We start from the raw sequence: 72089 nt of genomic DNA, 5'->3' as shown, positions 1-72089 counted from the left end.
GTGTTATCCAGGATTAACTTTTATTTTCCATTTTTTGGGGGTGTTTTTTTATTCTGGTTGTGATGTATTTCTGGCGTATATGATGGCATTTCATTGTCTCCGGCCTTGTTGGTTTTATTGTAAAGTATGGTGGTCTTTCCAGGATTGACTTTTCTTTCCTTTTTTTTTTTTTTGGGTTGTTATTTTTTTTTGGAAATCTATTGTGCTGTTTATTTTGGGTTGTTCTGTGCATGCGGTTGTTCCACTGTGTTTTTTTTAAATAGAAATGTTTTCTTTTTTAATCAGGTTCTGATGAATTTCAGGGCTTCATATGTAGCCGTACTCTTTTATTTATTTTGTTATTTTTTTCTATTGTAACGTATGGCGGTATGGTTTGCCTTTTCTTGTACCTTTTGGAAATCAATGTTGTAAAAATTTTGTTTAAAAAAATCTGTGTCTTTTTGGATTAGTACATAGGGTCTGTTGTTTATTTGTTTTGTTATCTTTCCTGGGACTGGTATTATGCTTTTGCTATACTCTGGCATTGTGTCGTCTCTGCCATTGTTTTTTATTTCAATGTATGGCGGTGTTGTTTGCTCAGCGCTTGTTCAGTTGGCATTGTACTATGAGTGCACTGTTCGTTGTGGTCGTAATGTTAATGTATGGATTTTTTGATATTTTCCTATATGTGCCTCTGTATTGTGCATAGTAAAATAATTACATTTTTTTCATTTCAGAATTTCATCTTGTTATTAGAATGGCCAGCGACTCGAGCCACACGACACTGGGGAGTCCGGTGAGTACATGATCTACTGTTGCTTACTATTCGGTGTCATTTGTAGACGTGTCACTCAATTTTTAAAAACTATTTTCCAGGCTTCTTCAAGTGAGGAGGAACAGAGCCAGCAGGAGCAGCGACCTCGGGGCCAAGCTGTGGTGGCAAGACGGCGAGTAAGTATTTTTTCAAACAACCTAGTATTTTTTTTTTTTTTTCCTTACATTTTGTTTATTTATTTATTTTTTTTTGGGGGGGAGGAGGGAGGGAGACCAATTTTTATTTATATTGCAAACATTATTGTTTTCCAATTATTCTAGGTTTCACAACGGGACCAAGATGAGGGGATAGATATAGACATCATGGTCGCCTCTATCCAGGAGCGAGGCCCGTTGTGGGACAGCCGTGACCCCCAGCACGCGGACCAGATGGTTTTGAGACGTATGTGGGCTGAGGTGGCCAAATCGCTGTGGGATGGCTTTGACAGCGCTTCACCCACGGACAAAGATAAATTTGGTAAGTATTGCCGAAATGCCGCTCTGACCCATCAGGCCAGGATACACAACCGTCTGTGATGTGTTCTACTTTTGTTGCATCGCACACGGTTGCGTTATCAATTAAAAAAGTTTCTCTCAACCTTAATTTTTTTGTTTGACTTTTTCACAGTCAAAAAATTGAAGACCAGATGGCGCTCCATGAAGGACCGTTTCAATCGGGGCCTGCGGAAGGAGGGACAGACTCGAAGTGGTGCTGCTGCGGCAGGGACATCAACATACAAGTACGGCAGAATTCTTCAGTTCCTGAGACCGGTCCTTGCCCGCCGACAGTAAGTATTTAGTACCTATTCCCACACATCGGGTATTGTACAACATGCATATTCACGTAGTATATTCCCCAGCCACGTAGTTTATTGCCCAGCCATTTATTATATTGCCCAGTGACGTAGTATACAGCACACAGACACATAGTATCTTGGCCAGCCACGTGCAATATTTCAGAGTGGCGTAGTATATTGCCCATCCAGGTTTATCACAGTTTCCAATACACGTTAAAATAATAGACACGGGAGACCTTGTAGTCCACGGCAGGTTCTGTTCCTAGGGTTGGTCTGATCGCAGGACCTGTGGTGACGTCTCGGTCACATGACCGTGACGTCATGGCAGTTCCGACGATAAGCGTAAACCATGGCGGCCGTTACAAACGGCAACCATGGGTAAGTATAGCATGGTAATTTATAAAAACAAAATGTTTTCAATTTTTAATATTGATCCGGCAGTGTCAATAGTAAAAATTAGGTTACATCTTAACGGCGGCAATGGTTACCGCCGGTAAGTGTTTATCAATGACAGAGGGGAGTATGCGGGCGACAGGCATTCACTGCGGGGAGTAAGGAGCGGCCATTTAATTCAGGACTCTGCCCAGCGCTGATTGGTCGCGTCAGCCATGACAGGCAGCTGGCCGTAACAATCAGCGAATTAATACCGTTAGGACTGACAGACGGAACTGACCCTTTACAATTATGTAAAATTATAATGTTATAGTGTGTGATGCAATGTTAACTTTATATTATACACAGGAGGCGGCGAATGTGAAATGTTATATTTTGTATACTAATGTTTTCCTTATGTTTTCACAGAACACACAGCAGCACCCTCGAGCCTGTTCGGCCCTCTGGAGCGGTCCTTCGTGAATCGCCATCTGACCCGTCACAGCCATCCCACAGCGAGAGCAGGCTTGCACCACCATCTGGAGAACCGGCAGCCGGTCCATCAGATGTTCCCCTGGCCGAGGCCACTGGCTCTCCTTCCTTCGGGTATTCCCGACAGCGTCAGCGGGCCTCGGACAGGCCGCTACTGCCCGAATTCTTGCATTTGAGCACAGTCTTCCAGAATTGTTTCAAGGCGCTGGGCGATAGAATGGACACAGCTCTGTCCAATATCGACCGACGCCTTGAAACTATGGAATCCGAGCTCTCGAGGCCGGCAAAACATTTCTTTAGTGCCATTGCGAAGGGCATGGTAGAACATCTTACGCCGGAACTCCAGATTTCGGTGATGCAGGCCTGCAACAATGCCTACGTGACTGCTCTGCAGCAGGCTCGGGTCATGCAGTCAGCGACTACAATGCCTGTAGTACCATCGCTGGCTAGCATGACTCCGACTCCTGCTGCAGAGCACCCACACAGAGCTCCGCGTGCCGAGGGCCGCCGCCGCCACCGACACCATAGAACCGAGCCGCAAAGTCCTGCTCCTGCCAGGCCTTCAAGGACCCAAAGACGCCACGCTGAACAACACCCAGAGGGAGAGAGGAGAAAACGGCCAAAAACGACAACATCTACGGCGGCTCTGGCTGCTCCAATACCAACACCGAGCTCTCGGCCGGGGTCTAGCCGGAGCAGGAGTAGCCAGAGCCAGTCCACAGGGCCAAGGAGACTGGTCGTGCCTCCTCCCTCCCCTCCTGCGTTGGCATTCTCGCCACCGTCGACCACAGGGTGGTCAGACGTCGGCATACCTTCTAGTATTGTCCAGTATGGTGGTTCCTCCTCCTCGTCCCCCTCCACCCACTCCCAAACTGGTGGATATCAATCACCCTTAATCGCCGAAGTTCCTACCCCTTAGAACCTTTCCCCATTTTTCTTTTTGTGTCACCCTTAATAAAATTGTTTTATTTTGACTACAAAATCTGAGTTTCTTGGTCTAAAATAAAGTTTGCACCAACTCACACCGTGCGCCATATACACAAATCTTGTGTTTTTAACACCTCATATCTGCAATGTCTGACACAATTTTATCCAGTTATTTAGTTGTAATTTTTTTAAGCCTGTCTCTCATTGTACTATGAGGTGTTACAAACACATAAAGAGGATTAAAAAATATATCAATTTTCAAACCTACTGCAAAGGTACCGTCACACATAACGTTTTGGTTAACGATATCGTTGCTTTTTGTGATGTAGCAACGATAACGTTAACGAAATCGTTATGCGTACCAGCGACCAACGATCAGGCCCCTGCTGGAAGATCGTTGGTCGCTGCGAATGATCAGGACCTTTTTTTGGTCGCTGATGATCCGCTGTCATCGCTGGATCGGCGTGTGTGACACCGATCCAGCGATGTCTTCCCATGTAACCAGGGTAAACATTGGGTTACTAAGCGCAGGGCCGCACTTAGTAACCCGATGTTTACCCTGGTTACCATTGAAAATGTAAAAAAAAACAAACAGTACATACTTACATTCCGGTGTCTGCCACATCCCTCGCCGTGATCTTCCCGCACTGACTGACACTGTGAGTCCTGGCCGTAAAGTAAAAGCAGAGCACACCGGTGATGTCAACGCTGTGCTGTGCTTTAGGGCTGGCACAGTGCGGGAAGCTGACGGCGATGGACGTGGCAGACACCGGAATGTAAGTATGTAGTGTTTGTTTTTTTTTACATTTACAATGGTAACCAGGGTAACCATCGGGTTACTAAAGTGCGGCCCAGCGCTTAGTAACCCAATGTTTACCCTGGTTACACGGGGACTTCGTCATTGTTGGTCGCTGGAGAGCTGTCTGTGTGACAGCTCTACAGCGACCACACAGCGACTTAACAACGATCACGGCCAGGTCGTATCGCTGGTCGTGATCGTTGGTTAATCGTTTAGTGTTAGTGGTCAGGTGAGGTGGTAGCAATGTTCACGTGGCCAAGTGTCGCCACTATTTGACTCTGGACGTATTCCAGCATCCTGAGTTCAATAGTGTTAACTCACTAGAGTTGAGCGAACATGATCGTCTCCCTCCTTGTCAAGCAAAACACTTGCAGACTTGTAGCATATGGGCCCCGGCTTCATGGAGTGCGGATTTTGATCTGCAGCCACATGTTCAGAGGCTGTGTGACAGGCAGAACACATGCACATCCAAGGCCTATTTGTTGGCCTCGCAATGCATGTGTAGTGCCTGTCACACAGCCGCGGCACATGCAGCAGCAGAAAACCTGCTTCAACCCTCACGCTCCATGATGCCAGGTTCCATATGCAAATAGTCTGCAAGATTTAATTGCTTGACAAGGTGGGAGCCGATCATGTTCGCTTTTAAAACTATGGAACACACGGCTATGTGAACAATTGGGTTGTTTTGTCAGAGTCAATTTGGGAACTGGTGCTCACATTACTACATTTTGTGGTACACACATTTGGTTCAATGTTCTAACATTGGATTTGTTTTAACTTTTTATTGGCAACAACATTGTAGGGGAGCATTTTTTTTAACGGAAAGGCACAATAAAGAACTTTATTTCAAAACACAACACAGTAGAAAATCACGGTACATTGCATCATTTAAAGAACATGACATTAGGCTGGTAAAATGTCATGGACTCAATAGTGTTTAATTCTTTACATGACAGTGTTTACCGTATATACTCGAGTATAAGCCGACCCGAGTATAAGCCGACCCCCCTAATTTTGCCACAAAAAACTGGGAAAACTTATTGACTCGAGTATAAGCCTAGGGTGGAAAATGCAGCAGGTACCGGTGAATTTCAAAATTAAAAATAGATACTCCATACCATTCATTATGGCCCCATAGATGCTCCACATAAAGCTGTGCCACATATAATGCTCTGCACCGTTCATTATGGCCCCATAGATGCTCCACATAAAGCTGTGCCATATATACAATGCTCTGCACCGTTGCCCCATAGCTGTGCCATATATATAATGCTCTGCACCGTTGCCCCATAGCTGTGCCATATATATAATGCTCTGCACCGTTGCCCCATAGCTGCCATATAGTGCTCTGCACCATTGCCCCATAGCTGTGCCATATAGTGCTCTGCACCGTCCATTATTGCCCCATAGCTGTGCCATATAGTGCTCTGCACCATTGCCCCATAGATAGCTGTGCCATATAGTGCTCTGCACCGTTGCCCCATAGCTGTGCCATATAGTGCTCTGCACCATTGCCCCATAGCTGTGCCATATAGTGCTCTGCACCATTGCCCCATAGCTGTGCCATATAGTGCTCTGCACCATTGCCCCATAGCTGTGCCATATAGTGCTCTGCACCATTGCCCCATAGCTGTGCCATATAGTGCTCTGCACCATTGCCCCATAGATAGCTGTGCCATATAGTGCTCTGCACCGTTGCCCCATAGCTGTGCCATATAGTGCTCTGCACCATTGCCCCATAGCTGTGCCATATAGTGCTCTGCACCGTTGCCCCATAGCTGTGCCATATAGTGCTCTGCACCGTTGCCCCATAGCTGTGCCATACAGTGCTCTGCACCATTGCCCCATAGCTGTGCCATATAGTGCTCTGCACCGTTGCCCCATAGCTGTGCCATATAGTGCTCTGCACCGTTGCCCCATAGCTGTGCCATATAGTGCTCTGCACCATTGCCCCATAGCTGTGCCATATAGTGCTCTGCACCATTATTGCCCCATAGCTGTGCCATATAGTGCTCTGCACCATTGCCCCATAGCTGTGCCATATAGTGCTCTGCACCGTTGCCCCATAGCTGTGCCATATAGTGCTCTGCACCGTCCATTATTGCCCCATAGCTGTGCCATATAGTGCTCTGCACCGTCCATTATTGCCCCATAGCTGTGCCATATAGTGCTCTGCACCGTTGCCCCATAGCTGTGCCATATAGTGCTCTGCACCATTGCCCCATAGCTGTGCCATATAGTGCTCTGCACCATTGCCCCATAGCTGTGCCATATAGTGCTCTGCACCATTGCCCCATAGCTGTGCCATATAGTGCTCTGCACCGTCCATTATTGCCCCATAGCTGTTGCTGCTGCTGCAATAAAAAAAAAAAAAAAACATACTCACCTGTCTTGCTTGCAGCTCCTCGGCGCCATCTTCCCGGCGTCTCTCTGCACTGACTGATCAGGCAGAGGGCGGCGCGCACACTATATGCGTCATCGCGCCCTCTGACCTGCACAGTCAGTGCAGAGAGACGCCGGGAAGATGGCGCGACGCCCGGCGTGTGGAACGAGGACAGGTGAATATGTCATACTTACCTGCTCCCGGCGTCCCGCTCCTTCCCCCGGACAGCTGGTCTTCGGTGCCGCAGCCTCTTTCTCTATCAGCGGTCACCGGCACCGCTTCATTAGAGAAATGAATAGGCGGCTCCGCCCCTATGGGGGGTGGAGCAGCCTATTCATTTCTCTAATGAGCGGTCCCACGTGACCGCTCAGGGGAAGAGGCTGCGGCACCCGGAGACCATGGGACGGGCAGGGGGAGCGCCAGGATCGCCGGGACTAGGTAAGTATATGACAGTGCTCACCCGCTGACCCCACCACCGATCATGACTCGAGTATAAGCCGAGAGGGGCACTTTCAGCCCAAAAATTTGGGCTGAAAATCTCGGCTTATACTCGAGTATATACGGTAGATTTGTATTAATCACAATAAATTTACTTACAGTTACAGCAGGATAAAGTACAGTTTCTACATTAAACCATTTGATCTTGCCATGACACACGGCCAACATCTGAAACAAAATATGAAGCAAATCGATCCCTCATCTGAGCAATTTCCAAAGTTGTCCTCAGAGGATGATCTTGGTAATCGGGCAATGGGTTTGGTATGGGTTCATCTAGTTCCACGTTGACTCTCTCTTTAGCAATAATATAATTGTGGAGAACCACACAAGCCTTCACCACCTGATCAACTGTCTCAATTTTCAGATTTATAGCGGATCCTAAAATCCGCCATTTGGAGACAAGGATTCCAAAGGCGCACTCAACAGTTCTTCTGGCCCTGGACAGTCTATAATTAAAAATACTTTTTGTGTGGTCCAAGCCCCGACGGGAGTACGGTTTCAGTAGGTTGGCACACATTTGAAATGCCTCATCACCAACAACCACAAATGGCATTGTCGGCCCTTCGGTGTTGGGAAGAGGTCTTGGCTGGGGGAAATTAAAATTGTTCTCATATAATCTTCGGCACCATATCAGACTCCTTAAATGTCCGTGAATCATTTGCACGGCCAAATGCTCCAATATCCACAGCGAGAAACCTGCAGTCCGCACCTGCAATTGCCATGAGCACGGTGGAAAAGTATTTTTTGTAATTAAACAGAGATCCACTTCTTGCAGGCTTTGTAATCCTAATGTGCTTCCCATCCACTGCTCCAATACAGTTAGGGAAAGAACACACTTGGTCAAATTTTTGGGCGTTGGCCTCCCATAACTCTGTTGTTGGGATTGGTAAAAATTCCTCCCGGAGATTGTCCCACAATGCGCGGCATGTGTCGGCAATAATACCCGAAAGTGTGGAGACTCCAATCCAAAACTGGAAATGCAGGGATCTCAAGGTCTCTCCGGTAGCCAGGAAACTGCCAAGAAGAAAAATAAATACATTTAATTAAAGTACATTGTTATAAAATAAAATTACATTTTCCATCCCTCCCTCCCCCCCAAACAAAAAAAAAGGTTATTTAAAAAAAGGGCAGAACATATAAAGTCCTTCAAATAGCTACATTACGTACCGTGGAGTCACCAGCAGACGTTCCTCGGTGGAAATTGATCTCCGGAGCTGCGTGTCCTGCCTGGTAATGGCTCCTTCCACCAGACGCAGCAGATAGCGGAAGCTGTCTTGAGACATCCTGGTATACTCAAAATATTTTTCCAGGTTGTCGTTTAGCTCACCAAACAAACAATGGTAGGCTCCACGGCTCTCTCGGACTTCCACTATAGGGTGTAGCCAAAAACGCCGATGACTCCTTCTCCGTTGTTTATCTCTTTTCCTTTGTTCGTGAAAGGCAATAGCGCAAGCATTAGCCATGGCAAAATCCAGCTCCATATTGAGGTAGATCCTCTCCATGGGACGCTCCATCTTGATGCTGTAAAAACACGCAAAATGGGAGGAATTTTTATGAATGCCGGGGTATATATACTAAAATTCCATTATACCCACCCTCTTCTATCCATTGGTGGTATTATCTAGTGTCTAGACACTAATGGGGCTTTTCGTCATGCTATTGGGTGAAAAATGACATCATTGTTTGACAACGCATGCGTCGGAAAACGCTGCATTTTTAACAAAAACGCAGCAAAAACGCACAAAAAAACGCTGCGTTTTACGACGCATGCGCTCAACGCATGCGTCTAAAATGATGCGTTTAGCGTGCGTTACTAATGCATCATGCGTTGCGTTGACGACGCTGCGTCGCAAGACGCAAATGTGAACGTAGCCTAAAAGATGCTTTTTATTGCAAAAAATAGTTTTTGCGTCTTCTCATTTTGAGAGCTATAATTTTTCCATATTTTGGTCCACAGAGTCATGAGAGGTCTTGTTTTTTGCAGGACGAGTTGCCGTTTTTATTGGTATCATTTTTGGGCCTGTGACATTTTTTGATCGCTTTTTATTCCAATTTTTGTGAGGCAGAATGACCAAAAACCAGCTATTCATGAATTTCTTTTGGGGGGCGTTTATACTGTTCCACGTTTGGTAAAATTGATAAAGCAGTTTCATTCTTCGGGTCACTAAGATTTCAGCGATACCTCATTTATATAATTTTTTATGTTTTGGCGCTTTTATACGATAAAAACTATTTTATACAAAAAAATAATTATTTTTGCATCGCTTTATTCTGAGGACTATAACTTTTTTATTTTTTTGCTGAAGATGCTGTATGGTGGCTCGTTTTTGCGGTACAAGATAACATTTTCAGCGGTACCATGTTTATTTATATCTGTCTTTTTGATCGAGTGTTATTCCACTTTCTGTTCGGTGGTATGATACTAAAGCGTTGTTTTTTTCCTCTTTTTTTTTTTTACGGTGTTCACTGAAGGGGTTAACTAGTGGGACCGTTTTATAGGTAGGGTCATTACGGACGCAGTGATACTAAATATGTGTACTTTTATTGATTTTTCTTTTTATTTAGATAAAGAAATGTATTTATTGGAACAATATTTTTTTTTCTTTATTTAGGATTTTTTTTTTTCCACATATAATTATTTATTTTTTTTCTTTTTTACTTTGTCGGGGGGGGGGGGGACATCATACTATAGTGTCAGTATGCTGATTTGACACTTTGCAATGCAGTGTGTCAGATCAGCGATCTGACAAGCACTGCAGGGAGGTTTCCCGGCGCCTACTCTGAGCAGGCGCTGGAAAGCCACCTCCCTGCAGGACCCGGAAGGCCCCCCATGGCCATTTTGGATCCGGGGCCTGCAGGGAGGAGGAGGTGGAAGACCCTCGGAGCAACGCTCCCTGCGTGATGCTTCCCTGTGCCGCCGGAACGCTGCGATCATGTTTGATCGCAGTGTTCTGGGGGTTAATGTGCTGGGAGCTGTCCGTGACCGCTCCTGGCCGGATGTCAGCTGTAATAATCAGCTGACACCCGACGGCGATTGGCCGCGCTCTCCGCATGAGCGTGGCTGATCGCGCTGGACGTACTATCTCGTCACTGGGAATTAAGTCCCAGGTCACCTCAACGGGAGAGTACGTCCAATGGGATTAAGGGGTTAATCTTATTCAGGGTTCTAAATTGCCCAAAGCCCGTTTGTACAATCTTTCTGGCCTGTAACGTACTGCTATGACAAACTATATCTCTGATAGTTTACGCAAAGGTCACATCCGTCCCTCTGTCTCACCTGTGGCCACGGGATTCTTTTTCGTCAAGAAAAAAGATGGTGGTTTACGCTAGTGCCTCGATTTACGGTAACTAAATAAAATTATGGTGAGAAATACCTACCCTCTCCCATTGATTCCTGACCTCTATGACCAATTGTCTGGGGCTAAGTGGTTTTCCAAACTTATCTCAGGAGAGCATATAACCTTATCTGCATTCAAGAAGGGGATGAGTGGAAAATGGCATTTCACACCTCCGAAGGTCTGTTTGAAAATTTGGTCATGCCATTCGGTCTCACGAATGCGCCTGCGGTGTTTCAGAACTTCATGAATTTTTTTCAGATTTTTGTCTACACTTTATGGTTGTATACCTGGATGATATCCTTGTTTTCTCACCTGACAAGGAATCCCACATTGGTCATTTATGTGCTGTTCTTCACAAGTTACGGGGAAAATCTCTGTTTGCTAAACCCAAGAAATGTTTGTTTTGTGTCCAGGAGCATTACTTTCTGGGGATCATCCTTTCTGCCAATGGGTTTCGGATGGATCCCGGAAAGGTACAGGCCATTGTTGATTGGGTGTAACCCAGAGACCTCAAGGGGTTGCAGCGTTTTCTGGGTTCGCCAATTATTATCAAAAATTCATCAAGGGGTTTTCTCAGGTATCAAACCACTTACCAATCTCACTCGCAAGGGGGCTGATCTCAAAGTTTGGTCACCCTTGGCAGTTGAAGCATTTTCTACTTTAAAGAAAGTGTTTTATGTCTGCTCCTGTATTGGTTCAGCCCGATCCATCATAACCGTTCATTGTAGAGGTGGACGGATCAGTAGGGGCGGTGTTGTCTCAGGAACCCGTTACTTTGAGCAGTTTAAGACCATGTGCTTTTTTCTCCCGGAAGTTTTCTTCTGCAGAGAGGAACTATGATGTTAGTAACCGGGAGTAATGGGCCATAAAATTGGCTTTTGAGACATTTTTTGGAGGGGGCGGTTCATCGGATCACGGTGATTACGGACCACAAGAACTTGTCTTATATTGAATCTGCCAAACGGTTAACTCCTAGACAGGTTAGGTGGTCACTTTTTTTTTCTCGTTTTTATTTTTCAATCACTTTTCGGCCTGGTTCCAAGAATGTCAAGGCAGATGCCTTATCTCACAGTTTTGATCTGATATCAATCCCCGAACCTCCTTCCTCCATTCTTCAGCACGGGGTCGTTGTTGTGCGGTATCCTCTGAATTGGAGCATGGGATTCGGAAGGCTCAGTCTCTTGCTCCTCCGTCTTTGCCTGATAACAATCTCTTTGTCCCGGTTCAGTACCTGTTGAGGGTTGTCCGGGAGTTCCACGATTCTGCTCTCAGTGGACACCCAGGGATCTCAGCCACCCAGAAAGCCATTGCTAAGCTGTTTTGGTTGCCCTCCATGACCTCTGATATTACTGTGTTTGTGTCTGCTTTTGATACCTGTGCCTGTGCTAAGATCTCCCATAACCTGCCGGCTGGGGAATTGGTGACTATTTCTCGTGCCTACTATGCTCTTGAGATACGGTTGGTCGTCTCATGCACACTTAGTAAATCATGCTCTGATTCAGTTCATTTTTTTTAGGTATACTAGACACTAATCCATTAAAAAGAATGGATCATGAACATGGGAACTTCACCGCAATATGGGTCTCTAGAATAGAGAGTATACTGAATCAGCATAATCCTTAGTCCCTCTTTTGCCAATGATATCTTTATAAGATGCCGTACCCAAGAGTGAAATCTGTACATATAAAGAGGTATAGATAGGGAGATTTGAATATGTATTCCCCTAAATAGATGTGTAACACAGATCTATATTCCATGCAATGGGACGCGCACCAGAACATGTGTCAGCTGATATGCACGGCGAGTAATATATCCCATATGCATGATAGAACAGCCATTGAGAGGAGCTCGCGCGCATTGAGAATGTTTGCGCTCCATGAAAGGCTGGGGACGCAGTGGGCCGAACATCCGGTCAGCTATTGCGTTCCAATGAGCGCATATCCGGTATTCAGACGCGGTCAGGTGATCGGCACCTGCGCGTCATTGAAACTGGAAGTGTAGACATAAGGCGTATTGATAAGGCCGGCTTACACAGACTGACCACGCGCATGGATGGCATCGTCGGCTGGACGGTAGATGGGTTAATAGCCCCAACGGTATCCCCTGATGAGATATAACGAAATGCATCGGGACCATAAGATGGGGAAAGGACTCATCGCCAGTACTGGAACATACTGTAGATCGGGTATAGGACGGTTCCAGGCGGGTGAGATCGTTTCATATATACATTTGCCAGTTGTAGTCCTCTGGTTGAGATGATTCCTGTAGATATGAGGAATAATGTGCGGTATATGCATCCCTCCAATACAAAAAGCATTATTTATTGCGTATTGATTACATACAGGAATTCACTGACTCACACTGTTTAATCCCTGAGCCTATGACAATTGATTGCACAGATTCATTTCTGAATGGTTCTTAGGGATAAATCTTGTAGTGGTTAAAATACGGATATGTGTCAAAAAATCCACAAAAGGAGTGATTATACCCACTAGGGCTTACGAGGTGACTGTTTCTCAAGCCCAGTACGTGAGTTATGTTTCACTTTAGTGGACTTTACGTTATATTTGAATTAATGCGGTAAAACGTAATTAGCAGTCTGATAATTTGAGACTATACTGCAGAAAATTTCTATGGTGAGATCAGTAATCCTGGAGATCATGTACAGGCACAAGACTTGGTCTCAATACTGATCTGAAGCGCAATCCACTAGTGTGTTTAGTGTATGTCTGTCCTATGCACCTTGCACTTTTTTATGGTAAACAAACTTTTTGGTATTTTGTATGCCTTTTAGAGATTTAAGAAAAGGTTATGTTTTAATCCTAGACATATATACAGGCAATTATTAAGGATTACACCACGGACTGAACATATCTGATTATAGTATGGCAGGTTTCCTCTCTACAGGAATAGACACAAATACTTGGATATCAGAGGCTAGGGACGTCTTTTCAGATAGGGCTTTTGTGCCAAAAAGGTATACTCCCTCATATAACGCAGCAGTCAAGGAATTCTAAAACACCTATGTCACGATATGGTATGAAATATCATATAAGTAGTTTCTCTTGCTAGCAAGCTGTGGGCTAAAAAGCCCTTTCACTCAGCCAAGAGCTGCCTTGCCAATGTACATGGGGGAAGAGCGTTTTATTGCCTAAAGGAATTTTTACGACCAGGTTAGAATCTTCCTCCAGCAAGAACTGGATTCTAAGTCTCTAGAACAGATGGAAGTTCTTTGTTCTGTTTTTGTTAAATATTATGCAAACCGTTAAAGTTAAGAACACAAAAATATATATTCTTATTCTCCCTCGGTGGATCGACGCATCACTCTAAACACGGGCGTCTAACTCCATCTAGTAAAGAAGAAGGGATTTCTCTGTAAATATGTATCCCAGATAGGACATATTTGATCTCATTAGAATGCCCACGTTAATCCGAGATGAATGCTGGGTTTGTTACGACTATGCCATGTTTTGTAGCGAAGTTATAGAAAGTAGATAAATTTAAGGTTGTAGTACTCAGAATGTAGAGAGAGGAGTGTCTGGATAAGCCAGCCTTTCTGTGATGTCACTAGCTGCAGGTTTTAAGTTTGTGGCAGGCTCCCCAGCAGTTTTTCTTGTCTTCTCCTGGAGAGCCCTGAGCACGTCCAATGAGCTGGGACGTATGGTTGCCTGCAATGCAATGAACTGAGAATATGTGAGTGTTATCTTTTCTCCTTTAATCCCCTTTATGTTATAATTACCTTGTACATATTTGCAATTGTCTCATTTGTAACATCTTTGTAAAATATTTTGATAAAGCACTGCCTACATTTTGTGGGGTATATTATTTCATGCCAGTTCTTTCTCCATGCTCTAAAAACGTACCCTAAGTCTTCTGAAGGGAATTTACGCTACTGTTTTGGGTTAGCTTCGGACCCGTTTAATCGAAGCTGATGGCAGTAATACCGTGTACTGTGCAGGCCTTTGGGTGTTGTAGCGACTGCGGCGTTAATAATTATTGTTCCTGCCTGAGTGGGAGTAGTTATCGCATCGCTGCAGCGTGCCCAATAGCCAGTACATAGCAGGCAGCCTTTCTGGCGACTAATTACCCTAGGTGCAGTACCTAATCTGACCTGACGGTAAGGGGGGCGCCAGAGAGCTGCAAGGTTCAAGTGGAACTGTAAGCGGGATATACACAAATCCCTGCAGTTCATGGTATATTGAAGAGCAGTGGGATACCTAAAATAAGCCCCTGCTGTAAACTAAGAGGTCCCTAGCCTGGTGTGTGTTTATTTTTTTCATCACATTGTGGCAGTGGAGGGATAACTAAGATAAGCCCCCCTGCACATGTGATAGCCGTCTGTTGGTCTAAAGTCACCCCACTCCATGACATATTTGTGACAGTGGTCAGGAATCCCTGTGGATCTCGTGACCAATTGGTGGCAGCGGCTAAGGGATCGTGACAACTGGTGACAGTCACGGTGTGAGTCTTGACAATTGGTGGCAAGGCGGTGGGATATTAGAGCATTAGTGATTTGGTTTGAGCAATCATTCCTCTCACTAAAAACTTGCAGAAAGTTCTTGCGAGGACTCTGCGCAAATAAGTTTGGAGAACGAACTCAGTGTTTATTAGTTGTGAGACAATTGTGTACTGGTAATTATCCCTTCCCTTTCTCTTCGTTTTTCTATCCTATCTTTTATTTGGCAACCATGGTTGGGCTGGGAGAAGCCTTTTATGAACAGCAGACCAGAGACACCCTTGTTGCCTTATGCAAGTCACAGCACATTGACTATGCAAGCAAAAACAAAAGCGAACTGGTCGCAGTCCTGATGCAATGGGAAGCCGCTCTAGACCACTCACAGAGCCCAGAAGCCGCAGAAGCCGGCACCAGCAAACATGGTGCTGCAGCAGAGGTCCAACCACTGAATGCTGGCCCTGTTAGCAATCCGGGCGAATTGGACCCCCACCTGCAGGCGGCCTTGAAAGAATTCCCCACTGACGACCATGAGGGACGTCGGCAGCTGATTCAGCAATACCGGCAGGAGGCCGAGGCCCGAGCCGAGCGAGAGGCCCAGCGAGCCGAGCGAGAGGCCCAAGCGCAGCGGGAGTACCAGCTGCAGATGGCCCGACTGCAAATGCAGGGGTCGTCCCAGTCCAGCCGTGAGCCCAGCAGCGCTCAGATACCGAAGCCCCGGCCCGACCACTTTCCTGTTATGGAAAAGGATGGGGACTTGGACACTTTTCTGCGGGCCTTTGAGAAAGCCTGCAGACAGTACCGACTGCCTACAGATGAATGGGCACGATACCTGACACCAGGGCTGAGAGGCAAAGCTCTGGAGGCGTTTGCTGCACTCCCTCAAGAACAAGATGGTGACTATGAGGCTATCAAGCAGGCCCTCATAGCCAAGTACCAGCTTACACCCGAGGTGTACCGTAAGAAGTTCCGGACCCGCCAACGTGGCCCACACGACAGTTACAGTGATGTGGTGCATGGACTGGGGACCCACTTTGACCAGTGGACCCAAGGACTGTCAGTGACCACCTTTGCACAGCTGCGAGACCTGATGATCAAAGACCAGTTCTTCCATCTTTGCCCAGCTGAGGTGCGACAGTTCGTGATGGACAGAGAACCCAAAGACGTGACGAAAGCAGCGCAGATTGCCGATGCCTATGAGGCCAACCATAGATCGGAAGTGCAGAAGCCAGTCACCACCAGCTGGAGAGGGGGTAAGCCTGCAACCAACGCCAGTACCCCGGCCAGCCAACACACCAGAGGTCCTGTCCCCGTGGCCAATGGCACCAGACCTACCACCGAACTTCGCCAGTGTTACCACTGCAGGCAGCCTGGTCATATCAGTACCTTCTGTCCAAACAAGCAGAAGAACCTCCCAGCCAAGGCCCCAGGGCCTAATGCAGCAGTTCTTTTGGTGGGTGGTGTGGTTGGGAGGGTGTGTGACAATGTACAGCACGTCACTGTGGGAGGTCATGTTGCTACAGGCCTCAAAGACACCGGGGCTGAACGAACCCTCATCCAACCCGAACTGGCGGCCCCTGAAGAAATCATTCCGGGGAAAACCCTAACTGTCACGGGGATTGGGGGCATCAGCTGTCCCTTACCGATGGCCCGGGTTTATATTGATTGGGGTGCTGGGAGCGGGGTGAAGGAAGTGGGGCTGTCTGATAATTTGCCCACTGATGTTTTGTTGGGGACTGATTTGGGGAGGTTGGTTGCATACTGCGACGTTGACACCCCTCCCCAATCTACTAATGAGGGTAACGTTAACCCTGATGATGATGATGATGATGATGATGATGATGATGGGAAATCGCATGTGTTACCTGACCATGCTTTAGCTTGTAATGATGCATCGGATAACCATTTTTTCCCTAGGATTGATGGTGAAAATGTTGTACCTGTGCCAACTGAACCTGATAATGATGTTTCTGTGAAAGTTGATGTGTCCATAGGTACAGGAGTGCTAAGCCACGTCGCTCTGCGGAGTGAGACGGCTGAGGAACCCCTAGCAGGGGCAAGTATCGGTGCTACAGAAAATGGGGAGATACATGGGAACCGTGAGGAAGGTGATGCCATGCAATTGACCAGTGCCACTGAGGAAGGTAACTGGCCCATAAGTAGCAATGCTCCTGAGGTAATGGGGGTGGATGGGGAGGTAGAGCCCATAGCAGCGTCGGCTGATGGGTCTGTAGAAACCCCCGGGGAGACAGCCTACGTAGCTGCTGTCACCTGCAGTCAGAGTGCCCGGAACGCAGATAACTGTCTGCCTTCCGGACCCTCCTCAGTCATTAGTATGACTGAACCAGAGGTGGACCCAGAGCAGGTCCCAGAGGGTTCCTGTGGGGAAGGGACCCTGACATCGCTTCTCGCTTCCCCTAGCCAGGAGTTTCAGGCTGGTCTGCACACAGATGCGAGCCTAGAGAGTTTGAGACAACTCGCCGGGACGCGCTTCTCCGAGACTGATAAGGAGAAGGTGTTCTGGGAAGGAGGAAGGTTGTACCGGGAGACACTACCCGGAAAATCGCAAAAGGAGTGGTTGAGGGAAAGACAGCTGGTCGTCCCGCAGCAATTCCGGGGTGAGTTGTTGCGGATTGCCCATGAGATCCTGCTAGCTGGACACTTGGGGATCAGCAAAACTAAGGCCCGGCTGTCTCAACACTTCTATTGGCCTAAGATGGGGACAGATGTGTCAAACTACTGCCGCTCCTGTGTCACCTGTCAAAGAGTGGGGAAGGCGGGGCCTACTCTTAAGGCTCCCCTGATCCCTTTGCCAGTGATAGAGGTAACTTTCCAGAGGATCGCGGTGGACATTGTGGGCCCGCTGGCCGTCCCCAGCAGCGATTTATTCTTACTGTGGTAGACTACGCTACCCGGTACCCAGAGGCAGTAGCTCTGTCTTCAACTAGGGCAGATAAGGTGGCGGATGCCCTGTTGGCCATCTTTTCACGTGTAGGATTTCCCAGGGAAATGCTTACTGATCAAGGGAACCAATTTATGTCTCGCCTGATGGAGGCTCTCTGTAAGAAAATGCAGGTGAAGCACCTGGTATCGAGTGCGTATCACCCACAGACCAATGGCTTGTGTGAACGCTTCAATGGTACCCTCAAACAGATGCTACGCATGCTGGTTGAGACTCAAGGGCGCGACTGGGAGCGGTACCTCCCACACCTGCTATTCGCTTACCGAGAGGTTCCGCAGGCCTCGACGGGGTTCTCCCCCTTCGAGCTCCTGTACGGCAGGCGAGTCCGGGGACCCCTTGGGTTGGTAAGAGAATCCTGGGAAGAGGAACCGAACCCTTCGGAAGTGTCCATAGTGGAGTATGTCATGCGCTTCCGTGACAAGATGCAGACCTTGACGCAGTTGGTGCATGACAACATGACGCAGGCTCAGGCTGATCAGAAGCACTGGTACGACCAGAACGCCCGGGAGCGGACCTACGACGTGGGTCAAAAGGTGTGGGTGCTGGTCCCCGTAACAACGAATAAGCTTCAGGCAGCCTGGAAGGGCCCGTACGTCGTCCACCAACAGCTCAACCCGGTCACCTACGTGGTCACGCTTGACCACGCTCGGGGTAGGCGAAAGGCCTTTCACGTCAACATGATGAAGGCTCATCATGAACGTGAACCTTTCATCCTACCGGTCTGCAGCTTACCCGAAGATTGGGAGGAGGACACCCTCCTGGACATGCTGGCCCAAGCCAAGGCCGGTGGGTCCATTGAGGACGTGGAGGTAAGCGCCTCGCTAGATGAACCACAGCGGTTGCAGTTGCAAACCACACTGGAACCCTTCCGGGTCATGTTCTCCAACCGGCCGGGAAGGACTGAGTTAGCCGTCCACGAGGTGGACACCGGGAATCACGCCCCACTACGGCGAACACCCTATCGAATCTCTGACCAGGTGCAGCAGATTATGCGCCAGGAGATCGATGAGATGTTACAGCTGGGGGTGATTCGACGGTCAAAGAGCGCGTGGGCCTCACCTGTAGTTCTCGTGCCAAAGAAGGACCGGACCACCTGGTTCTGCGTGGACTACAGGGGGTTCAACGCCATTACAGCCTCTGACGCGCACCCAATGCCGCGCATCGAGGAGTTGCTTGAGAAGTTAGCTGGCGCAAAATACCTGACAATAATGGATCTGAGTCGCGGGTACTGGCAGATTCCCCTGAGCCCCGAGGCACAGGAGAAGTCCACCTTTATCACACCCTTTGGACTGTACGAGTCCACGGTCATGCCCTTCAGCATGAAGAATGCCCCTGCCACTTTCCAGCGGATGGTCAACCGCCTGCTTCAGGGACTGCAGAAGTACGCAGTGGCGTACTTGGATGACATTGCCATCTTCAGTCCCTCCTGGGGGGAACACCTGCAGCATCTCGAGGAGGTGCTCAGGTGAATTCACCGAGCAGGACTGACTATCAAGCCGGGAAAGTGCCAGATGTGCATGAGGGAGGTCCACTACCTGGGGCACCGGGTAGGCGGAGGCACCCTGAAGACAGAGCCTGAGAAAGTGGGCGCGATCATGAACTGGCCCACTCCTGGGACAAAGAAACAGGTGATGTCCTTCCTGGGCACTGCAGGGTACTATAGGCGCTTTGTGCAGCACTATAGTAGCCTGGCAAAACCTTTGACGGACCTCACGAGGAAGAAGCTACCCCACATCGTCAACTGGACAGATGGCTGTGAGGGGGCCTTCCAGGCGTTGAAAACCGCACTGTGCAACGCCCCTGTGTTGAAAGCAGTCGACAGCTGTCGACCGTTCCTGGTACTGACGCCAGCGAGTTTGGCCTCGGTGCTGTGCTCAGCCAGGTTGACTCGGAGGACCAAGAGCACCCCGTGTTGTACCTGAGCCGGAAACTTTTGCCGAGGGAAGTGGCCTACTCCACCATCGAGAAGGAGTGCCTGGCCATAGTCTGGGCCCTGCAGCGCTTGCAGCCCTACTTGTATGGTCACCCCTTCACTGTGGTGACCAACCACAACCCTCTGCGCTGGCTAAACGCCATGTGTGGATCCAACGGCAGGTTGCTGCGCTGGAGCCTTGCCCTTCAGCAATTTGACTTCACCATTAAATACAAAGCGGGCAAAAAGCATGGGAATGCAGATGGACTGTCCTGCCAGGGTGAACCCACTGAGGTGTGCATGGAGGCATACCGTGGGGTTCTACCTCCCTAGCGCACGCCAAAAGGGGGAGGTGTCATGATATGGTATGAAATATCATATAAGTAGTTTCTCTTGCTAGCAAGCTGTGGGCTAAAAAGCCCCCCTTCCCTTTCACTCAGCCAAGAGCTGCCTTGCCAATGTACATGGGGGAAGAGCGTTTTATTGCCTAAAGGAATTTTTACGACCAGGTTAGAATCTTCCTCCAGCAAGAACTGGATTCTAAGTCTCTAGAACACATGGAAGTTCTTTGTTCTGTTTTTGTAAAATATTATGCAAACCGTTAAAGTTAAGAACACAAAAATATATATTCTTATTCTCCCTCGGTGGATCTACGCATCACTCTAAACACGGGCGTCTAACTCCATCTAGTAAAGAAGTAGGGATTTCTCTGTAAATATGTATCCCAGATAGGACATATTTGATCTCATTAGAATGCCCACGTTAATCCGAGATGAATGCTGGGTTTGTTACGACTATGCCATGTTTTGTAGCGAAGTTATAGAAAGTAGATAAATTTAAGGTTGTAGTACTCAGAATGTAGAGAGAGGAGTGTCTGGATAAGCCAGCCTTTCTGTGATGTCACTAGCTGCAGGTTTTAAGTTTGTGGCAGGCTCCCCAGCAGTTTTTCTTGTCTTCTCCTGGAGAGCCCTGAGCACGTCCAATGAGCTGGGACATATGGTTGCCTGCAATGCAATGAACTGAGAATATGTGAGTGTTATCTTTTCTCCTTTAATCCCCTTTATGTTATAATTACCTTGTACATATTTGCAATTGTCTCATTTGTAACATCTTTGTAAAATATTTTGATAAAGCACTGCCTACATTTTGTGGGGTATATTATTTCATGCCAGTTCTTTCTCCATGCTCTAAAAACGTACCCTAAGTCTTCTGAAGGGAATTTACGCTACTGTTTTGGGTTAGCTTCGGACCCGTTTAATCGAAGCTGGTGGCAGTAATACCGTGTACTGTGCAGGCCTTTGGGTGTTGTAGCGACTTCGGCGTTGATAATTATTGTTCCTGCCTGAGTGGGAGCAGTTATCGCATCGCTGCAGCGTGCCCAATAGCCAGTACATAGCAGGCAGCCTTTCTGGCGACTAATTACCCTAGGTGCAGTACCTAATCTGACCTGACGGTAAGGGGGGCGCCAGAGAGCTGCAAGGTTCAAGTGGAACTGTAAGCGGGATATACACAAATCCCTGCAGTTCATGGTATATTGAAGAGCAGTGGGATACCTAAAATAAGCCCCTGCTGTAAACTAAGAGGTCCCTAGCCTGGTGTGTGTTTATTTTTTTCATCACATTGTGGCAGTGGAGGCATAACTAAGATAAGCCCCCCCTGCACATGTGATAGCTGTCTGTTGGTCTAAAGTCACCCCACTCCATGACATATTGGTGACAGTGGTCAGGAATCCCTGTGGATCTCGTGACCAATTGGTGGCAGCGGCTAAGGGATCGTGACAACTGGTGACAGTCACGGTGTCAGTCGTGACAACCTATAAGAGCCAAATATCGTCTTGGTGGGAGATCCGAAGTTTGGACAGTTACATCAAGGCCGGGATAGTTCCACGGCACTAAAGAATATCTCTCACCCCTGAACATAGATACAAAAGTCCCGGTTTGGTAGTTAAATGGGAGAAAGAGGCCACTGAAAGCTCTATTAGGCTTATGAGATTACTGCTAGAAGAAAAAGGTACACTCAGTAAACTGAATGACACTCTGAAAGAGCACATTGAGGTTACAAAAAAATTCTCAAGGGAACCCGATTTTTTAGTCAAAGAAACTAGCCTTCAGAATAACCTAGAAAGGTTTCAGTTCCATCTGAAGGAACGCAAACATAAGTTATACAACAGGGATCTTTTGGAGTTTAAAGAGTTTAAGGCTTACTCTGTTGCCGTCAGTTGAAACCCCAAAAGTCTGGAGACGGACATTTCATCCTCAGAGGTGGAATTCTCAGTCTCTGACACAAGGTTTAAACATCAGAGGGGGAGGGGGAGAGGTAGAGGAGGACGAGGGGGTACCAGGGGAAGTGGAAAGAAGTCACTACAGAGAGATTTTTTAAAACTGAGCTACCCGCTCAGAAGTCGACAAAATCAACACAGCGCACCTTAGAACCCCAAGTCCTAAATCTATCCTCACGGGCTATATCAACTAGCGAGATGTGTGTCCTAAGTAAGGGACTCTCTTTCATTCCCTCCACAGACTATGACAGTTTTGAAGCAATAAAGGATTGACACCTCTTCGCACGTAAATTAAGATGGAGAAAACACTTTGCTAAAGAGGAAAGAAGGACATCAAACAAATTATGGATCCCTGACAATATGTTGTCAGATGTACGTCTACTATGCCACCTGGGAGACATGGACCCCAATTCTAGGGGGAACGGTCCATTTACAAACTTAAAAAAACAAAAGCAAAAAGATGCCCCCTATGTCAAATGACATTAGTGCTGTGGATGTTTTCATGAATATAGTGACAGAGGAGTTATTAAGACTACCGAGATCCATTAATATGAGGGGCCACAATCTGTCAAAAGAGGAGATGATGAGTCTTAAAAACCTTGACGGGGATGCAAGCATAACAATCAAGCCCTCTGATAAAGGGGGGCAACATAGTTGTTATGGATACATCCAAATACAGATCCCTGTGTATGTCTCTACTTGAGGACACTGACGGGTATGAAATTCTTCCCCATGACCCGAGTGGTGAAATCATGAACAATCTAAAGAGCATGATCAATGAGGAGTTTGAAATGGGAGTAATAGACAGTAATGAAAGAGAATTCCTAGCCCCTACACACCCAGTAATGGCTACATTCTACTGCCTGCCCAAGGTCCATAAAGGAACAAACCCTTTAAAGGGTAGACCTATTGTCATGTCGGACACTGTTCAGACCAGGTCGTTCGACAGACAGCGGTAATTCCACTTTTGACCACTATGCGCTCATTGGCGCATTGGCGTCGGCTAGATTTGGCCTGAGCTTGACTCACATGCCTTGGAAGTTTTATTGTGCCCGGCAGCCAGCTCTCTCTCACAACATGTCTTCAGTGCTGCTGGTGGTGTCCTGACAGACAAGCGCAGCCAGCTGTCCCCTGAAAGTGTTGACCGCCTAACTTTCATCAAGATGAACAAGTCATGTATCTCCAATGACTTTTGCACCCCAATCGCAGACTGTACAGACTAGGTGATATTGCATTTTTTATTGTGATTGTCATGTCGGACGCTGATCATACTAGGGCGTTCGACAGACAGCGGTAATTCCACTTTTGACCACTATGCGCTCATTGGCGTCAGCTAGATTTTATCTAGCTGGTCCGGGGTTAATTTACCTGGTGCTCAGATTGGAAGCTGGGCCATGTCCACTGCCTTTAAATAGTTCTCCTGAACATTGGGCGTCGCCGATTATAGCTTCTGTCTAGTGCTTGGTTATCTCGGTCTGGAGTGGTGAGCTAGGAGTTGGAGTATCGTATCTGGTGGTGTATTTCCCTTTGTCTTATTTACTCCTTCCTATATTTGTATTTATTTTGCCCTGTGCATTTATAGTGTATTCCTGAGTGACTGCGGCGTGGTGTATATTTTCTGTTATCCTTGTCTGTGCTAACTGTGGGTATTGGTGTATTATCACTTCACTGGGTGGAGGGTGCTGTTTTCAGCCTAGGGTTGAAACAGGAGACAGGGAGAGGGTGGAAGCCTAGACATGCACACCATCAGTGTAAACTCTAGGTAGAGGGTCAGTCAGGGTTTCCCTAGTCTGAGGGAAATCGCAGGGGCCCGGGTTATTAGCTAGTTCCTGCCTAGGTCTCCCGTGACACCTATAGTGGCAGACATCAATAGCATGACACAAAATCTAGGCCTGTACATTGATCAGGTACTTAGGCCTTTTGTCCCAGCTCTGAATTCTGTTATGATCCGGTGGTAGGATCACAAAACTGACCTGATAGGTAAACCTGAATTGTAGGACAAGCTCCGGGTATGTGGGAACTATACCGACCGCAATCCTGATCCTATCCACACACACTAAAGGCAGCCGTGGAGCGTTACCTAAAAACCTAGACGCCTCTTCACAGCCTAAGAAACTGGCTACCCCTAGAGAGAAAGCAAAGCCTCACTTGCCTCAGAGAAATAACCCCAAAGTTTAGACAGCCCCCCACAAATAATAACGGTGAGTTAAGGGGAAAATACAAATGTAGGAATGAAAAACAGGTTTAAGCAAATGAGGCCCGCTAACACTAAATAGTCAGAAGAAAGCAAGGGATCTGTGCGGTCGGTACAAAAACTATCAAAAACTATCCACGCAGAAAGTACAAGAACCCCCACACCGGCTCACGATGTGAGGGGCGCACTCTGCACCCCAGAGCTACCAGCAAGCGAAAAATCACATATAAGCAAGCTGGACTGAACACATCATATACTGAGAAACATATTCAAGGAAACAATGAACAAAAAGAACTAGCAAGACTTAGCTTCTCAGAAAGAGACAGGTAACCAGGGATATCCAGGAGAGGTCAGAACCAGTACTGAATACGACAGCAGGCAACAAGTAAAGGTCCAGGTGGAGTTAAATAGGAACCAGCATAGCAGGAAATGAGGCAGCTGAGCCCAGCTCCAGACCCGCAGTATCGCTAAAGGCCACCAGAGGGAGCCCAGACGGAATTCACAACAGTACCCCCCCTTGAGGAGGGGTCACCGAACCCTCACCAGAGCCCCCAGGCCGATCAGGACGAGCCGAATGAAAGGCACGAACCAAATCGGCTGCATGGACATCAGAGGCGACAACCCAGGAATTATCCTCCTGACCATAGCCCTTCCACTTAACCAAGTACTGAAGCTTTCGTCTCGAAACACGAGAATCCAAGATCTTCTCCACCACATACTCCAATTCTCCCTCGACCAAGACCGGAGCAGGAGGATCAACAGAAGGAACCACAGGCACCACATATCTCCGCAACAATGACCTATGGAACACATTGTGAATGGCAAATGATGCTGGGAGGTCCAAACGAAATGACACAGGGTTGAGGATTTCCAAAATCTTATAAGGACCGATGAAACGAGGCTTGAACTTAGGAGAGGAAACCTTCATCGGAACATAACGAGAAGACAACCATACCAAATCCCCCACACGAAGTCGGGGACCCACACAGCGCCGGCGGTTAGCAAAGCGCTGAGCCTTCTCTTGTGACAACGTCAAATTGTCCACCACGTGGTTCCAAATCTGCTGCAACCTATCCACCACAGAATCCACCCCAGGACAGTCAGAAGGCTCAACCTGACCTGAGGAAAAACGAGGATGAAAACCAGAATTGCAAAAAAAAGGCGAAACCAAAGTAGCAGAACTAGCCCGATTATTGAGGGTGAACTCAGCCAATGGCAAAAAGGTCACCCAATCATCCTGATCAGCAGAAACAAAACATCTCAGATAAGTCTCCAAGGTCTGATTAGTTCGTTCGGTTTGGCCATTCATCTGAGGATGGAAGGCCAATGAAAAAGATAATTCAATGCCCATCTTAGCACAAAAAGACCGCCAAAATCTGGACACAAACTGGGATCCTCTGTCAGACACAATATTCTCAGGAATACCATGCAAACGAACCACATTCTGAAAAAACAGTGGAACCAAATCGGAGGAGGAAGGCAGCTTAGGCAAGGGCACCAAATGGACCATTTTCGAAAAACGATCACAAACCACCCAGATAACAGAAATCTTCTGAGAGACTGCACAAAGGAACGCACATCCCGCGACAAGGAAGGCCACCAAAAGGACCTAGCCACCAAATCCCTGGTACCAAAAATCCCAGGGTGACCCGCCAACACCGAAGAATGAACCTCGGAAATGACTCTACTGGTCCATCTATCCAGGACAAACAGTCTCTCCGGTGGACAATGATCAGGTCTATTGGCCCTAAATTCCTGCAGTACCCATCGTAAATCAGGGGGGATGGCAGAAAAAATCACCCCTTCTTTGAGGACACCAGCCGGTTCAGAAACTCCCGGAGAGTCAGGCACAAAGCTCCTAGAAAGAGCATCAGCCTTCACGTTCTTCGAACCCGGAAGGTATGAAACCACGAAATTGAAACGGGAGAAAAATAGCGACCATCGAGCCTGTCTAGGATTTAGCCGCTTAGCAGACTCGAGATAAGTCAGATTCTTGTGATCTGTCAAGACCACCACACGATGTTTGGCTCCCTCAAGCCAATGTCGCCACTCCTCAAATGCCCACTTCATTGCCAATAACTCCCGATTACCAACATCATAATTCCGCTCGGCAGGCGAAAACTTTCTTGAAAAGAAAGCACATGGCCTCATCACAGAGCCATCAGAGCTTCTCTGTGACAAGACGGCCCCTGCTCCAATCTCAGAAGCATCAACCTCGACCTGGAAGGGCAGAGAGACATCCGGCTGACGCAAGACAGGAGCCGAAGAGAACCGACGTTTGAGCTCCTGAAAGGCCTCCACGGCCGCAGGAGACCAATTCGTCACATCAGAACCCTTCTTGGTCAAATCCGTCAAAGGCTTAACCACACTGGAAAAATTAGTGATGAAGCGACGGTAAAAATTAGCAAAACCCAAGAACTTCTGAAGACTCTTTACCGATGTAGGTTGAGTCCAGTCATAAATAGCCTGGACCTTGACTGGATCCATCTCAATGGTAGGAGAAAAAATAAAGCCCAAAAAGGAAACCTTCTGGACTCCGAAGAGACATTTAGAGCCCTTCACAAACAAGGCATTGGCCCGCAGGACCTGAAATACCATCCTGACCTGCTTCACATGAGATTCCCAATCATCAGAAAAGACCAAAATATCATCCAGGTACACAATCATAAACCTATCCAGATACTCTCGGAAGATGTCGTGCATGAAGGACTGGAACACAGAAGGGGCATTAGAAAGCCCAAAAGGCATCACCAAGTACTCAAAATGGCCTTCGGGCGTATTAAATGCTGTTTTCCAATCATCGCCCTGCTTTATGCGCACAAGATTATACGCTCCACGAAGATCTATCTTGGTGAACCAACTGGCCCCCCTAATCCGAGCAAACAGATCGGACAATAGTGGCAAAGGATACTGAAATTTGACCGTGATGTTATTTAGAAGGCGATAATCTATACAGGGTCTCAGAGAACCATCCTTCTTGGCCACAAAAACCCCGCACCCAAAGGGGACGAGGACGGGCGAATATGCCCCTTCTCCAACGACTCCTTGATATAACTGCGCATAGCGGCATGTTCTGGTACAGACAAATTAAAAAGTCGTCCCTTAGGGAACTTACTACCAGGAATCAAATTTATGGCGCAATCACAATCCCTATGAGGGGGTAGGGCACTGGACTTGGGCTCATCAAATACATCCTGGTAGTCCGACAAAAATTCAGGGACTTCAGAAGGAGTAGAAGAAGCAATTGACACCAAAGGAGCATCGCCATGAATTCCCTGGCAACCCCAACTTGACACAGACATTGCTTTCCAATCCAGGACTGGATTATGAGCCTGCAGCCATGGCAGACCTAACACGACAACATCATGCAAATTATGTAACACAAGAAAGCGAATCACCTCCTGATGTGCAGGAGTCATGCACATGGTCACTTGAGCCCAGTACTGAGGTTTATTCTTGGCCAATGGCGTGGCATCAATTCCCTTTAGTGGAATAGGGAATTGCAAAGGCTCCAAGATAAAACCACAGCGCCTGGCAAAAGACAAATCCATCAAATTCAGGGCAGCACCTGAATCCACAAAAGCCATAACTGAGTAGGATGACAGAGAGCAAATCAAAGTAACAGACAAAATGATTTAGGCTGTACAGTACCAATGGTGACAAACTTAGCGAAGTTTTTTGTACGCTTAGAACAATCTGAGATAACATGAGTAGAATCACCACAGTAAAAGCACAATCCATTCTGACGTCTGTGATTTTGCCGTTCAATTCTGGTCAGAATCCTGTCACATTGCATAGACTCAGGCTTCTGCTCAGAAAATACCGCCAGATGGTGCACTGGTTTGCGCTCCCGCAAACGCCGATCAATCTGAATGGCCAAAGACATTGACTCATTCAGACCCGCAGGCGTGGGAAACCCCACCATAACATCCTTAATGGCTTCAGAAAAACCCTTTCTGAAAATCGCTGCCAGGGCACACTCATTCCATTGAGTGAGCACAGACCATTTCCTAAACTTCTGACAGTAAACCTCTGCTTCATCCAGACCCTGGGAGAGAGCCAGCAAAACCTTTTCTGCTTGGTCTACCAGATTAGGTTCCTCATAAAGCACTCCAAGCGCCAGAAAAAACGCATCCACATTTTGCAATGCAGGATCTCCTGGCGCCAGAGAGAATGCCCAATCTTGAGGGTCACCACCCAACAAAGAAATAATAATTTTAACTTGCTGAACCGGATCACCAGAGGAACGAGGTCTCAGAGAAAGGAACAATTTGCAATTATTTTTAAAGTTCAAAAACCTAGATCTGTCTCCGGAGAACAGCTCAGGAATAGGTATCTTAGGCTCTGACATAGGACTGTGAACTACATAATCCTGAATGCCTTGTACCCTAGCAGTGAGATGATCCACACTAGAAGACAGACTCTGAAGGTCCATAGCTGCAGCTGAATTCTGAACCACCCAGAGATTAAGGGGAGGAGAGAGGCTAGACACACTGCAGAGGAAAAAAAAAAAAATTAACTCAGGATTTCTCTTATCCCTCTTTTGCGATGCATTAACTCTTTAAGGGCCTGCTGTACTGTTATGATCCGGTGGTAGGATCACAAAACTGACCTGATAGGTAAACCTGAATTGTAGGACAAGCTCCGGGTATGTGGGAACTATACCGACCGCAATCCTGATCCTATCCACACACACTAAAGGCAGCCGTGGAGCGTTACCTAAAAACCTAGACGCCTCTTCACAGCCTAAGAAACTGGCTACCCCTAGAGAGAAAGCAAAGCCTCTCTTGCCTCAGAGAAATAACCCCAAAGTTTAGACAGCCCCCCACAAATAATAACGGTGAGTTAAGGGGAAAATACATACGTAGGAATGAAAAACAGGTTTAAGCAAATGAGGCCCGCTAACACTAAATAGTCAGAAGAAAGCAAGGGATCTGTGCGATCGGTACAAAAACTATCAAAAACTATCCACGCAGAAAGTACAAGAACCCCCACAATGGCTCACGATGTGAGGGGCGCACTCTGCACCCCAGAGCTACCAGCAAGCGAAAAATCACATATAAGCAAGCTGGACTGAACACATCATATACTGAGAAACATATTCAAGGAAACAATGAACAAAAAGAACTAGCAAGACTTAGCTTCTCAGAAAGAGACAGGTAACCAGGGATATCCAGGAGAGGTCAGAACCAGTACTGAATACAATGACAGCAGGCAACAAGTAAAGGTCCAGGTGGAGTTAAATAGGAACCAGCATAGCAGGAAATGAGGCAGCTGAGCCCAGCTCCAGACCCGCAGTATCACTAAAGGCCACCAGAGGGAGCCCAGACGGAATTCACAACAGAATTCATATGTGCGTGACACGACATATTTTCTCAGGAGACTAGATGGCATATGCATGGAGGCGGGTACGATTCTTTGCAGTATAGATGTAGTGGCACTTTATTCCTCTATTCCCCATGACGTGGGCCTGAGAGCCGTGGGTGAATATTTGCAAACAAGAGGCTGCCAGTGTAATAGGCATAACAAATTTGTACTCAAGACCTTGAAATTCTGTCTTACCAATAATGTTTTTTTTGCTTGACGGTAAATACTTCCATCAGCTCAGGGGCACCGCAATGGGCAGTCCTTGTGCACCAACATACAAACTTGCTCCTAGGCTGGTGGGAGGAAAAAATTGTGTTTAACGAGACGTCAAACAATCTGGAGGACAAGGTGGTGTTATGGCTACGGTATATTGATGACGTCTTTGTGATATGGAGAGGTGATGAGGTGGATTTTGGGAAATTTGTGGACAATCTTAATGTCAACAGCTTGGGTCTGCATTTCACCTATGAGACAGATAGAGCTAATTTGGCATTCCTTGATGTCCTGGTTCAAAGGGGTGATAATGGAGAAATTGTTACAAAAAACTATCGCAAACCCACTGCAACAAATTCCCTCTTAAGATGGGAAAGTAATCATCCAAGACCCTTAAAAAAGGTATTCCAAAAGGACAATACCTGAGACTCCTCTGAAATTGCTCAGACTTGTCTAATTTTAAGGAACAGGCGGATGATCTAAGAGTGAGATTTTGTGAGAGGATATGGAGTGCCCCCAGATGCAGGGCCGCGGGGTACTCAGTACCGAGCCTCTCGGTCTCAGTTCTGGGGTTGTCACGGTGGCTAGACCCGGTCCGTGACCCTGCTAAGATGTGATGATGAAAGATGTGATGATGGTGCGTGTTGCAGGTCGCGATGAATTACGAGGACACAGGGTTGCAGCCTCTTTACCTCTTTACTGAAGGCTTCAGGATCCTCAATCCAGAGCACTGCTAACAGGGCTGGCTGAGACCGGCCGGTCCAAAGGCACATCCAGAGTTCCCTTTGCAGGTGGAAATCAGTGCCTACCTTCTAGCACCTGTGTGTTGTAGTACCTCCCTGCTGAGCACCACGGGATAGTCCTCACAACTGTTGTGTCTGTTTCTGATGTTCTTCTCTCACAACTCGTATCTATTCTGATGTTCTTCTCCGTCCCCCAGATGATATGGATAGGACGCACCCATATGACGGGTAGGCCTGGAGTTCTTCCGGGACCCTAGTGTCGTCCCTCTCCCACAATTGCCCCCTATGTCTGCTTAGGTGATTTAGGTGAGACAGCCAACCTAAAATTAACTGTCTTGCCGCTGTTTGAAGTATTGCTTGGAGCCCAATACTTCCTCGGCGTTCCGGCCACCGGCTACACGCCTCAGTAGGATGTTGCCTCGATCTTTACGGCACGACTCCTACTGGCTTTATCTCCTCTTTGCTGCGATCTCGTTTCTCACTTCTCCACAGTAAACCTCCCTTCTTTTCCTTTCTTAGGATGGCACCGCATTCGAGTGCAGGCGCGGCTCCGTAACGTTCTGTTCGCTAGGCCACTGTCAATATCCCACCCCTGACAGAGACCCCCCTGAATTTTCCCCCCGCAACACCCTCTGCCACAGGATGTTGCCTGGTTCCAACCCAGTCAGCTTCTCACTAACTTCCTATCCAGCCCCCAGTTTTACCAGATTGTGAGGAGTGGCCTAATACATAGAACCCTTTGCTCCCCCTGGTGGCCAGAATGTGAAGTGTAAAGTGTGACTTTGATACCTGGTCAGGTGAACTCCTTAAGTGCCATCAGACGTACCATCACTCCCCTTAGTGGCGGAGCGTCAGTACTGCAACGACCAGGACTCTGGGGCGCTGCAGATACCCTGACCTTGTATTGAACGAAGCGTATAGATCATCACTCTTAAGAGAATGGAAAGAACTTGGACAAAAACCCCCCAAGGTGGAGGAGGGCACTGCACATTTCATAACACGTTTCTTTAATGGAGCGGATGAGATTCGTAAGATCCTACAGTGGCATTGGCAAATCCTCCATATGGACACGGACATCAAGGATGTCGTTAACCCCACACCCCAAATCACTTTCCGTAGAGGAAAATCCCTTAAATATAGACTCGTTCACAGCCATTACCGCAGTCCAAAGAGTCAATCATGGCTGAGTGTACAACCGGCGAGATGCTATAAATGTGGTAGATGCAAAGCTTGTGCCTCTATACAGACAAGCAAAACCTTTGTAAGCAATGACACAGGCAGGACCTATCAAATTAGGCAGTTCATTAACTGTCAAACGAAAGGAGTTATCTACAAAGCAACATGTGAATGCGGACTAGAATATGTAGGGAAAACCAGAAGGATCTTTTGGTTACGTACAGTTCATCCTAAGGGTCTTAATGACCAACTCTCTTTTGCTTCCTTCCTTTAGTACAGGGCTTTATAGGGTTAGCAGTGAGGGACAGCCATCGTCGAGTGGGGGCGCCATTGCGCAGGTCCTAGGTATACTGTAGGCTGTCACCACTCACACCCTCTTTTTTCTAGCTGCATCTTTAATTTCTCGTGCCTACTTTGCTCCTGAGATACGGTTGGTCGTCTCATGCACACTTAGTAAATCATGCTCTGATTTAGTTCATTTATTTAGGTATACTAGACACTAATCCATTAAAAAGAATGGATCATGAACATGGGAACTTCACCGTAATATGGGTCTCTAGAATAGAGAGTATACTGAATCAGCATAATCCTTAGTCCCTCTTTAGCCAATGATATCTTTATAAGATGCCGTACCCAAGAGTGAAATCTGTACATATAAAGTGGTATAGATAGGGAGATTCGAATATGTATTCCCCTAAATAGATGTGTAACACAGATCTATATTCCATGCAATAGGACGCGCACCAGAACATGTGTCAGCTGATATGCACAGCGAGTAATGTATCCCATATGCATGATAGAACAGCCTTTGAGAGGAGCTCGTGCGCATTGAGAATGTTTGCGCTCCATGAAAGGCTGGGGACGCGGTTGGCCGAACATCCGGTCAGCTGTTGCGTTCCAATGAGCGCATATCCGGTATTCAGACGCGGTCAGGTGATCGGCACCTGTGCGTCATTGAAACCGGAAGTGTAGACAAAAGGCGCATTGATAAGGCCAGCTTACACAGACTGACCACGCGCATGGATGGCAGCGTCGGCTGGATGGTAGATTTGTTAATAGCCCCAACGGTATCCCCTGGTGAGATATAACGAAATGCATCAGGACCATAAGATGGGGAAAGGACTCATCGCCAGTACTGCAACATAGATCGGGTATAGGACGGTTCCAGGCGGGTGAGATCGTTTCATATATACATTTGCCAGTTGTAGTCCTCTGGTTGAGATGGATTCCTGTAGATATGAGGAATAATGTGCGGTATATGCATCCCTCCAATACAAAAAGCATTATTTATTGCTTATTGATTATATCCAGGAATTCACTGACTCACACTGTTTAATCCCTGAGTCTATGACAATTGATTGCACAGATTCATTTCTGAATGGTTCTTAGGGATAAATCTTGTAGTGGTTAAAATACGGATATGTGTCAAAAAATCCGCAAAAGGAGTCGTTATACCCACTAGGGCTTACGAGGTGACTGTTTCTCAAGCCCAGTACGTGGGTTATGTTTCACTACACTATGTGCCAAATTATTATGCAAATTACATTTTTATCAGATTTTCCTAAATGGTCGGTGCAAATGACAGTCAGTCTAATAAAAGTCATCACCCGTTAGATTATACATCTAATTTTATTGAAGAAACCTCCCAATGATAACAGTATAATCTCCAAAATGAATAAAAACTCAAAATGCACTGTTCCAAATTATTAGGCACAGTAGAATTTCTAAACATTTGATATGTTTTAAAGAACTGAAAATGCTCATTTGTGGAATTTGCATCATTAGGAGGTCACATTCACTGAACAAAAAAGCTATTTAACGCCAAAACATCCCAACAGGCCAAGTTACATGTTAACATAGGACCCTTCTTTGATGTCACCTTCACAATTCTTGCATCCATTGAACTTGTGAGTTTTTGGAGAGTTTCTGCTTGTATTTCTTTGCATGAAGTTGGAATAGCCTCCTAGAGCTGCTGTTTTGATGTGAACGGCCTCCCACCCTCATAGATCTTTTGCTTGATGATCCTCTAAAGGTTCTCTATAGGGTTGAGGTCAGGGGAAGATGGTGGCCACACCATGAGTTTATCTCTTTTTATGCCCATAGCAGCCAATGACTCAGAGGTATTCTTTGCAGCATGAGATGGGGCATTGTCAGCATGAAGATGATTTTGCTCCTGAAGGCACGTTTCTGCTTTTTAGACCATAGAAGAAAGCTGTCAGTCAGAAACTCTATATACTTTGCAGAGGTCATTTTCACACCTTCAGGAACCTTAAAGGGCCTTACCAGCTGTTTCCCATGATTCTGGCCCAAAACATGACTCCACCTCGCTGACGTTGCAGCCTTGTTGGGACATGGTGGCCATCCACCAACCATCCACTACTCCATCCATCTGGACCATCCAGGGTTGCTCAACACTTATCAGTAAACAAGACTGTTTTGAAATTAGTCTTCATGTATGTGTGGGGCCAATACAACCATTTCTGCTTGTGAACACTGTTTAAGGGTGGCCAAATAGTAGGTTTATGCACCACAGCAAGCCTTTGAAGGAGCCTACACCTTGAGGTTCGAGGGACTCCAGAGGCACCAGCAGCTTCAAATATCTGTTTGCTGCTTTGTAATGGCTTTTTAGCAGCTGCTCTCTTAATCCGATGAACTTGCCTGGCAGAAATCTTCCTCATTATGCCTTTATCAGCACAAAAACCTTTTGTGCTCAGATACAGCCACAAATCTCTTAACAGTACGATGATCACGCTTATGTTTTTGGAAAATTTCTAATGTTTTCATCCCTTCATCAAGGCATTGCACTATTTGATGCTTTTCAGCAGCAGAGAGATCCTTTTTCTTTCCCATGTTACTTGAAAACTGTGACCTGCTTAATAATGTGGAACATCATTTTTAAGTAGTTTTCCTTTAATTAGAATCACCTGGAAAACCAATTATCACATGTGTTTAAGATTGATTTCAGTGATCCATTGAGCCCTGAGACACAATACCATCCACGAGTTTATTTGAAAAACAAAACAATTAAATCTTTATGACACTTAAATCCAATTTGCATAATAATTTGGAACACAGTGTATAGTGGACTTTGCGTTATATGTGAATTAAAGCGGTAAAACGTCATTAGCAGTCTGATAATTTGAGTCTATACTGCAGAAAATTTCTATGGCGAGATCAGTAATCCTTGAGATCATGTACAGGCACAAGACTTGGTCTCAATACTGATCTGAAGCGCAATCCACTAGTGTGTTTAACCCCTTTACCCCCAAGGGTGGTTTGCACGTTAATGACCGGGCCAATTTTTACAATTCTGACCACTGTCCCTTTTTGAAGTTATAACTCTGGAACGCTTCAACGGATCCCAGTGATTCTGACATTGCTTTCTCATGACATATTGTACTTCATGGTAGTGATAAAATTTCTTTGATATTACCTGCGTTTATTTGCAAAAAAAACCGAAATTTGGCGAAAACTTTGAAAATTTCGCAATTTTCCAAATTTGAATTTTTATGCAATTAAATCACAGAGATATGTCACACAAAATACTTAATAAGTAACATTTACCACATGTCTACTTTACATCAGCACAATTTTGGAACCAAATTTTTTTTTGTTAGGGAGTTATAAGGGTTAAAAGCTGACCAGCAATTTCTCATTTTTACAACACCATTTTTTTTAGGGACCACATCTCGTTTGAAGTCATTTTGAGGGGTCTATATGATAGAAAATAACAAATTGTGACACCATTCTAAAAACTGCACCCCTCAAGGTGCTCAAAACCACATTCAAGAAGTTTATTAACCCTTCAGGTGTTTCACAGGAATTTTTGGAATGTTTAAATAAAAATAAACATTTAACTTTTTTTCACAAAAAATGTACTTCAGCTCCAATTTGTTTTATTTTACCTAGGGTAACAGGAGAAAATGGACCACAAAAGTTGTTGTACAATTTGTCCTGAGTACGCTGATACCCCATATGTGGGAGTAAACCACTGTTTGGGCGCATGGCAGAGCTCGGAAGCAAAGGAGCGCCATTTGACTTTTCAATGCAAAATTGACTGGAATTGAGATGGGACGCCATGTTGCGTTTGGAGAGCCCCATATGTGCCTAAACATTGAAACCCCCCACAAGTGACACCATTTTGGCAATTAGACCCCCTAAGGAACTTATCTAGATGTGTGGTGAGCACTTTGACCCATTAAGTGATTCACAGAAGATTATAATGCAGAGCCGTAAAAATAAAAAATCATATTTTTTCACAAAAATGATCTTTTCGCCCCCAATTTTTTATTTTCCCAAGGGTAAGAGAAGAAATTGGACACCAAACGTTGTTGTACAATTTGTCCTGAGTACGCTGATACCCCATATGTGGGGGTAAACCACTGTTTGGGCGCATGGGAGAGCTCGGAAGGGAAGGAGCGCCGTTTGACTTTTCAATGCAAAATTGACAGGAATTAAGATGGGACACCATGTTGCGTTTGGAGAGCCACTGATGTGCCTAAACATTGAAACTCCCCACAAGTGACACCATTTTGGAAAGTAGACCCCCTAAGGAACTCATCTAGATGTGTTGTGAGAGCTTTGAACCCCCAAGTGTTTCACTACAGTTCATAATGCAGAGCCGTGAAAATAAAAACTCTTTTTTTCCACAAAAATTACTTTTTAGCCCCCAGTTTTGTATTTTTCCAAGGGTAACAGTTGAAATTACACCCCTAAAGTTGTTGTCCAATTTGTCCTGAGTACGCTGATACCCCATATGTGGGGGGGGAACCATCGTTTGAGCGCATGGCAGAGCTCAGAAGGGAAGGAGCATCATTTGGAATGCAGACTTAGATGGATTGGTCTGCAGGCGTCACATTGCGTTTGCAGAGCCCCTAATTTACTTAAACAGTAGAAACCCCTCACAAGTGGCCCCATATTGGAAACTAAACCCCCCAAGGAACTTATCTAGATGTGTTGTGAGAACTTTGAACCCCTAAGTGTTTCACTACAGTTTATAACGCAGAGCCGTGAAAATAAAAAAATCCTTTTTTTCCACAAAAATTATTTTTTAGCCCCCAGTTTTGTATTTTTCCAAGGGTAACAGGAGAAATTGGACCCCAAAAGTTGTTGTCCAATGTGTCCTAAGTACGCTGATACCCCATATGTTGGGGTAAACTCCTGTTTGGGCGCACGGGAGAGCTCAGAAGGGAAAGAGCACTGTTTTACTTTTTCAACGCAGAATTGGCTGGAATTGAGATCGGACGCCATGTCGCGTTTGGAGAGCCCCTGATGTGCCTAAACAGTGGAAACCCCCCAATTATAACTGAAGCCATAATCCAAACACATCCCTAACCCTGACACACCCCTAACCCTAATCCCAACCCTATTCCCAACCGTAAATGTAATCCAAACCCTAACCCTAACTTTAGCCCCAACCCTAACCCTAACTTTAGCCCCAACCCTAACTGTAGCCTTAACCCTAGCCCCAACCCTAGCCCTAACCCTAGCCCTAACCCTAGCCCTAACCCTAGCCCTAACCCTAACCCTAGCCCTAACCCTAATGGGAAAATGGAAATAAATACATTTTCTTAGTTTTTTAATTTTTCGCTAACTTAGGGGGTGATGAAGGGGGGGTTTGATTTACTTTTATAGTGGGTTTTTTAGTGGACTTTTATGATTGGCAGCCGTCACACACTGAAAGACGCTTTTTATTGCAAAAAATATTTTTTGCGTTACCACATTTTGAGAGCTATAATTTTTCCATATTTTGTTCCACAGAGTCATTTCAGGTCTTGTTTTTTGCGGGACGAGTTGACGTTTTTATTTGTAACATTTTTGGGCACGTGACATTTTTTGATCGCTTTTTATTCTGATTTTTGTGAGGCAGAATGAACAAAAACCAGCTATTCATGAATTTCTTTTGGGGGAGGCGTTTATATCGTTCCACGTTTGGTAAAATGGATAAAGCAGTTTTATTCTTCGAGTCATTATGATTACAGTGATACCTCATTTATATCTTTTTTTATGTTTTGGCGCTTTTATACGATAAAAACTATTTTATAGAAAAAATAATTATTTTTGCATCGCTTTATTCTGAGGACTATAACTTTTTTCTTTTTTCTTTGATGACGCTGTATGGCGGCTCGTTTTTTGCCGGACAAGATGATGTTTTCATGGTTATTTATATCTGTCTTTTTGATCGTGTGTTATTCCACTTTTTGTTTGGCGGTATGATAATAAAGTTTTTTGCCTGGTTTTTTTTTTTTACGGTGTTCACTGAAGGGGTTAACTAGTGGGACAATTTTATAGGTCGGGTCGCTACGGACGCGGCGATACTAAATATGTGTACTTTTATTGTTTTTTTTTTATTTAGATAATGAAATGTATTTATAGGAACAATATATTTTTTTTTTTGCATTTTCTTTTTGGAATTTTTTACATTATTTTTTACACATGTGAATATTTTTTTTTTACACTATAACATTGCCCCAGGGGGGACATCATGTCATAGTGTAAGATCGCTGATCTGACACTTTGCTGTGCACTGTGTCAGATCGTCAATTTGCAAAGAGTAAAATAAATTATATCCAAGAAGTATCATTTCTAAGTTTGCAGAGATGGCCATGCTAAGCATGAAGAGATGAGGAGACTTAAAGCCGTAATGCTCCTCTGGGAAATATGCAAATTGTCTCTTCAGAGAGGAAGAGGACTAGAACTCTAGTGCCACGTATTGTAAGGTAGCAATCCTAACAGTCAATGTCGACCCTTTAACGAGCCTTGTCACATGACTTAGGATAAAAGCCAAACCAGAATCTCAATTTGCAGACACCATGTTTCGGGGTACTGCCCCTTGTCAGTACAAAGTGGAGATCTGGTTTGGCTGAGTGAAAGGTGTCTGACCGATATCCAAGAAGTATCGTTTCTCCTTGCGGAGATTGACATGCTAAGTATGCAGAGATGAGGAGACTTAAAGCCACAATGCTCCACTGGGAAATATGCAAATTGTCTCTTCAGAGAGGAAGAGGACTAGAACTCTAGTGCCACCTACTGGAAGAAGCAATCCTAACAGTCAATGTCGACCCTTTAACGAGCCTTGTCATATGACGTAGGATAAAAGCTTAACCAGAATCTCAATTTGCAGACACTGTGTTTCGGGGTACTGCCCCTCGTCAGTACAAAGTGGAGATCTGGTTTAGCTGAGTGAGAGGCGTCTGACCGATATCCAAGAAGTATTGTTTCTCCTTGTGGAGATTGACATGCTAAGCATGCAGAGATGAGGAGACTTAAAGCCGCATGAAAGCCTAATACCATGGCAGGCATTTACTAGTAAAAATGGACAGAAAGGATCAGTAGGAGCATCATGGCACCGCTATACTGTATGCTATTGAAATCCTAAATATGCCCCCAGTATCAGCCTTGGGATAAGCTCAGACCAGTGCATAACATTTATTTTTCTATCTTGCTCGGTGCCCAAGGACCCCATGCATTTGCTGGCCTCATAGCATCCAACGTTGACAACATTAATTATTTTTTTGCCAAATATACTGTGTTCCAAATTATTATGCAAATTGGATTTAAGTGTCATAAAGATTTAATTGTTTTGTTTTTCAAATAAACTTGTGGATCATATTGTGTCTCGGGGCTCAATGGATCACTGAAATCAATCTGAAACACATGTGATAATTAGTTTTCCAGGTGATTCTAATTAAAAGAAAACCGCTTAAAAATGATGTTCCAAATGATTAAGTAGGCCACAGGTTTCAAGCAATATGGGAAATAAAAAGGATCTCTCTGCTGCTGAAAAGTGTTAAATAGAGCAATGCCTTGGACAAGGTATGAAAAAACTGGATATTTCATGAAAATTTAAGCGTGATCATGATACTGTGAAGAGATTTGTGACTGAAACAGAGCACAGACAGAGTTCATGCAGATAAAGGCATAATGAGGAAGGTTTCTGCCTGACAAATTCATTGGATTAAGAGAGCAGCTGCCAAAATACCATTACAAAGCAGCAAACAGTTATTTGAAGCTGCTGGTGCCTCTGGAGTCCCTCGATCCTCAAGGTGTAGGATCATTCAAACGCTTACTGTGGTGCATACACCTACCTACCTTCTGACTGACAACTTTCTTCCATGGTCTAAAAAGCAGAAACGTGCCTTCAGGAGCAAAATCATCTTCATGTATGACAATGCACCATCTTATGCTGCAAAGAATACCTCTGAGTCATTGGCTGCTATGGGCATAAAAGGAGATAAACTCATGGAGTGGCCACCATCTTCCCCTGACCTCAACCCTATAGCGAACCTTTGGAGTATCATCAAGCAAAAGATCTATGAGGGTGGAAGGCAGTTCACATCAAAACAGCAGCTCTGGGAGGCTATTCTGACTTCATGCAAAGAAATACAAATAGAAACTCTTCAAAAACTCACAAGTTCAATGGATGCAAGAATTGTGAAGGTGACATCAAAGAAGGGTTCCTATGTTAACATGTACTCGTAACTTGGCCTGTTAGGATGTTTTGGAGTTAAAAAGCTTTTTTGTTCAGTGAATGTGACCGCCTAATGCTGCAAATTCCACAAATGAGCATTTTTAGTTCTTTAAAACATATCAAATGTTTAGAAATTCTACTGTGCCTAATAATTTGGAACAGTGCATTTTGAGTTTTTATTCATTTTGGAGATTATACTGTTATCATTGGGAGGTTTCTTCATTAAAATTCGATGTATACTCTAACGGGTGATGATTTTTATTAGACTGACTGTCATTTGCACCAACCATTTAGGAAAATCCGAGAAAAATGTCATTTACATAATAATTTGGAACACAGTGTAGTTAGCTCGGCTTGGCATTAGACACATGTTGGAGATACTGGAATGCAGTTTAAAGCAGGACTGGAAATGGTTTAGAGTCTGGACTTACATTTGGGCATCCATAACGCACCTGCTGGCTTGTGGAACGAGCCTGAGTCAGGGATTGTTAAACAAAGCTGGATCAGTAATAGGAGTGTCAAATCCAGGGACCGAATCAGTAGACAAATCATAATCAAGGAAACAGATTGGGTCAGATACCAGATGTTCAATGAAGACAAAGTCAAGCTAAGTTGGTGTTAGAGCCCAGTGGGATTACAGAAGAAGTTTAAAGTCACTTGCAGGGTCCGAATAAAGATCAGAGAGTCAGGAGTAGCACAAGAAAACTAGGGAAAAAAAAGAATAATTAGGAACTTAAGTAGGTTGTGATATTGTTCCAGTGGCCACAGCAGCAAACTGATTACTTGTGCTGAGCTCTTAGACAGGTGGTCAACTAAAGTGTAGTCAGATTAGCTGAGACTAGAATGAGGAGGGATAAAAGAACAATTAGTCAGGGTCACAAGCTGGGTCAGGTTCAGGTACAGAGCAATGGTAGTAGCACCAAGCAAGAACTGGAAACTCCCAGCAGTATACAAGGAGTTTAAATAGAGTGTGGTGCTGCCTCATTGGCCCCGGAAGGAGCCTATTACTCCTGTTGAGCTGCTGGACAGCACACAAGCGTGGCTATATTAGCCATGACATCTCCTCTGCCACCAGTGCAATCTGCATGGTGAATATACAGTAGCGTTGGCTGGCTACAGAGGCAGACATCTCTGGAGCATGTCAGTATAGAGATTTAATGTGAAGGGTACTACTTTTATTTTATAGACTTGGGAAACACCATATGAAACAGTAATGCCTACATTCATTTGTTGTGACTTTAGTAAGTGGCCACTTCATAGGATATAATGACAAAAATCTCATCATTTCGTGACTGAAGTGAGGAGCAGCGTGTTGGCGTCAGATAAATCATGGAAGTGCTCTTTGTGCAGTGTGGTGTTGTATCAACCATAATATAATAGAAGATATTTTTTTTACACTCTGAATTGAAGTGGAAATGGCCTCTACTGTCAACAAGGATAAAACAAGAATGCGCCTAATATAAAACAGCCTTTCGAGCCATAACAAAGTAACGACAATGTTACAAAATAGCTCATCTTTTAACCATCTGTATTTTCATAGATGGAGCTGAAAAGAATCAAAAAAACAAAATAATTTGATGCGTTGTTTATATTGTGGGTTTTTTTTATCCCCTCGGCTTAAAGTTATGACCCATTTTCCATTTTTCTTAGAGCAGCAAAAAATAGCAGTAGCACATGGCATTTGTACATCAGATACTACAGATGATTTGGAAATGATGGAGGATGTGATGCTTTGAAGTACTGTAAAATGCAATGTTCAGAAAAAGATGTGCTACTGTTAAGGAAACACAGAAAACTAATGCAATAAATAATGGAAGGTAATCTCCAAAGCAACAGATTAACTTGTTTCATGCCAAAGAGTCAACTTTCCTACATACTCTTGCTGCATATGTTCACATATTAATTTATCTATACTGAACATTTTTGGCATGGTGGCAATTTTTAAGGACTAGGATTTTTTTTTTTAAAAAATGTTGGCTTATCTTGAACTTTTTTTATTGTATGTTTTATATAATCTGTGTCACGGTGTGACCCGACCCAACTGGTGGTCGGTCAACGGACGGCACAACTCACAAACAACAAAATGGAAAAGGTGAGAGGAAGCCCTACCCTTATGGAATGGGGATGGTCACCACTTGAGCTCAAACCTGAGCCTGTCAATGCACTCATCTAACGCCCTATGTGGGTCCTCCCCCCCTCCGCCATCAGAATACCTCGTTCCTAGTAGTCACCTTTTACTGCTAGTGCACTGGCCGGCAAGGAGCACTAGCTTCACCTCTGCAGATAATACATACAGGGGGAAGTGACAAACACCAAAGAGACTTGGAGGAAAAAAACACACTTAGCTTATAAACACTGCTGCTAAGCTCCACATCGTAGATAACAACAGCAACTGGACTCCAATCACCAGACATGGTTGACACCTGAGAGCTGCTCATGCTAGGCTGGTCTCCAGAAAGAAACTGTATCACCAACAGTCAGTTGCATCAGGTGACCTTTTAAAGGATGGTGGGAGTGATCACCACCTGCATCAGCTGACCCTGTAGTACTGTAGTAACACAAGATTGCCATCCAGGGGGAAAAAATTACATTAACCCCCGATAGTCCAAAAGGAAATAATTTTTTAATCTGAGTGGAACCAGAGATGCCAGAAATCCAAAAATGGATTATGACAATATGTTTGCAATTAATCTTACTTTATTTTACTTAGTATTTTTACTTTATGTTGTGCTAAACGATTTAAAATAGTAGGGGACCTGTCACCAGGTCAAAACAGAACAATTTTTGCTCTTATTTTATTCCTGCTGTTGCTCTGAGCATTTCAGTTTTTGCTTTGTTTAACCCCTTTCTGACCTCGGACGGGATAGTACGTCCGAGGTCAGAAGCCCCGCTTTGATGCAGGCTCTGGCGGTGAGCCCGCATCAAAGCCGGGACATGTCAGCTGTTTTGAACAGCTGACATGTGCCCGTAATAGGCGCGGGCAGAATCGCGATCTGCCCGCACCTATTAACTAGTTAAATGCCGCTGTCAAACGCAGACAGCGGCATTTAACCGGCGCTTCCAGCCAGGCGGCCGGAAATGAGCGCATCGCCGACCCCCGTCACATGATCGGAGGTCGGCGATGCTTCTACATTGTAACCATAGAGGTCCTTGAGACCTCTATGGTTACTGATCCATGATAGCTGTGAGCACCACCCTGTGGTCGGCGCTCACAGCACACCTGGTTTTCTGCTACATAGCAGCGAACATCGGATCGCTGCTATGTAACAGGGCCGATCGCGTTGTGCCAGCTTCTAGCCTCCCATGGAGGCTATTGAGGCATGGCAAAAGTAAAAAAAAAAGTAAAAAAATGTGAAAAAATAAAAAAAATATAAACGTTTGAATCATCCCCCTTTCGCCCCAATCAAAATAAATCAATAAATAAAAAAATCAAACCTACACATATTTGGTATTGCCGCGTTCATAATCGCCCGATCTATCAATAAAAAAAAGCATTAACCTAATCGCTAAACGGCGTAGCGAGAAAAAAATTTGAAACGCCAGAATTACGTTTTTTTGGTCGCCACGACATTGCATTAAAATGCAATAACGGGCGATCAAAAGAACGTATCTGCACCGAAATGGTATCATTAAAAACGCCAGCTCGGCACGCAAAAAATAAACCCTCAACCGACCCCAGATCATGAAAAATGGAGACGCTACGAGTATCGTAAAATGGCGCAATTTTTTTTTTCTTTTTTAGCAAAGTTTGGAATTTTTTTTCACCACTTAGATAAAAAATAACCTAGTCATGTTAGGTGTCTATGAACTTGTACTGACCTGGAGAATCATAATGGCTGGTCAGTTTTAGCATTTAGTGAACCTAGCAAAAAAGCCAAACAAAAAACAAGTGTGGGACTGCACTTTCTTTGCAATTTCACCGCACTTGGAATTTTTTTCCCGTTTTCTAGTACACGACATGGTAAAAACAATAATCTCGTTCAAAAGTACTACTCGTCCCACAAAAAATAAGCCCTCACATGGCCAAATTGATGGGAAAATAAAAAAGTTATGGCTCTGGGAAGGAGGGGAGTGAAAAACGAACACGGAATAATGGAAAATCCCAAGGTCATGAAGGGGTTAAATCTGCTGTACGGTTCCAGAGATAAGGATCGTTTTACTTAGTGCTAATTTTTATGGTCTTTCTGAGATAGGTGTCTTTTCACTGCTGTTTAAAGGGCTTGTCCACTACTAGGAACATTCACTGAAATATTTGGTGCCAATTGAATAAATAAGCTTATACTCGCCTCCAGTGTCGGCAGTGATCCTGCCCCATGTCTCCATCCTGCATCATGTGTTTCCATCCTGCCCCATGTCTACCTCCTGCACCACGTGTTTCCATCCTGCCCCATGTCTCCATCCTGCCTCATGTCTCCATCCTGCTCCAGGTGTTTCCATCCTGCCCCATGTCTCCATCCTGCGCCATGTATTTCCATCCTGCCCCATGTCTGCCTCCTGCACGGAACCACAGATGGATGAGTCTGAAGAACTGTTCACACATTCTATGACATGTTCATCAGAAGTGTACTCAAAAGCTTCGCAGAGTCAAGAGGAGGAAATATGCACTGATGCCCAAATTTGTATTAGCTTGAGTCCGGGGCAGGGTGAAGTACGGTCCGAACAGCATCCTGACCCTCATCATCAGACATTAACCCGGGGGGAGGTGATCCTCATGAGACTCAGATATCTGAGGCTCACGCGGACTGTACTGTGCTGTCAGGGCAAGAAGAGGAGGAGGGTGACTCCAATGGTAAGGAAAGTGATTACACAGAGGATGATGATGATGAGGTGTTAGATCCCAGTTGCTTTGCCTGGGCCATTTTTGACACTGCAAAGAATGAGCCAACTCACGTAATCTGCCAACTTTGCAAAAAAAGCTGAGTGAGGGTAAAAAGTGCAATAATTTGAATACTACATGTGTGAACCTTCACATGCGCAATCAACATGCTTTACTGTGGGAATCCCACTGCGCAAAAATGCGAATCAGTGGACATCAACAACTATCAGCCGCCCCATCAATCAAATATGCTGCTTCATCCTCTTCGTCTGTTACCGTGCCAACTATTGAGACCCAGATATTCGACCGCAGAACTTCGGGTTCTTTACCCGCTCCAGTCAAGCTGACTGAGAGGTCTTCAGCTGTAATGGATGCATACATGCCTGCTGTTTTTGACCGATCTCAGAGAACGAGCACACCACAAGTTTCTCAATCCACAATAATATCTCCATCTGCAACTCTCTCACGGTCCAGCAGTGTGTCCAGTTTACCATACTCTCCCTCTCTCGCAGCACTGCAGCCATCCCACTGTTCTACAGTTGTGGTCATGTAAAAGATTGTTTCTTCCTACGCATGACAAAGCTAAGAGGTTGAAATCCACCATCTCCAATTTGTTGGCCACGGAAATGCTGCCTTTCTGCCTGGTAGATACAAACGGTTTCCAAAAGCTGTTGGCTATCGCAGTCTCCCAGTACCAATTACCCAGTCGCCATTACTTTTCTAAGAAAGCTGTGCCTGCGCTACACCAGCATGTTGCAGACAACATCACCCATTCCTTGACAAAATCTCTGTCTGCCAGAGTGCATTTCCCCACAGACACTTGGATGAGTAAGCATGGCCAAGGGCGCTACATCTTGCTGACTGGGCACTGGGTGACTCTGGTGGCTGTGGGGACAGGTGCTGCTCCACAAGTCTTGGAATCCCCAAAGCTTGCAGGACAAACCTCTACATTTAACACTTCCTCCATTGCTTCTGACTCCTCTATGGCCTCCACCTGTGCCCTCAACCACTGCCATTACAAGACACATGTTCCAACAGTGCAGAGCGACCCCCCACCACCTCCATACTTTGCAGCCAGGGCTTACCGCAATCAGGCAGTCTTAAAATTTATATGCCTTGGAGATCACAGTCATACAGCTGAAGAGTTGTGGACAGCTCTCCAGGCTGAGTTTGATCAATGGCTGACTCTGCTGAACCTGTATCCAGGGAACGCCATGTCCGATAACGGTACAAACCTGGTTGTGTCCCTCCAGTGAGGCAAGCTCACACACATGCCTTGCCTGGCTCACGTCCTCAACCTGATGGTACAGCTTCTTCTCAGCCACTCTTCTGGCTTGAGTGAGCAACTAAGCTATGTGCTCATTTCTGCCATTCGCACCCCTCTGCTCATTGACTTGCATCAATACAGAGATCTTTGTCCATGCCAGTTAATAGGGTAATATGCGCTGCGCCGACTCGGAATTCCACTCTGCATACTGTATGGCACAGCAACTGTGGCAGCAGCAACGAGCCCTAACGCGGTATGTCATGTCGCATATCATGTTTACAGAGTGGGCACAGATAAAGCTCCTCTGCTCCCTTCTGCACCATTTTGAAATGGCTACTAAGATGTTTAGTGCTGATGACGCTGTCATCAGCATCACTTTTCTGGTCATCTATCATGGAGCAGACTTTGAATAGCCAGCAGGGGGAGATGTTGGTCCCAGAAGAAGAGGAGGAAGCAGTGGAGGATGCGGAAGGGATAACATTGTCTCTAAGGTCAAGACTGTCGTCACACAGGCGGGTGCCAAGGGAGGGTGGATTACTGTGATCGAGGGTGGCTGGTGATAACAGACAAGATCCGAGGAACAAATGGAGGAGGAAGAGGTGATGGGCTAGCAACTGTCAGATGAAGAGGATAATCCTCCCCTCTCTGTTGCTCGTGGTCGGCGGGAGGGGACAGAGGAAACGAGCCTCATTGTTACCCAGCCACCAACACAGCATGGGCTTGGACCTCATGGTAGAGCCCGATATATGAGTGCCTTCTTGCTGCACTATCTGCAACATGATCCCAGTATAGTTATGATTAGGAATAATGCTGACCACTGGGTTGCCACTTTATTAGATCCACGTTATAAAATCAAATTTTGCCAGATGATTCCAGCCATCGAAAGGGACCTGCAAATGATGTAGTATCGAAACATGCTTTTACACAACCTTAACCCCTTTCTGACCTCGGACAGGATAGTACGTCCGAGGTCAGATCCCCCGCTTTGATGCGGGCTTCGGCGGTGAGCCCGCATCAAAGCCAGGACATGTCAGCTGTTTTGAACAGCTGACATGTGCCCGCAATAGCGGCGGGTGAAATTGCGATTCACCCGCCGCTATTAACTAGTTAAATGCCGCTGTCAAACGCTGACAGCGGCATTTAACCAGAGCTTCCGGCCGGACGGAAATGAGCGCATCGCTAACCCCCGTCACATGATTGGGGGTCAGCGATGCTTCTGCAGAGTAACCATAGAGGTCCTTGAGACCTCTATGGTTACTGATCCCGGCTAGCTCTGAGCGCCACCCTGTGGTCGGCACTCATAGCACACCTGCATTTCTGCTGAATAGCAGCGATCTGATGATCGCTGCTATGAAGCAGAGCTGATCGAGTTGTGCCAGCTTCTAGCCTCCCATGGAGGCTATTGAAGCATGGCAAAAGTTTTTAAAAAAGTTTAAAAAAATGTGAAAAAAATAAAAAAATATAAAATTTTAAATCACCCCCCTTTCGCCCCGTTCAAAGTAAATCAATAAAAAAAAAAATCAAACCTACACATATTTGGTATCGCCACGTTCAGAATCACCCGATCTATCAATAAAAAAAAGCATTAACCTGATCGCTAAACAGCGTAGCGAGAAAAACATTCGAAACGCCAGAATTACATTTCTTTGGTTGCCGCAACATTGCATTAAAATGCAATAAGGGGCGATCAAAAGAACGTATCTGCACCGAAATGCTATCATTAAAAACGCCAGCTTGGCACGCAAAAAATAAGCTCTCAACCGACCCCAGATCATGAAAAATGGAAACGCTACGGGTATCGGAAAATGGCGCAATTTTTTTTTTTTTAGCAAAGTTTGGAATTTTTTTTCACCACTTAGATAAAAAATAACCTAGACATGTTAGGTGTCTATGAACTTGTAATGACCTGGAGAATCTTAATGGCAGCTCAGTTTTAGCATTTATTGAACCTAGCAAAAAATCCAAACAATAAAACAATAAACAAGGGTGGGATTGCACTTTTTTTGCAATTTCACCGCACTTGGAATTTTTTTCCCGTTTTCTAGTACACGACATGCTAAAACCAATGATGTCGTTCAAAAGTACAACTTGTTTTGCAAAAAATAAGCCCTAACATGGCCATAGTGACGGAAAAATAAAAAAGTTATGGCTCTGGGAAGGAGGGGAGCGAAAAACGAACACTGAAAAACGGAAAATCCCATGGTCATGAAGGGTTTAAGAGAGCTTTTCCCCAAGACAGCAGGGAAGCACACAGTTTGCGTCGCAGCTCTTGACTTCCAACCTCCAGCACGTCAATTAGTCAACACCAAAACATTAGCAGCAGCAGCAGCAGTGGTGGAAGTGGAAGAAGCAATTCAATATCAGTACCATCAGGGAAGGTTTGGACGCTTTCACATTTTGGTCTTCCAAAATTGATGAGTGGCCTGAGCTTGACTCACATGCCTTGGAAGTTTTATTGTGCCCGGCCAGCTCTCTCTCACAACATGTCTTCAGTGCTGCTGGTGGTGTCCTGACAGACAAGCGCAGCCAGCTGTACCCTGAAAGTGTAGACCACCTAACTTTCATCAAGATGAACAAGTCATGTATCTCCAATGACTTTTGCACCCCAATCGCAGACTGTACAGACTAGGTGATATTGCATTTTTTATTGTGATTGTCGCTGATCATACTAGGGCGTTCGACAGACAGCGGTAATTCCGCTTTTGTCCACTATGCGCTCAGTGGCGTTGGCTAGATTTTGTCTAGCTGGTCCGGGGTTAATTTAGCTGGTGCTCGGATTGGAAGCTGGGTCACGCCCACTGCCTTTAAATTGTTCTTCTGAACATTGGGCGTCGACGATTATAGCTTCTGTCTTGTGCTTGGTTATCTCGGTCTGGAGTGGTGGTCTAGGAAAAGGAGTATCGTATCTGGTGGTGTATATTTCCCTTTGTCATATTTTCCTCCTTCCTATATTTGTATTTGTTTTGCCCTGTGCACTTATTGTGTATTCCTGAGTGACTGCGGCGTGGTGTATATTTTCCGTTATCCTTGTCTGTGCGAACTATGGGTATTGGTTAGTGGTCTCTTCACTGGGTGGTGGGTGGAGGTTTCAGCCTAGGGTTGAAACAGGAGACAGGGTGAGGGTGGAGGCCCAGACATGCACACCATCAGTGTAAACTCTGGGAGAGGGTCAGTCAGGGTTTCCCAGAGTTGAGGGAAATCGAAGGGGCCTGGGTTATTAGCTCTTGCCTACCTAGGCTTCCCGTGACATTATAATCGGCCAACATTATTTGAATTCCATGGATCCCATGACTTCCATAACCCGCCAGTTGAGGGCGCTGTTCCTACAGGTCACTGAGTTGAGGGGGGCAGTACAGCAAGAGGGACTAGCAGTATCTAATGTGCAAGCTGGAGCGGCAGGTAGAGTTGCTGAGCCTAAGTTTCCTTTGCCTGAAAGGTTTGCTGGGGAACGCAGTAAATTTGTTACTTTTCGTGAAGCTTGCAAACTTTATTTTCGTATGCGCCCAATCTCCTCAGGTAATGAGGCTCAGCGTGTGGGTCTGGTGTTGTCTTTACTAAACGGGGATCCTCAAGCATGGGCGTTTTCTTTGCCTTCTGATTCTGCTGCATTTAACTCAGTGGAGAGTTTTTTTTCTGCTCTTGGAGACATTTACGATGATCCTGACAGAATGGCTCTAGCAGAATCTAACATATGCACTATTCGACAGGGGGAGCGTGTTGCAGAGGATTTCTGTTCTGAATTTCGCCGCTGGGCGGTCGACACTCAGTGGAATGATCCCGCGCTGCGGAGTCAGTTTATTAATGAGGTTTCTGGAAGGGTTAAAGAAGCCCTCCTGATGTACGAGGCTCCTGCTTCTCTGGATTCCGCTATGAGTCTTGTTGCCCGCATTGATCGCCGTTTGCGTCAGGGGGAGCCTGAGACGCCGCATATGGGAGAAGATGTAGGTTCACGTGAGGTTGCTGCAGGTGAGCCCACGGAGCCTGTGCAGATTGCAGGGGTGTCACATGTTAAGCATCGAGCCCCTGTGCTCAAGAAGCAGGGAGCCTGTTTTTACTGTGGTAAAACTGGTCATTTTGTTAACATTTGTCCTCTGCTGTCTAAGGAAAAATGCAACGGCGGAAAACTTCTAAGCTCAGAGGGTGTGCAGGAGACCAATCTGAGCTAATGCATATCCTCCATGGTGGTTTCTCAATGCATGCTCCCTGCCAAAGTTATTATCGCTGGCAGAGAGCTGCCAATAACTGTTTTTGTGGATAGTGGTTCTGCCACGAATCTCATTGATGAGGAGTTTGCGCGCACAGCAGGTTTTAGGATCGAAAAACTGCCTCATCCTATCCGCGTGGTCACCATCAATGCAGCTCCTCTCTCACAGGGGGAGATTACTGAGTTTGTGGCTGAGGTGAAACTCCACATTGGGGTTCTACATTCCGAGTAGGTTACATGTAAGGTGCTCAGGAATCTTCCTGCACAGGTGGTTTTGGGCTTCCCATGGTTGTCTATGCACAACCCGGTTATCAATTGGAAAACTCAGGACATAATTCAGTGGAGCGAATTCTGCCAGGAGAATTGCCTGGCCACTAGGGTTGAGCGACTTTTACTTTTTTGGGGTCGAGTCGGGTTTTGCGAAACCCGACTTTGTCAAAAGTCGAGTCGAGTGAAATCGGCCGATCTTCTTGAAAAGTCGGGGTCGTTGTTCGGCCGAAACACGAAACCCAATGCAAGTCAATGGGGAAGCATAGTCGGCAGTGAGTGGAGGCCAGGAAAACACCTACAGTGCCCATTTTAATGCCAAAAACATCAATTCTTGTTACTTAAGCTTGTCAATCTTAATTTACCTTACAATAATAGGTAGCTATTGAAAATTGGGGGGTCATTTGGCTAAAGTTGTGGGGGTTAGGGCTGGTTCAAGTTTTTTGTGGGCCCAGGAAACGTGGACTACGTCACGGCGGTGGAGCAGTTAGAGGTAAGTATTGCAACGTTGCAAGTGCTGTGATCCTGAGCAAGCAGGGGGTCCCACTCGTTCGCATTGGCACTGGCACAGGGCCCCTCACAGTACGGCGGTGTGTTTGCACGGCGGGGGCGCCTCCCACTGGCAGCGACACTTTTGCGTACTATGAGGGGCCCTGTGCCAGTGACGTCGCCAACGAGTGGGCCCCCCACCTGATGAAGGAACCTGCACTTTCACCTGCACCTTCCTCTTTGTCCCCGTGTAAGGTGGTTTAGTATGCGGGAAGAGGAACCAGACTTTCAGCAGGGTCAGATTCAGGCTGTGTAGAGTGCAAGGGGAATGTAGTGGTCTGGGTCAATGTACCAGCGGGCTAATCTAGCAGTGGCTGGGCAATGGGCAGGATGAGGAGGAAACACAGATCTAGACCCAAATAATAAAGTGGCCTAAATGCAGTTCAAAATTGGTAACAGGACTAACCAGGCGGCATTGCTTTGTTCAGTGGAGGACAACTGTAATGAGAGGCTGACACAGTGAGTAGGGCCAAATAAGTAACTAGGCTAAATGCAGTTCTAAATTGCTAACAGTAGGAAACAGGCGGCACTGCTTTGTTCAGTGGAGGAGAACACCAAGCAGCGGCAGACACCGTTACTAGGCCCCAACCCAAGTAGTAGGGCAACTGCAGTGTTACATTTAAAAATACTTAATGAGAGCCTGAAGGTTGAAGCTCAGACAAGGAAACCTGGAGGAGAACACCAAGGAGGAGGAGAACACCAAGGAGCAGCAGACACCGTTACTAGGCCCCAACCCAAGTAGTAGGGCAATTGCAGTGTTACATTTAAAAATACTTAATAAGAGCCTGAAGGTTGAAGCTCAGCTTTTTCAGTGGAGGACAGCATGATTTAGTGGCACAGACAGACACAGGTAGTATGTGTTAACTAAAAAAGTTGGCTCTATGCAGTTTTAAATTGGTTACAGGGGTACCCAGGCAGCATTGGTGTGGTCAGTGGAGGACAATTGGAAGGAGGGACCGCAGACAGACTTCCTAGGCCTGAAATAATAAAATAGGCTCTATGCAGTTTTAAATTGGTAACAGGGGTACACAGGCAGCATTGGTGTGGTCAGTGGTGGACAATTGGAAGGAGGGACCGCAGACAGACTTCCTAGGCCTAAAATAATAAAATAGGCTCTATGCAGCTTAAATTTGGCAACAGGGGTACACAGGCAGCATTGGTGTGGTCAGTGGAGGACAATTGGAAGGAGGGACCGCAGACAGACTTCCTAGGCCTAAAATAATAAAATAGGCTCTATGCAGTTTTAAATTGGTAACAGGGGTACACAGGCAGCATTGGTGTGTTCAGTGGAGGACAATTGGAAGGAGGGACCGCAGACAGATTTCCTAGGCCTAAAATAATAAAATAGGCTCTATGCAGCTTAAATTTGGCAACAGGGGTACACAGGCAGCATTGGTGTGGTCAGTGGAGGACAATTGGAAGGAGGGACCGCAGACAGACTTCCTAGGCCTAAAATAATAAAATAGGCTCTATGCAGATTTAAATTGGTAACAGGGGTACACAGGCAGCATTGGTGTGGTCAGTGGAGGACAATTGGAAGGAGGGACCGCGGACAGACTTCCTAGGCCTAAAATAATAAAATAGGCTCTATGCAGTTTTAAATTGGTAACAGGGGTACACAGGCAGCATTGGTGTGGTCAGTGGAGGACAATTGGAAGGAGGGACCGCAGACAGACTTCCTAGGCCTAAAATAATAAAATAGGCTCTATGCAGTTTTAAATTGGTAACAGGGGTACACAGGCAGCATTGGTGTGGTCAGTGGAGGACAATTGGAAAGTGGGACCGCAGACAGACTTCCTAGGCCTAAAATAATAAAATAGGCTCTATGCAGTTTTAAATTGGTAACAGGGGTACACAGGCAGTATTGGTGTGGACAGTGGAGGACAATTGGAAGGAGGGACCGCAGACAGACTTCCTAGGCCTAAAATAATAAAATAGGCTCTATGCAGTTTTAAATTGGTAACAGGGGTACACAGGCAGCATTGGTGTGGTCAGTGGAGGACAATTGGAAGGAGGGACCGCAGACAGACTTCCTAGGCCTAAAATAATAAAATAGGCTCTATGCAGCTTAAATTTGGCAACAGGGGTACACAGGCAGCATTGGTGTGTTCAGTGGAGGACAATTGGAAGGAGGGACCGCAGACAGACTTCCTAGGCCTAAAATAATAAAATAGGCTCTATGCAGTTTTAAATTGGTAACAGGGGTACACAGGCAGCATTGGTGTAGTCAGTGGAGGACAATTGAAAGGAGGGACCGCAGACAGACTTCCTAGGCCTAAAATAATAAAATAGGCTCTATGCAGCTTAAATTTGGCAACAGGGGTACACAGGCAGCATTGGTGTGGTCAGTGGAGGACAATTGGAAGGAGGGACCGCAGACAGACTTCCTAGGCCTAAAATAATAAAATAGGCTCTATGCAGTTTTAAATTGGTAACAGGGGTACACAGGCAGCATTGGTGTGGTCAGTGGTGGACAATTGGAAGGAGGGACCGCAGACAGACTTCCTAGGCCTAAAATAATAAAATAGGCTCTATGCAGCTTAAATTTGGCAACAGGGGTACACAGGCAGCATTGGTGTGGTCAGTGGAGGACAATTGGAAGGAGGGACCGCAGACAGACTTCCTAGGCCTAAAATAATAAAATAGGCTCTATGCAGCTTTAAATTGGTAACAGGGGTACACAGGCAGCATTGGTGTGGTCAGTGGAGGACAATTGGAAGGAGGGACCGCAGGCAGACTTCCTAGGCCTAAAATAATAAAATAGGCTCTATGCAGTTTTAAATTGGTAACAGGGGTACACAGGCAGCATTGGTGTGGTCAGTGGAGGACAATTGGAATGAGGGACCGCAGACAGACTTCCTAGGCCTAAAATAATAAAATATGCTCTATGCAGTTTTAAATTGGTAACAGGGGTACACAGGCAGCATTGGTGTGGTCAGTGGAGGACAATTGGAAGGAGGGACCGCAGACAGATTTCCTAGGCCTAAAATAATAAAATAGGCTCTATGCAGCTTAAATTTGGCAACAGGGGTACACAGGCAGCATTGGTGTGGTCAGTGGAGGACAATTGGAAGGAGGGACCACAGACAGACTTCCTAGGCCTAAAATAATAAAATAGGCTCTATGCAGATTTAAATTGGTAACAGGGGTACACATGCAGCATTGGTGTGGTCAGTGGAGGACAATTGGAAGGAGGGACCGCGGACAGACTTCCTAGGCCTAAAATAATAAAATAGGCTCTATGCAGTTTTAAATTGGTAACAGGGGTACACAGGCAGCATTGGTGTGGTCAGTGGAGGACAATTGGAAGGAGGGACCGCAGACAGACTTCCTAGGCCTAAAATAATAAAATAGGCTTTATGCAGTTTTAAATTGGTAACAGGGGTACACAGGCAGCATTGGTGTGGTCAGTGGAGGACAATTGGAAGGAGGGACCGCAGACAGATTTCCTAGGCCTAAAATAATAAAATAGGCTCTATGCAGCTTAAATTTGGCAACAGGGGTACACAGGCAGCATTGGTGTGGTCAGTGGAGGACAATTGGAAGGAGGGACCGCAGACAGACTTCCTAGGCCTAAAATAATAAAATAGGCTCTATGCAGTTTTAAATTGGTAACAGGGGTACACAGGCAGCATTGGTGTGGTCAGTGGAGGACAATTGGAAGGAGGGACCGCAGACAGACTTCCTAGGCCTCAAATAATAAAATAGGCTCAATGCAGTTTTAAATTTGTTACAGGGGTACACAGGCAGCATTGGTGTGGTCAGTGGAGGACTATTGGAATGAGTGTCTGACACAGTAAGTACTCCCAAAAACAAACTAGATGTTAATGTCTCCTGTTATGTACTGGTAATTTAGGAGCGACATGCGACTAGCTCTGAGCAGGTGGTAACTATACTGACCGCAGTTCCTGATCTTAACACAACACTAGCAGTAGCCGTGGGATGTTCCTGTCACTCCCTGGACACCTCGTCACAGCCGGAGAACTAGCTACCCCTAAAGGTAGAAACAGGAAAGCTATCTTGCCTCAGAGAAAATCCCCAAAGGACAGATAGCCCCCCACAAATAATGACTGTGAGTGGAGAAGGAAATGACACACATAGGATTTAGCAAAGGAGGCCACTTCTAGCTAGATAGACAGTACAGGAAAGAACACTGTGCGGTCAGTAATAAAAACTAGAAAAAGTCCACCGCAGAGAAATGCAAAAATCTCCACACCTGACTAAAGGTGTGGAGGGCAAAATCTGCTGCCCAGAGCTTCCAGCTTAGCTGAATAGATCCATACTGATAATCTGGACAAATGAGCAAAACATAGAATGTGCTGAACAATAAAGTCCACAACAAGAGGACTGCAAAAGGACAAGCAAAGACTTATCTTTGTGGAACAGGTCAGGGTGTCAGGGAAATCCAAAAGAGCCATGACTCCAAGCAAGAACAATTGACAACTGGCATTGATTGAGGGATAAGGCCAGACTAAAATAGCCAAGCCAGAAAAATGATCAGTGGAAGCAGCTGCTGATGCTAAATCCAAGAAGCAGCCATACCACTCAAAACCACCAGAGGGAGCCCAAGAGCAGAACTCACAAAAGTGCTACTTACAACCACCGGAGGGAGCCCAAGAGCGGAATTCACAACAGTACCCCCCCCTTGAGGAGGGGTCTCCGAACCCTCACCAGAGCCCCCAGGCCGATCAGGACGAGCCAAGTGAAAAGCACGAACCAAATCGGCGGCATGAACATCGGAGGCAACCACCCAAGAATTATCTTCCTGGCCATAACCCTTCCACTTGACAAGTTACTGAAGCCTCCGCCTCGAAAAACGAGAATCCAATATTTTCTCAACCACATATTCCAACTCCCCCTCAACCAACACCGGGGCAGGAGGATCAACAGAAGGAACAACGGGTACCACATATCTCCGCAACAAAGATCTATGGAAAACATTGTGGATGGCAAAAGAGGCTGGAAGGGCCAAACGAAAAGACACTGGATTGATAATCTCAGAAATCTTATAAGGACCAATAAACCGAGGCTTAAACTTAGGGGGAGAAACCTTCATAGGAACATGACGAGAAGATAACCAGACTAAATCCCCCACCCGAAGCCGAGGACCAACACACCGACGGCGGTTAGCAAAACGCTGAACCTTTTCCTCAGACAACGTCAAATTGTCTACCACATGAGTCCAAATCTGCTATAACCTGTCCATCACAGAATCTACACCAGGACAATCAGAAGGCTCAACCTGCCCTGAAGAAAAACGAGGATGGAAACCAAAATTATAAAAAAAGGCAAAACCAAAGTAGCCGAACTGGCCCGATTATTAAGGGCAAACTCAGCCAATGGCAAGAAAGCCACCCAATCATCCTGATCAGCAGACACAAAGCATCTCAAATAGGTTTCCAAGGTTTGATTAGTTCGCTCAGTTTGGCCATTTGTCTGAGGATGGAGCGCCGAAGAAAAAGACAAATTAATGCCCATCTTAGCACAAAAGGCCCGCCAAAACCTGGAAACAAACTGGGAACCTCTGTCAGACACAATATTTTCCGGAATGCCATGCAAACGAACCACATGCTGAAAAAACAATGGAACCAAATCAGAGGAGGAAGGCAATTTAGGCAAAGGTACCAAATGGACCATTTTAGAGAACCGGTCACAAACCACCCAGATAACAGACATCCTCTGGGACACAGGAAGATCCGAAATAAAATCCATGGAAATATGCGTCCAGGGCCTCTCAGGGACAGGCAAAGGCAAAAGCAACCCACTAGCGCGGGAACAGCAAGCCTTAGCCGGGCACAAGTCCCACAGGACTGCACAAAAGAACGCACATCCCACGACAAGGAAGGCCACCAAAAGGACCTAGCAACCAAATCTCTGGTACCAAAAATCCCAGGATGACCGGCCAACACCGAACAATGGACCTCAGAAATTACCTTAGGGTACCGTCACACAGTGCCATTTTCATCGCTACGACGGCACGATCCGTGACGTCGCAGCGTCGTATGATTATCGCTCCAGCGTCGTAGACTGCGGTCACACTTTGCAATCATGGCGCTGGAGCGATGCCGAAGTCCCCGGGTAACCAGGGTAAACATCGGGTTACTAAGCGCAGGGCCGCGCTTAGTAACCCGATGTTTACCCTGGTTACCAGCGTAAACGTAAAAAAAACAAACAGTACATACTTACATTCCGGTGTCTGTCCCCTGGCGTTCTGCTTCTCTCCACTGTGTAAGCACCATAGCCGGAAAGCAGAGCGGTGACGTCACCGCGTCACCGCTGTGCTCGCTTTCCGGCCGGCAGGCGCTCACAGTGCAGAGAAGCTGAGACGCCGGAGGACAGACACCGGAATGTGAGTATGTACTGTTTTTTTTACGTTTACGCTGGTAACCAGGGTAAACATCGGGTTACTAAGCGCGGCCCTGCGCTTAGTTACCCGATGTTTACCCTGGTTACAAGCGAACACATCGCTGGATCGGTGTCACACACAACGATCCAGCGATGTCAGCGGGTGATCAAGCGACGAAAGAAAGTTCCAAACGATCTGCTACGACGTACGATTCTCAGCAGGGTCTCTGATCGGTGCTGCGTGTCAGACACTGCGATATCGTAACGATATCGCTAGAACGTCACGAATCGTACCGTCGTAGCGATGAAAATGGCACTGTGTGACAGTACCCTTACTTGTCCATCTATCAGGAACAAACAGCTTCCCCATAGGACAGCGGTCAGGTTTATCAGCCTGAAATTCCTGAAGCACCCGCCGTAAATCAGGGGAGATGGCAGAAAGAACCACCCCTTCCCTAAGAATGCCAACCGGCTCAAGAACTCCAGGAGAATCAGGCAAAAAACTCCTAGAGAGGGCATCCGCTTTAACATTCTTAGATCCCGGAAGATATGAGACCACAAAATCGAAACGGGAGAAAAACAGGGACCATCGAGCTTGTCTAGGGTTCAGCCGCTTAGCCGACTCGAGGTAAATCAGATTCTTATGATCGGTCAAGACCACAACGCGGTGCCTGGCTCCCTCAAGCCAATGTCACCACTCCTCAAATGCCCACTTCATAGCCAACAACAACCGATTGTTGACATCATAATTGCGTTCCGCAGGCGAAAACTTTCGGGAAAAGAAGGCACATGGTTTCATCAAGGAACCATCAGAATTCCTCTGTGACAAAACGGCCCCTGCCCCAATCTCAGAAGCGTCAACCTCAACCTGAAAAGGAAGGGAAACATCCGGCTGACGCAACACAGGGGCCGAAGTAAATCGGCGTTTAAGCTCCTGAAAGGCCTCAACAGCCGCAGAGGACCAATTCGTCACATCAGCGCCTTTCTTCGTCAAATCGGTCAGGGGTTTAACCACACTGGAGAAGTTGGCAATGAAACGGCGATAAAAATTAGCAAAGCCCAAAAATTTCTGAAGGCTCTTCACAGATGTGGGCTGAATCCAGTCATGAATGGCTTGGACCTTAACAGGATCCATTTCTATAGACAAAGGAGAAAATATAAACCCCAAAAAAGAGACCTTCGAACTCCAAATAGGCACTTAGACCCCTTCACAAATAGGGCATTATCACGAAGGATCTGGAATACCATCCTGACCTGCTTCACATAAGACTCCCAATCATTGGAAAAAATCAAAATATCATCCAAATACACAATCAAGAATTTATCAAGATAATTGCGGAAAATATCATGCATGAAGGACTGAAATACAAAAGGAGCATTAGAAAGCCCGAAAGGCATCACAAGGTATTCAAAATGGCCTTCAGGCGTATTAAATGCAGTTTTCCATTCATCACCCTGTTTAATACGAACAAGATTATATGCCCCTCGAAGGTCAATCTTGGTAAACCAACTAGCCCCCTTAATCCGAGCAAACAAATCTGAAAGCAAAGGTAAAGGGTATTGGAATTTGACCGTGATCTTATTAAGGAGGCGATAATCAATACAGGGTCTCAAGGAGCCATCCTTCTTGGCAACAAAAAAGAATCCCGCTCCCAATGGTGACAAAGACGGCCGAATATGCCCCTTCTCCAAAGACTCCTTAACATAGCTCCGCATGGCGGCATGCTCTGGCACAGATAGATTGAAAAGTCGGCCCTTAGGGAACTTACAGCCAGGAATCAAGTCAATAGCACAATCACAGTCCCTATGTGGAGGAAGGGAACTGGACTTGGGCTCATCGAATACATCCTGGAAATCTGACAAAAATTCAGGAACATCAGAAGAGGGGGAAGAGGAAATTGACATCAAAGGAACGTCACTATGTACCCCTTGACAACCCCAACTAGTCACAGACATAGATTTCCAATCCAGCACTGGATTGTGTACTTGTAACCATGGAAAACTCAGTACAACAACATCATGTAAATTATGCAACACCAGAAAACGGCAATCTTCCTGATGTGCTGGAGCCATGCACATAGTCAGCTGAGTCCAATACTGAGGTTTATTCTTGGCCAACGGTGTAGCATCAATACCCCTCAAAGGAATAGGGCTCTGCAAAGGCTGCAAAGAAAAACCACAGCGCCTGGCGAATTCTAAATCCATTAAGTTCAGGGCAGCGCCTGAATCCACAAATGCCATGACAGAAAAGGATGATAATGAGCAAATTAGGGTCACAGACAGGAGAAATTTAGGCTGTACAGTACTGATGGTAACAGATCTAGCTACCCTCTTAATACGCTTAGGGCAATCAGAAATAGCATGAGCAGAATCACCACAGTAAAAACACAGCCCATTCTGACGTCTGTATCCCCTCTGTTCTGCTCTAGTCAAAATCCTATCACATTGCATAGGCTCAGGACTCTGTTCAGAGGACGCTGCCATATGGTGCACCACTTTGCGCTCGCGCAGGCGCCGATCAATCTGAATGGCTAGAGACATAGATTCGCTCAAACCAACTGGCGTGGGGAACCCCACCATAACATCTTTAAGGGCTTCAGAAAGACCCTTTCTGAAAATTGCTGCCAGAGCGTCCTCATTCCATTTAGTGAGCACAGACCATTTTCTAAATTTCTGGCAGTATAATTCTGCCGCTTCCTGACCCTGACACAGGGCCAACAAGGTTTTTTCCGCATGATCCACAGAGTTAGGTTCGTCATACAATAATCCGAGCGATTGAAAAAATGCATCTACATTAAGCAATGCCGGATCCCCTGACTCAAGGGAGAATGCCCAGTCCTGAGGGTCACCACGCAGCAAAGAAATAACTATTTTAACTTGCTGAATGGGATCACCAGAGGAACGGGGTTTCAGAGCAAAAAACAATTTGCAGTTATTTTTAAAGTTCAAAAACTTGGATCTATCCCCATAAAACAAATCTGGAGTAGGAATTCTAGGCTATAAAGATGGAATCTGAACAACATATTCTTGGATACTCTGTACTCTTGCAGCAAGCTGATCCACACGAGAAAACAAACCCTGAACATCCATGCCCGCGCCCAAATCCTGAACCACCCAGAGATTAAGAGGAAGGAAAAAGACAAAACAGACTAAAGAAGAATAAAAAAATGGCTCAGAACTCTTTTTCTTTTCCTTCTTTTGAGATGCATTCAACTCATTTTTGGCCAGTTTTACTGTTATGGACTGGTAATTTAGGAGCGACATGCGACTAGCTCTGAGCAGGTGGTAACTATACTGACCGCAGTTCCTGATCTTAACACAACACTAGCAGTAGCCGTGGGATGTTCCTGTCACTCCCTGGACACCTCGTCACAGCCGGAGAACTAGCTACCCCTAAAGGTAGAAACAGGAAAGCTATCTTGCCTCAGAGAAAATCCCCAAAGGACAGATAGCCCCCCACAAATAATGACTGTGAGTGGAGAAGGAAATGACACACGTAGAATGAAACAGGATTTAGCAAAGGAGGCCACTTCAAGCTAGATAGACAGTACAGGAAAGAACACTGTGCGGTCAGTAATAAAAACTAGAAAAAGTCCACCGCAGAGAAATGAAAAAATCTCCACACCTGACTAAAGGTGTGGAGGGCAAAATCTGCTGCCCAGAGCTTCCAGCTTAGCTGAATAGATCCATACTGATAAGCTGGACAAATGAGCAAAACATAGAATGTGCTGAACAATAAAGTCCACAACAAGAGGACTGCAAAAGGACAAGCAAGGACTTATCTTTGCTGAACAGGTCAGAGTGTCAGGGAAATCCAAAAGAGCCGTGACTCCAAGCAGGAACAATTGACAACTGGCATTGATTGAGGGATAAGGCCAGACTACAATATCCGAGCCAGAAAGACGATCAGTGGTAGCAGCTGCTGATGCCAAATCCAAGAAGCAGCCATACCACTCAAAACCACCAGAGGGAGCCCAAGAGCAGAACTCACAAAAGTGCTACTTACAACCACCGGAGGGAGCCCAAGAGCGGAATTCACAACAGTCTCCCAAACCCCCCCCCCAAAATCCCAACCCCCCCCCCCAAAAAAAAAGGGTGGCATACTTAGGTACAGGGGTGTGCTCCTATGCTGACTTTCAGATATTGTAATTTTGCGCAATGTATTTACTGGTGTAAATGTAGGACAGGGCCCCTGACTATTTTAACTAGCATCATACGTGTCAACAAATTGTTATTGTCTGTGCCAGGCATGGAAGGATTTCAGCGCATAGACTAAACAGTGGTGGAGCAGCGACAGATAATTTTGCAAGTGGTAGAGCACTGTTTTACCTTGGGGGGGACACTCTCTCCTGGCCGGCGGTACAAGCCCAGGGCCCCTCATGTTACAACGTTGTGTCTGACGTTGGGTGCGCGCCACCACCGCCAGAGACACTTCATTGTACTATGAGGGACCCAGTGCCAGTGCCGTCAACCAAAAGTGGGCACACCCACCTCTTCAGACAAACGGCACTCTGACGGGTGCTTGCCACAAGTGGCGAGACCACGGCCCCGTGGGGGGAGTTAGGGCATTTAGGGAGGTGTAAAGATGTCATATGCTGGACAAACAGCAGCTGCAAATTACGAGATTGGAACAGTCAGTAACACCAGTCCCAAAGCAAGACCTTTTTACAGGAAAGCTAGGTGTCAGCCGGGAAAGGTGGGGCTAAATAATATGAAATCCATGAGTGGTTCATTTTAATGAAGGTTAGATCATCAACATTTTGGGTAGCCAGACGAGTCCTTTTTTCGGTCAGTATTGAACCAGCAGCACTGAATACTCTTTCTGACAGCACACTAGCTGCTGGGCAAGAAAGCTCCTGCAATGCATATTCAGCCAATTCAGGCCAGGTGTCTATTTTGGATGCCCAGTAATCAAAGGGGAATGACGGTTGAGGGAGAACATCGGTAATGGAGGAAAAATAGTTAGTAACCATAATGGACAAATGTTGTCTCCTGTCTCTTTGAATGGATGCTGCTGTACCTGTCGTGTCTGCGGTCATTGCGAAATCACTCCACAACCTGGTCAGAAAACCCCTCTGTCCTACGCCACTTCTGATCTGTGCACCTCTAACACCTCTGCCCTGTTGCCCCCTGCAGCTCGTGTGAGAACCATCACCGGCGCTGTGTGCTGGGAATGCCTGAATCAAACGGTCTACAAGAGTAGCTTGTTTGGTTGCCAATATCTGTTCGAGGTTCTCATGTGGCATGATATTTTGCAATTTGCCTTTATAGCGAGGATCAAGGAGGCAGGCCAACCAGTAATTGTCATCTGTCATCATTTTTATAATGCGTGTGTCCCTTTTGAGGATACGCAAGGCATAATCCGCCATGTGGGCCAATGTTCCAGTTGTCAAGTCAGTGCATATGCTGGGTTGAGGAGCACTTTCTGGCAAATCAACGTCACTTGTCTCCCTCAAAAACCCTGAACACGGCCTTGCACCGCCAGCAGTTTCTATTGCCCCCTGAGAAGCTTCCTCATCCAAAAAATAGTCATCCCCATCATCCTCCTCGTCCTCCTCCTCTTCGCCCGCCACCTCGTCCTGTAGACTTCCCTGAGCAGACAATGGCTGACTGTCATCAAGGCTTCCCTCCTCCTCGGCTGCAGATGCCTGTTCCTTTATGTGCGTTAAACTTTGCATCAGCAGACGCATTAGGGGGATGCTCATGCTTATTACGGCGTTGTCTGCACTAACCAGCCGTGTGCATTCCTCAAAACACTGAACGACTTGACACAGGTCTTGGAGCTTCGACCACTGCACACCTGACAACTCCATGTCTGCTGTCATGATTCTCAATGGCGAGATAACATAGCCCAGCATATATGAGAACTAGCTCTTGGAAGATGGAAACTATACTGACCATGAACTAAACCTGCCGCACAACTAGAAGTGGCCGGGTAGCATGCCCACGTTTTTTTATCCCTAGATGCCCAGCGCCAGCCGGAGAACTACCTAATCCTAGCAGAGGAAAAGACAGTCCTGGCTCACCTCTAGAGAAATTTTCCCAAAAGGCAGACAGAGGCCCCCACATATATTGGCGGTGATTTAAGATGAAATGACAAACGTAGTATGAAAATAGTTTTAGCAAAATCGAGGTCCGCTTACTAGATAGCAGGAAGACAGAAAGGGCACTTTCATGGTCAGCAGAAAACCCTATCAAAACACCATCCAGAAATTACTTTAAGACTCTAGCATTAACTCATAACACCAGAGTGGCAATTTCCGATCACGAGAGCTTTCCAGACACAGTAACGAAACAGCAGCTGTGAACAGGAACAAAATGCAAAAACACACAAGGACAAAAGTCCAACTTAGCTGGGGGTTGTCTAGTAGCAGGAACAAGCACAGAAGGCTTCTGATTACATTGTTGACCGGCATGAAACTGACAGAGGAGCAAGGTTATATAGCGACTCCCACATCCTGATAGGAGCAGGTGAACAGAGGGGATGATGAACACAAGTTCAATTCCACAAGTGGCCACCGGGGGAGCCCAGAATCCAATTTCACAACAGTACCCCCCCCTCAAGGAGGGGGCACCGAACCCTCACCAGAACCACCAGGGCGATCAGGATGAGCCCTATGAAAGGCACGGACAAGATCGGAGGCATGAACATCAGAGGCAGTGACCCAAGAATTATCCTCCTGACCGTATCCCTTCCATTTGACCAGATACTGGAGTTTCCGTCTGGAAACACGAGAGTCTAAGATCTTTTCCACAACGTACTCCAACTCACCCTCAACCAACACCGGAGCAGGAGGCTCAACGGAAGGCACAACCGGTACCTCATACCTGCGCAACAATGACCGATGAAAAACATTATGAATCGAAAAGGATGCAGGGAGGTCCAAACGGAAGGACACAGGGTTAAGAATCTCCAATATCTTGTACGGGCCGATGAACCGAGGCTTAAACTTAGGAGAAGAAACCCTCATAGGGACAAAACGAGAAGACAACCACACCAAGTCCCCAACACAAAGCCGAGGACCAACACGACGACGGCGGTTGGCAAAAAGCTGAGTCTTCTCCTGGGACAACTTCAAATTGTCCACCACCTGCCCCCAAATCTGATGCAACCTCTCCACCACAGCATCCACTCCAGGACAATCCGAAGATTCCACTTGACCGGAGGAAAATCGAGGATGAAACCCCAAATTACAGAAAAACGGGGACACCAAGGTGGCAGAGCTGGCCCGATTATTGAGGGCGAACTCCGCCAAAGGCAAAAAAGCAACCCAATCATCCTGATCCGCAGACACAAAACACCTCAAATATGTCTCCAAGGTCTGATTAGTCCGCTCGGTCTGGCCATTAGTCTGAGGATGGAAAGCAGACGAAAAAGACAAATCTATGCCCATCCTAGCACAGAATGCCCGCCAAAATCTAGACACGAATTGGGTCCCTCTGTCAGAAACGATATTCTCAGGAATACCATGCAAACGAACAACATTTTGAAAAAACAGAGGAACCAACTCGGAAGAAGAGGGCAACTTAGGCAAGGGAACCAGATGGACCATCTTAGAGAAACGGTCACACACCACCCAGATGACAGACATCTTCTGAGAAACAGGCAGATCCGAAATAAAATCCATCGAGATGTGCGTCCAAGGCCTCTTCGGGATAGGCAAGGGTAACAACAATCCACTAGCCCGAGAACAACAAGGCTTGGCCCGAGCACAAACGTCACAAGACTGCACAAAGCCTCGCACATCTCGTGACAGGGAAGGCCACCAGAAGGACCTTGCCACCAAATCCCTGGTACCAAAGATTCCAGGATGACCTGCCAACGCAGAAGAATGAACCTCAGAGATGACTCTACTGGTCCAATCATCAGGAACAAACAGTCTACCAGGTGGGCAACGATCAGGTCTATCCGCCTGAAACTCCTGCAAGGCCCGCCGCAGGTCTGGAGAAACGGCAGACAATATCACTCCATCTTTAAGGATACCTGTGGGCTCAGAATTACCAGGGGAGTCAGGCTCAAAACTCCTAGAAAGGGCATCCGCCTTAACATTCTTAGAACCCGGTAGGTACGACACCACAAAATTAAACCGAGAGAAAAACAACGACCAGCGCGCCTGTCTAGGATTCAGGCGCCTGGCAGACTCAAGGTAAATTAAATTTTTGTGGTCAGTCAATACCACCACCTGATGTCTGGCCCCCTCAAGCCAGTGACGCCACTCCTCAAAAGCCCACTTCATGGCCAAAAGCTCCCGATTCCCAATATCATAATTCCGCTCGGCGGGCGAAAATTTACGGGAAAAAAAAGCACAAGGTCTCATCACGGAGCAGTCGGAACTTCTCTGCGACAACACCGCCCCAGCTCCGATTTCAGAAGCGTCGACCTCAACCTGAAAAGGAAGAGCAACATCAGGCTGACGCAACACTGGGGCGGAAGAAAAACGGCGCTTGAGCTCCCGAAAGGCCTCCACAGCATCAGGGGACCAATCAGCAACATCAGCACCCTTCTTAGTTAAATCAGTCAATGGTTTCACAACATCAGAAAAACCAGCAATAAATCGACGATAAAAGTTAGCAAAGCCCAAAAATTTCTGAAGACTCTTAAGAGAAGAGGGTTGCGTCCAATCACCAATAGCCTGAACCTTGACAGGATCCATCTCGATGGAAGAGGGGGAAAAAATGTATCCCAAGAAGGAAATCTTTTGAACCCCAAAAACACACTTAGAACCCTTCACACACAAGGAATTAGACCGCAAAACCTGAAAAACCCTCCTGACCTGCTGGACATGAGAGTCCCAGTCATCCGAAAAAATCAGAATATCATCCAGATACACAATCATAAATTTATCCAAATAATCGCAGAAAATGTCATGCATAAAGGACTGGAAGACTGAAGGGGCATTTGAAAGACCAAAAGGCATCACCAAATACTCAAAATGGCCCTCGGGCGTATTAAATGCGGTTTTCCACTCATCCCCCTGCTTGATTCGCACCAAATTATACGCCCCACGGAGATCAATCTTAGAGAACCACTTGGCCCCCTTTATACGAGCAAACAAATCAGTAAGCAGTGGTAACGGATATTGATATTTAACCGTGATTTTATTCAAAAGTCGATAATCAATACACGGCCTCAAAGAGCCGTCTTTCTTAGACACAAAGAAAAAACCGGCTCCTAAGGGAGATGACGAAGGACGAATATGTCCCTTTTCCAAGGACTCCTTTATATATTCTCGCATAGCAGCGTGTTCAGGCACAGACAGATTAAATAAACGACCCTTAGGGTATTTACTACCCGGGATCAAGTCTATGGCACAATCGCACTCCCGGTGCGGAGGTAGTGAACCAACCTTGGGTTCTTCAAAAACATCACGAAAGTCGGACAAGAATTCAGGAATCTCAGAGGGAATAGATGATGAAATGGAAACCAAAGGTACGTCCCCATGAGTTCCTTTACATCCCCAGCTTAACACAGACATAGCTCTCCAGTCGAGGACTGGGTTATGAGATTGCAGCCATGGCAATCCCAGCACCAAAACATCATGTAGATTATACAGTACCAGAAAGCGAATAACCTCCTGGTGATCCGGATTAACATGCATAGTCACTTGTGTCCAGTACTGTGGTTTATTACTAGCCAATGGGGTGGAGTCAATCCCTTTCAGAGGTATCGGAGCCTCCAATGGCTCCAAATCATACCCACAGCGTTTGGCAAAGGACCAATCCATAAGACTCAAAGCAGCGCCAGAGTCGACATAGGCGTCCGCGGTAATAGATGACAAAGAACAAATCAGGGTCACAGATAGAATAAACTTAGACTGTAAAGTGCTAATTGAAACAGACTTGTCAGGCTTCTTAGTACGCTTAAAGCATGCTGATATAACATGAGTTGAATCACCACAATAGAAGCACAACCCATTTTTACGTCTAAAATTCTGCCGCTCGCTTCTGGACAGAATTCTATCACATTGCATATTTTCTGGCGTTTTCTCAGTAGACACCGCCAAACGGTGCACAGGTTTGCGCTCCCGCAGACGCCTATCGATCTGAATAGCCATCGTCATGGACTCATTCAGACTCGCAGGCACAGGGAACCCCACCATAACATCCTTAATGGCATCAGAGAGACCTTCTCTGAAAATCGCCGCCAGGGCGCACTCATTCCACTGAGTAAGCACAGACCATTTGCGGAATTTTTGGCAGTATATTTCAGCTTCATCTTGCCCCTGAGACAAGGACATCAAGGCTTTTTCCGCCTGAAGCTCTAAATGAGGTTCCTCATAAAGCAACCCCAAGGCCAGAAAAAACGCATCCACATTGAGCAACGCAGGATCCCCTGGTGCCAATGCAAAAGCCCAGTCTTGAGGGTCGCCCCGGAGCAAGGAAATTACAATCCTGACCTGCTGTGCAGGGTCTCCGGCAGAGCGAGACTTCAGGGACAAAAACAATTTGCAATTATTTTAAAAATTTTGAAAGTGAGATCTATTCCCCGAGAAGAATTCAGGCAAAGGAATTCTAGGCTCAGACATAGGTGCATGAACAACAAAATCTTGCAAATTTTGTACCTTTGTGGCGAGATTATTCAAACCTGCAGCCACACTCTGAAGATCCATTTCAAACAGGTGAACACAGAGCCATTCAAGGATTAGAAGGAGAGAAAGAGAGGAAGGCTGCAGTATAGGCAGACTAGCAAGTGATTCAATTAAGAGCACACTCAGAACTAGAGGGGAGAAAAAAAAAAAAAAAAAATTGTAGCAGACTTCTTTTTTCTCTCCTTTCTCAGCAGTAATTTAACCCTTTTTGGGCCGGTCAAACTGTCATGATTCTCAATGGCGAGATAACATAGCCCAGCATATATGAGAACTAGCTCTTGGAAGATGGAAACTATACTGACCATGAACTAAACCTGCCGCACAACTAGAAGTGGCCGGGTAGCATGCCTACGTTTTTTTATCCCTAGATGCCCAGCGCCAGCCGGAGAACTACCTAATCCTAGCAGAGGAAAAGACAGTCCTGGCTCACCTCTAGATAAATTTTCCCAAAAGGCAGACAGAGGCCCCCACATATATTGGCGGTGATTTAAGATGAAATGACAAACGTAGTATGAAAATAGTTTTAGCAAAATCGAGGTCCGCTTACTAGATAGCAGGAAGACAGAAAGGGCACTTTCATGGTCAGCAGAAAACCCTATCAAAACACCATCCAGAAATTACTTTAAGACTCTAGCATTAACTCATAACACCAGAGTGGCAATTTCCGATCACGAGAGCTTTCCAGACACAGTAACGAAACAGCAGCTGTGAACAGGAACAAAATGCAAAAACACACAAGGACAAAAGTCCAACTTAGCTGGGGGTTGTCTAGTAGCAGGAACAAGCACAGAAGGCTTCTGATTACATTGTTGACCGGCATGAAACTGACAGAGGAGCAAGGTTATATAGCGACTCCCACATCCTGATAGGAGCAGGTGAACAGAGGGGATGATGAACACAAGTTCAATTCCACAAGTGGCCACCGGGGGAGCCCAGAATCCAATTTCACAACAGTCTGCCATCCAACTGCCTGCCCGTGTATGTGTATCCTCCCACAAATACATAACAGCACGCCTCTGTTCGCACAGTCTATGAAGCATGTGCAGTGTGGAGTTCCACCTTGTTGCAACGTCGATGATTAGGTGATGCTGGGGAAGGTTCAAAGACCGCTGATGGTTCTGCATACGGCTGGAGTGTACGGGCGAACGGCGGATGTGAGAGCAAAGTCTGCGCACTTTCAGCAGCAGGTCGGGTAACCCCGGATAACTTTTCAGGAAGCACTGCACCACCAGGTTTAAGGTGTGAGCCAGGCAAGGAATGTGTTTCAGTTGTGAAAGGGCTATGGCAGCCATAAAATTCCTTCCGTTATCACTCACTACCTTGCCTGCCTCAAGATGTACAGTGCCCAGCCATGACCGAGTTTCTTGCTGCAAGAACTCGGACAGAACTTCCGCGGTGTGTCTGTTGTCGCCCAAACACTTCATTGCCAATACAGCCTGCTGACGCTTGCCACTAGCTGTTCCATAATTGGACACCTCGTGTGCAACAGTGGCAGCTGTGGATGGAGTGGTCGTGTGACTGCGGTCTGTGGACGAGCTCTCGCTTCTGCTGGAGGACAAGGAGGAGGAGGGGGGACGAACGCCTACAGCCAACTGTTTCCTAGACCGTGGGCTAGGCAGAACTGTCCCAATATTACTGTCCCCTGTGGACCCTGCATCCACCACATTAACCCAGTGTGCCGTGATGGAGACGTAACGCCCCTGGCCATGCCTACTGGTCCATGCATCTGTTGTCAGGTGCACCTTTCTACTCACAGATTGCCTGAGCGCATGGACAATGCGGTCTTTTACATGCTGGTGGAGGGCTGGGATGGCTTTTCTCGAAAAGAAGTGTCGACTGGGTAGCTCGTAGCGTGGTACAGCGTAGTCCATCATGGCTTTGAAAGCTTCGGTTTCAACTAACCGGTAGGGCATCATCTCTAACGAGATTAGTCTAGCAATGTGGGCGTTCAAACCCTGTGTACGCGGATGCGAGGATGAGTACTTCCTTTTCCTAATGAGAGTCTCATGTAGGGTGAGCTGGACTGGAGAGCTGCATACGGTGGAACTAGCGGGGGTGCCGGTGGACATGGGTGACTGAGAGACGGTTAGTGATGGTATTCTTGATGGTGCCCTACATACAGTTTTTCTGACCACGAACCTGGTGATTCCCTGACTGCTTTGGCTTTGCAACGAAACCGCAACATTACCTGCAGGTGGTGTGGTAAACGGTGGGCTTACAGTGAGGGAAGGGATGTCGCCTTGCTGATTAGCTTCATTGTGAGAGGGTGCTACAACGTTAAGGGACGTTTGGTAGTTTGTCCAGGCTTGCAAGTGCATGGTGGTTAAATGTCTATGCATGCAACTTGTATTTAAATTTTTAACATTCTGACCTCTGCTGAAGGTCCTTGAGCATTTCTTACAGATGACTTTGCGCTGATCATTGGGATCTTGGTTAAAAAAATTCCAGACTGCACTCTTCCTATCGGATACCTTTTCAGGCATTGCACACTGAGCTACTGTAACCTAATGGCCACGCTGTCCTACAACTGGTTTTGGATTTGCCACACGTTTTTGGCCAGATACGGGCCTGCCAGATGGAACCTGTTGCGATGTTGATGCCTGCTGCGGCTCCTCCTCCTCCGCTTCAGAGCTACTGCCGCCTGCACCCTGTTTCCCCAATGGCTGCCAATCGGGGTCAACAACTGGGTCATCTATGACCTCCTCTTCTATGTTCTGTGCACCTTCCTCTGGGTCACCGTGTAAGCCGGTGCTATAGCGTTCGTGACGGGGCTCCATAGTCTCATCGGGGTCAGATTCTGGATCAGTACACTGCGAGGGCAATGTTCTGATCTGAGTCAAAGGAACAGCATAATAATCTGGCTGTGGCTGTGCATCTGTGCACTCCATGTCCGATTCATCTTGTAATGGGCATGGCCTGTTAACAATTTCCCTTTCTAACCCAGGTACGGTATGTGTAAAGAGCTCCATGGAGTAACCAGTTGTGTCGCCTGACGCATCCTTCACTGTTGTTCTGGGTGAAGGACACAAGGAAGCGACTTGTTCCTGACCGGGAGCATCCACTGACGACGCACTGCTCTGACATTTGGCACTTTCCGAGGAGGAGGTGAAAGAGCTAGAGGCAATGAAAGCCAATACTTGTTCCTGCTGCTCCGGCTTCAAAAGCGGTTTTCCTACTCCCAGAAAAGGGAGCCTTCGAGGCCTTGTGCAGCCAGATGATGACGCTGGCTCAACAACTCAAGACTTAGGGGCTATACTGCTTTTCCCACGACCACCTGATGCTCCACGACCACCACCATTACCATCATTACCAGCTGCCAATGACCGCTCATGGCCACGACCTCTTCCACCAGACTTCCTCATTCTTGGAAAAATGTTACCAAACTAACAACCGTTATGTGTTCCTGTAAAACCAGGTACAAGGTGTGCGTGAACTTGTTGGGAATGTAAATCTCCCTTTTTTATGTGTGGGAGAATGCAGTGAAAAATGAGGCCCACTGTATTACACTAGACAGTTTGATTAGCAGAAAGAGGCTGGCAGATATGGCACTGACAGGAGTGACACAGATAAAAACACTGGCAATAGAAATGTCCCTCTTTATGTGTGGGAGAATGCAGGGAAAAATCAGGCCCACTGTATTACACAATACACAGTTTGATTAGCAGAAAGAGGCTGGCAGTAGGGTTGAGCGAAACGGGTCGTTCATTTTCAAAAGTCGCCGACTTTTGGCTAAGTCGGCGTCTCATGAAACCCGATCCGACCCCTGTGCTTGTCGGCCATGCGGTACGCGACTTTCGCGCCAAAGTCGCGTTTCAATGACGCGAAAAGCGCCATTTCTCAGCCAATGAAGGTGAACGCAGAGTGTGGGCAGCGTGGTGACATAGGT

The sequence above is a fragment of the Ranitomeya variabilis genome, chromosome 1 (assembly GCF_051348905.1).
Source record: "Ranitomeya variabilis isolate aRanVar5 chromosome 1, aRanVar5.hap1, whole genome shotgun sequence".
Taxonomy (NCBI): Eukaryota; Metazoa; Chordata; class Amphibia; order Anura; family Dendrobatidae; genus Ranitomeya; species Ranitomeya variabilis.
Note: the sequence above shows the minus strand (reverse complement) of the source record.